Genomic DNA, 61,246 nt, shown 5'->3' on the forward strand with positions numbered 1-61,246 from the left:
TCTTGTTGAGTACCTGTCGTGTACTGCCACGCTAAGCACTTTGTCTCATCTACTCCCAACAAAGAACAGATGAAATGGTTATTATTCCATTATACAAATGAGAAAGCCTTGGCCCTCACGTCATATAACTCTTTAGGTGGCAGAGTTAAGAACTGGATCCAGGTCTGTGTGACTTAAAAATCGAGGCTCTGAACTATCATAGAAAGTTTTATTTTTATCCTTTTGCTACTAAAGGACTCTGTGCATATTCCTATCTCAGTGTTTATTTTTATATTTGCTTGCTTACTGTGTCTCCTTCCTCTACTTTACTCTGAGCTCTTCTGATTCAAAGGATATATATTTCATCCCTTGTTTTCCTAACACCTTGCCTGGTACATGACATAAAGTGGTCAGCAAATGTTTATTCAATGACTAGGCATGTTGTTAAATAAATTAAAACAGTAACGTGGTCTGTTTCAGCTTTCAAAAAGTCACAAACAGGGTTCTCCAATAAATATAATTTAAGACTGAAAGAATGAACTTGGACATAATATATTATAATGAATAGGAAACTAAGATACCAGAAACAAGGAGATGGAATAGATGGGAAACCACATAGAGAGAAGAGTATATGGTACAAGTCTCTAAAGATTGCTTAAGGATCGGTCTTTTTATTTATTTTTTTCATGTTTTTATTGATTTGAGAGAGAGAGAAAGGGAAATGGAGAGAGGGAGAAACATTGATAAGAAACATTGATCACCTGCCTCATGCAGGCCCCCCACTTGGGATCAAACCAAAACTCAGGCATGTGCCCTGACTGGAATCAAACCGGCGCCCTCTTGGTGCATAGGATGATGCTCAGCCAACTGAGCCACACCGGCCAGGGCAAGGATCAATCTTATTAAGATTTTTTTCAAAGACACTCCTTTAGTATAACAATAAAGTGTTAAATATCTAGGAATTACTTTGAAGAAGTAGAAAGGTAAGCTGATAGATGCTCAACTGTAGAAACATTTTGTAAAGCCATGTGACTAGGCAGCAAAGTAGCCAATTACTGTATTTGAATAAAAGCAAAATTATTTATTGAGGAAAAAATTTATACTTAGATTATGAATCAGAACAAACTGTTGGTCTCAGGAGACTCAGAAATTAAGGGAAGCTGGTTTTTTTCTTTGTGTGTGTTTTTTTTAAATATATCTTTATTGATTTCAGAGAGGAAAGGAGAGGGAGGGAGAGAGGTAGAAACATCAATGATGAGAGTCATGATCGGCTGCTTCCTGCATGCCACCGACTGGGGATCGAGCCCGCAACCCAGGCATGTGCCCTGACCGGGAATCAAACCCTGATCGCCTGGATCCTAGGTCGACGCTCAACCGCTGAGCCACGCCCGGCTGGGTGGGAAGCTCTTTTTAAAAATCTTCATTTAGTGTTTATTACATTATGATTAGAAATCATGGATTCTAGAATAAAACATTAAAATGTGATCCTTATTTTTAGGAATATTGCAGTTCAATAGGAGGATAAGGATGGTAGGCATGTGTTAAGTACCTTCAAGAGGTAGAATAATGAAAGAGCTATGGATCTTCATCAGGTATGTTGTGTTCCTTGAAGAGTCAAAGTCAATTAACCATTTCAGGCAAAAGACCCAAGAAAATATTAAATACCTTTAGGAAATATTTTGGAAACAGATAATGTCATTTTCCCCTTGCACAAAACTAAAGTATATTCATGCAATGAATAGACATTGTGCAGTTTACTATATGTTGGGCAAGAAGAGGTAGAGTAAGAGAAAGTTGAAAAGAGGGCAGTGGAGAGGGTACATATTGTACCATGAGGCAAAAATGAAGAGACTGAAACATTTCAAAAGCAAGGGAGCAGAGACATGATGTAGTAGAGGCCAGGCATTTACATTCAGTGCTTGAACAAGGGCTTATTCTGGGATGTGAAAATAAGAATGTCTACTTAGATATTTGAAAGAGAAGTTGAGGAGCAATAAGAAGAGGCCCCGGTGTACATCCTGGCACGTACTGCCTGAAACATCTTTGGTAGGCCATACTTGTTGCCCCCATCAGATGAAGCAGTGGGATGGGCAGGCACTGACTGACCGTGGGCATAATACATTTTTTTTATTGTTGCACCATCTTTTTGTTCCTTTGAGGTGAAAGATTTTCCTCTTGCTGCCTTTATTTGTCAATGCATATTTCTTACTGGCTTTTGGGAGAGGTAACAAAATGACAAGTGACATATTTCATCTTTGGATCAGAGAGTTTCTCCAGGGAATATATAATAGTTTTGGGTCTAAAGATGCCTAGTCATTTAATCTCTGGATTCACTCATTAGAATCACTGAATCATTCTTTCAATCCAGACATATTATTGAGCAACAACTGTAGGGCAAGTTTCTGTGCCAGGCTCTGTGGATACAAAAGAATTGAATTTTAATACAAGTGCAGTGAGCAGCAGAGCATAGTAAATAAAAGCTACAATGTCTGAGTTACTAGCTCTGTGGCATTGGGCAAGTTACCTCACTTCTCTATGCTTTAATTTTTTTAAGCCAAAAAAATGGGAGTATTAATAGAACCTACTCATAGAGTTGAAAAAATTAAATGTTTTTTTGTTTTGTTTTACAAATACTTTTATAGTGTTGACTCTACCAGGCACTTTTCTAAGCATTTTACCAAAAGGTAATCACTTAATTAATTTACAGAGCTTAAATGCCGCCTGTCATTACTGCTGTTGTGTAGAGAATAGATTTTAGTGGGGCAAGAGTTGAGTCATGTAGAAAAGATAGGGTAACCTGTGTCATAGGAATTTTAAGGACATTGGGCTTCCTCTTTTATATTCTCCTGCCCCACCTCCCCTTTTTTAATGTCCTTTTTTTGGATTATGGAAAAGCCTGCTAGCGGCTCACAGAGACATTTTTAACCTTGTTAGATTTGCACAGAAATAGAAATGTCAGGAATTCCTGTTATTTCTTATGGCATTAATAGTCATTTGGCACCAACCAAGGTTTGTTTATGTACTAGGTAGTGTATGGGCACAGGAGTACAATTTTTTTTTAAATTAAGTATATTTTTATTGATTTCAGAGAGAAGAAGGGAGAGGGAGAGAGAGAGATGGACACATCAATGATGAGAGTCATTGATCGGCTTCCTCCTCCACATCCAGCCGGACCAAGATTTTTTTAAATGAACAAACATTTATTTGTACATGGCTGTTTATAGCAGTTTTGTTCATAATTGGAACTGATTCTTTTGTTGAAGTAAAGAGATAATTAAACAAGCAATGTCAGTGAAATATGTGTATTTTAGCCATTCTAGTGAAAATCTATTTTGTATTCCTGATACTGGTAATTTGTAAATTTCATTTTTCTGGATTAGTCTTGCCAGCCATTCATCAACTCTATTAATCTTTTCAAAGAATAGTCTTTTGGCTCTGTTAAATTTTTTTCTATTTATTGATTCTGTACTTATTTTACTATTTCCTAACTTCTACTCCCCTTGGATTGAATTTACTCCTCTTTTTCTAGTTTCTTAAGATAGAAATTTAGATAATTAATATTATGCCTTTTTATTTCCTTTCTTTCATGAGAATTTAGAGTTGTAAATTTTCCTCTAAATGCTGCTTTGGCCGCATCCTACAATTTTTAATATATTATGATTTCATTGTTATTTAGCTAAAATCTTTTCTATCCCATATAATTTTATCTTTAACTAATAGGTTATTTGTTTTCCAAACATTTAGGGACTTTCAAATGGTGTCTTCCCCAAATTAATATGTTGGAGCCCTAACCCCTGATGTGACTGTATTTGGAGATAGGGCCCTTACAAAAGTAGTTAAGGTTCACTGAAGTTATAAGAGTGGGGCCCTAATCTTATGGAATCACTGCCCTTATAGGAAGAGACCCACAGGCACAAAGAAATCATTAACACACAGTGAGATGGTGGCCTCCTACTAGTCAAGAGAAGAAGCCTCAGAATGAAACTTACCTTGCAGATACCTTGATGTTGGGCATTCTAGTCTTCCAGAACAGAATTGCTGTTGTTTAAACCATCCAGTCTGTGGTATTTTGTTATGGCAACCCAAAAAACTAATACAATTATTTTTTGCTGGCTTCTCATTCAGTTCCCTCTTGAAATTCACTGAGACTTACTTTATGGATCAGCCATCGGTCAATCTTTGTGAACATGACCTGTGCACTAGAAAAGAATGCTTATTCTATAGTTGTTGAGTTTGTTCTGTAAAAGGTAAATTAAGTCAAGTTGGTTTTTAGTGTTGTTCAAGTGTTTTATATTTTTACGGATTTTTCTGTACTTTGTCTATCAAGTACTGAGAGAGAAGTGTTGAAATTTGCATCTGTCATTTTTTATATGCCCTTTTCTCATGTTTGTTTGTTCCATTGATATTCAAGTTCTGTTAGTGGATGCACTCATATTTAGCGTTTTAATGTCTTCTTGATAAATTGAATCCTTTTTCATTAGCAAACGTTCCTTTTTATCCCTTGTAATATTCCTTATTCTGAAATCTACTTTTTATTATATTAATCGGGAAAGTCCAACTGCTTAGTATATCTGTGTCTATCCTTTAAATTTTAGCTTGTATTTTACCCATTTATTTATGACTTCTGGTGATATTCATTCCTTCATATAGACCCATATTTTTATTCAATATTATTTTTCTTACGTCTGAAGAATTTTTTTTTCAACATTTTTCATAGTGTAGATCTGTTTGCAACAAATTCTCCCAGCTTTTGTTCTTGTGAAAAAGTATTTATTTTACCTTACTTTTTGAAGGCTATATTCAGTGGATATAGAATTCTAACTTGACTTGTATTTTTCTTTTAGCATTTTAAAGATTATGTTTTATTGACTTTTGGCTTGCCTAGTTTTTGAGAAGTCCGTTGTCATTCTTATCTTTACTCCTTGTATGTAATGTGTCCTTTCTTCCTCTGACTACTTTTAATATTTTTTCTTTATACCTGGTTTTGAGCAGTGCGATTATGATATGATTTGTCATTGGTTCCTTTTGTGTTTATCCTGATTGGAGTTTGTTGAGCTTCTTAGATGTATTTGTTTATATTTTTCATGAGATTTGAGCCAGTTTCTTCAAGTATTTTTACTGTTTTCCTTTTTCTTCTCCTTCTCCTTCTGGAACTCCAGTAACATATATATTAAACCACTTGCTATTATTATTGCATATGTTACTATGTTGTTCTTTTAACTTTTTTTAATTGAATTTACTTCTTTATTACTTTTGAAATTGAATTTATTGAGGTGACATTGGTTAATAAAATTATACAGGTTTCAGGTGTACAGTTCTATAACATATCATCTGTATATTGTATTTTATGTTCATCACCCGAAATCAAGTCTCCTTCCATCACCATTTATCCCCCCTTCACCCTCTTCTACCTCCCCTACCCCCTTTCCCTCTGGTAGTCACCATACTATTGTCTGTGTCTATGTGGATTTTTTTTTTCTTTTTCTCTTTCTTTTTGCTTAATCCCTTCACCCTTTTCACTCAGCCCCACAACTCCCCTTCCTTCTGACAGCTGTCAGTCAGTTCTCTATCTATGAGTCTGTTTCTATTTTGTTTGTTAGCTTATTTTGTTCATTAGATTCCGCATATGAGGGATATCATATGGTGCTTGTCTTTCTCTGCCTGGCTTATTTTACTAATGCTCTCCAGGTCCATCCATGCTGTTGGAAAGGGTAAGATTTCCTTCTTTTTTATGGATGAGTAGTACTCCATTGTGTAATTGTACCACAGCTTTTTTATGTAGTCATCTGCTGATGGACACTTGGGCTGCTTCCAAATCTTGGCTATTGTAAATAACACTGCAGTGAACATAGGGTTGCATTTTTTCTTCTGAATTAGTGTTTTGGGTTTCTTCAGATATATTCCCTGAAGTAGAATCACTGGGTTATAAGGCAGTTTCATTTGTAATTTTCTTTCTTTCTTTTTTTTTTTTTTTTAATATATCTTCACAGATTTCAGGGAAAAGAAGGAAGAAGGGAGATGGAGAGAGAGAGGGAAACATCAATGATGAGAGAGTTGTCATTGTTCGGCTGCCTCTTGCATGCCCCCACTGGGGATCATGCCCACAACCTGGGCATGTGCCCTAACTGTGAATCGAACCACAATCTCCTGCGTCCTGGGTTGATACTCAACCACTGAGCCAAGCCCGGCCAGGCCATTTTCAATTTTTTGAAGTAACTCCATACTGCTTTCCACAGTGGCTGCACCAGTCTGCATTCCCACCAGGAGTGCGTGAGGGTACCCTTTCCTCTACATCCTTGCCAACACTTGTTGTTTGTTGGTTTTTTGATGATAGTTATTCTGACCGGTGTGAGGTGATATCTCATTGTGATTTTAATTTGCATTTCTCTGATGATTTGTGACCTGGAGCATCTTTTCATGTCTATTTGCCATCTCTGTGTCTTCTTTGGAGAAGTGTCTCTTCAGACCCTTTGCCCACTTTTTAATTGGATTGTTTGTTTTTTTGGTGTTGAGTTTTATAAGTTCTTTATAAATTTTGGGTATTAATCCCTTATCAGATGTATCATTGGTGAATATGTTCTCCCATTCAGTGGATGTCTTTTCATGTTGTTGATTGTTTCCTTTGTTGTGCAAAAAACTTTTTAGTTTGACGTAGTCCCATTTGTTTATTTTTTTGTTTCCTTTGCCCAGAAAAAATATTGCCATAGGTTTTACTGCTTGTGTTTTTTTCTAGGATCCTTAAGGTTTCAAATGTAACATTTAAGTCTTTAATCCATTTTTAGTTCATTTTTGTGTATGGTGTAAGAAGGTGGTCTAGTTTCATTTTTTTGCACGTATCTGTCCAATTTTCCCAGCACCATTTATTTGTCTTTACCCCCTTGTATATTTTTACCTCCTTTGTCAAATATTAATTGACCATATAGGTGTGGGTTTATTTCTGGGCTCTCTGTTCTGTTGATCTGTATGCCTGTTTTTATGTCAATACCATGCTGTTTTGATTACTGTGGCCTTGTAGTATAGGTTAATGCCAGGTAGCATGATTCATCCAACTTTTTTCTTCTTTCTCAACATTGCTGTAGCTACTCAGGATATTTTGTGGTTCCATATAAATTTTTGGAATATTTGTTCTAGAACTGTGAAATACACCATTGATATCTTGATAGAAATTGCATTGAACCTATAGATTGCTCTGGGTAGTATGGACACTTTAATGATGCTAATTCTTCCTCTCCATGCTTCCACTTATTTGTATCTTCTTCAATTTCTTTTTTCAGTGTCTTATAATTTTCCTAGTACAGGTCTTTTACATCCTTGGTTAAATTTATTTCTTGGTATTTTTTTCTTTGGATGCAATTGTAAATGGGATTGTTTTCTTAGTTTCCCTTTCTGATAGTTCATTATTAAGGTATAAAAATGCAACTGATTTCTGGATATTTATTTTGTATCCTGATACTTTACCGAATTCATTTTTACTACGGTTTCTTAAAGTTTACTTACCTTTTCTGCTGTGGTGTTAAATCTGATGTTAATCACATTTGGTGTATTTTTCTTTTCAGAATGAGTTTTCAAGTGTATGTTTTATTTACTTTTTAAATCTTTCATTTTCATACATAGATCAGTGCAGCAGAAGACAGAGTCCAGAAATAAACTCATGCATGTATGGTCAGTTTATGAGAAAGGAGCTAAGAATATGCAATGGGGAAAGGATAGTCTCTTCAACAAGTGGTGATGGGAAAACTGGACAGCCACATGCAGAAAAATGAAGCCAAACTACTATCTCACACCATACACAAAATCCACTCAAAATGGATTAAAGATGAAAAACAAATCTTCCATTTTTTCATTACGTTTGACTTATCTTTAATTATTTTCGCCTAGTTGTAATAGTCTTTCAAACATCCTCATCTGCTAATTTCATCCTGTGTTATTTCTGGTTCTGTTTCTATTGAGCAGCTTTTCTGTTGACTATGGGTCATGTTTTCTTGCTTCTCAGCATGTTAATTAAAACAATTTTAAAATCTGTTTACTGATTTTAGAGATAGAGAGGAAAAGAGAGAGGGTGAGAGAGAGAAACATCACTTTGTTGTTCCACTTATTTACGCATTCATTGGTTGATTCTTGTATGTGCCCTGACCTGGGATTGAACCCACAACCTGGCGTATCGGGTCAGCACTCTAACCAACTGAGCTACCCAGCCAGGACAGCATGTTAGTAATTTTTAATTAGATTCTGGAGGCTGTGAATATTATGTCGTTGAATATCTGCATTTTATTTTCATTCATTAACATGGTTAATGTTAAATTGTTGATCTTTGTTTTGGCAGGCAGTTAAGTAACTTGCAGGTGAGTTTGATTTCTTTAAGGCCCCTTTGTAAGCTTTTCTAGGGTGCTTCTGAAGTAGCATTCACTTCAGGGACAGTTCAACCCTATACATGAGGTATGTTCTAAGTGGATGTCAACTGAATTTCCAAGTGAATCATTGAGGATTTCCATTCTGGCTTGTCAGAACTTGAAGGTCTCCCTGCCTTGTGTGAGCTCTGAGAATTATTCAACATACAAATTCCTGCTTGTTTTTTTGTTGTTGACCAGCCTTGTAGAGTTTCACTCAACATATGCATGGCCTAGTACTGGGTAAAGACACATGTAGGTACCTGGAGCCCTTTTTTTCCGTCTAACTCCCTCCTTTCCAGAACTTTACCGTGTAATTTCTAGCAACCCAACCTCCCCAAACTTTGATTCCCATCTCATCAACTCAGTGAAGCTGCTGGGTTCTACTCGGGTCCTTCTTTCTGTGGTCATGATCCAGAAATTGCTTTTATACAGAAAGCTAGGCTGATCCTACAGCTACATGGTTTTAACTCAGCAGCATATTAAGTGGATTGTGTGCCGTGACAAACTGGGGTTTGTTCTAGGAATGCAAAGAAATTTAAGAAAATCAATCGATGTAATAAAACATATTAATAGAATGAAGAAAAAAAGCACATGATTATCTCAGCAGATACAGAGATAGTATTTGAGAAAATGTAACGCCTTTCCATGTTAAAAACAGCAAACTACTAATAGAAGGAAACTTCCTCAACATGATAAAGGCCATATACAAAGAATCTACAGCTAATGTACTCAATGATGTAGGAATGAAAGTTTTTCTTCTAAGATCAGGAACAAACAAGAATGTCTGCTTTCACGACTTTTGTTTAACATGGTATTGGAAGTTCTAGTCAGAATAGTTAGGCAAGAAAAAGAAAATGCATTCGAATTGGAAAGGAAGAAGTGAAATTGTCTCTATTTGCAGAAGGCATGATCTTTATATGTAGAAAGCTAAAGAATCTACACCAAAACAAAAAAGTACCAAAAAACCTGTTAGAATTAATAATAAATTCAGCAAAGTTGCAGGATGCAAAATCAAAACAAAATCAGTTAAGTTTTTATACATTAATAATGAACAATCTGGAAAGGAAATTAAGTAAGAAATTCCATTAACGATAGCATCAAAAAGAATAAAATACTTATACTGTAAGTAAGTTTAACCAAGGAGACAATAACTTATACTTTGAAAAGTACAAAATTTGGCTGAAAGAAATTAAAGACAAAAATAAGTGGAAATACATCTGACATTCATGGATTGGAAAATTAGTAATGTTAAGGAAGCAATAGTATCCAAAGCAACCTGCAGGCTCAATGCAATTTCTGTCAAAATTTCATCAGCCTTTTTGCAGAAATAGAAAACCCCATCCTAAAATTCATGTGAAAACTCAAAGGACCTAATAGCCAGCACAGTCTTGAAAAGAAAGAAAGTTTGAGGGCTCACATCTTCCCGGACTTAAGCACATACTTGTGCACCAGTGTTAAGGCAGCCGCATTATTCACAACAGCCAAAGTGTGAACACAGTCAAATGCACATTGACAGATGACTAGATAAACAAAATGTATATATGTACAATGGATTATTATTCAGTCTTTAAAAGGAATGAAATAATTCAGCTATGTGTTACAATAAGGATGAACCTGGGAGGCATTGTACAAAGGGAAATAAGCAAGACAAAAGAACAAAATAGTATGATTCCTCTTACATGAAGTATGTGGAATAGGCAAGCGTGAAACAGAAAGTACTGTATAATAGAAGTTCTCGGGCTAGAGGAAGGAGGAGTGAGGAGTTATTCTTTAATGGGTACAGAGTTTTTATTTGGTATGATAAAAAAGTTCTGGATATGTATAGTGGTGATGGTGACACAACGTTATGAATGTACTTTATGCCACTGAATTAATGTCACACTTAAAAATGGTTAAAATGTTAAATTTTATGTTACATATATTTTACTACTAAACAAACAGCGAGTTGTGTGTCTAATACAGTTTGACTTAATGTTATGTTTATTTTATCACAAAATAAATAAATAGTGGGTTGCGTGTTCTGTAGAGTTGGATTGATGTCTAGGGGAAATTATAAGATTATCTTGGGATAGAAAAGGCCTACAGTTAAATAGGGGGAAAATAGGGTGTTTGTCAATCTGGTAGTCATAACTCAACAAGTGGCTATTATCATTTGTGTTAGTGGACTGTTTTGTTTCATTTTAATTATGCTCAAAGTTATTATTTGTGGAATAACAGATTATTAAACAATGGTCTACTTTTTAACTTTTAGATTTAATAGACAAGAATCTGAATGAAATGAAGGGTTTTCTTCCCTGGCCTGAAAGTAGGCAGTAGAGACCCCAACTAAGGTGACAGAACTCCAGAATGACCAATTCTTCCTCTGCAATGTACTACCCTTGGGAACTGTCCTACAACAATTGTCCTACCATTTCTTATTCACAGCCAGCCCAAAGACTTTTTTTTGTAAAGCAGTTGTTCATATTTTCTACAAAGATACAGTATAGCAAAATGGTTTAAAACTTACATTTGGAACCAAACATCCTGGCTTAGTGTCTTTTCTTTGAGAAGAGCTAATTGACCTTTTGTAAAGTTATCTAATCTCTTTATGCCTCACCTTTTAAATTCATCTGTAAAATGTAATAATCACTTCATGTGAGAAGATTGAGGTAACGTATGTACAGTACGTAGCAGAATACCTGGTACATATTTAATGCTCAATAAATATTAGGTGTTGCTGCTACTATTGCTGCTGTTATTCATAAACAAGCTCAAGGTCCAGACCTGGAAACAAGTCCACAAGAAGGCATTTCTTGTTTAACTTTCTAAGGCTTTTATTTTATTTATTTATTTTTAAAAAATATCTTTATTGATTTCAGAGAGAGGAAAGGAGAGGGAGAGAGAGAGACAGAAACATCAATGATGAGAGAGTTATTGATCGGCTGCAGCCTGCAACCCGGGCATGTGCCCTGACCGGGAATCGAACCCTGATCGCCTGGATCCTAGGTTGAGGCTTAACCGCTGAGCCACGCCTGACCGGGCTCTAAGGCTTTTATATTAGGCACTCTTTCTCTCCCAGTCCTATGGAAAAGGGGATGTCATTCTCATGCCATATTTAGTTTTTTTGCTTTTGAGACTTCTAAATTTTGAGACTAAGCAACCCATTTTAATCTTGCTACTGTAAACCCAAATTAATTTCAGACTGAGGTAAAGAGTAAAGAGCATTTATATGAGCATAAGAAGCTGCAACCCAGGATACACGATTCAGGTAGCGACCTAGATTGTGCTCTGGGGAGAACAAAGAGAAGGATTCGTAAAGGCAAAAATCACAAAATGTAATTCTTTCATGCAAATGAAGGATTACTGGCTAGGTTTACCAGGCCTGGTTAGTTCTGATATGCAAATAAGGGAGGCAAAAACTACAAGAAAAGAGATAAAGTCCATATGTGTCTACAGAAGGGTTGTTCCAGGATATTGATGACTCAGCCTGGAGCTGAGTTTAGCAACAGATTTAGCAACTTAATAGCAGCTCTGAGAACTGAGGCTCAAAGGTGCATAGGCTGCAAAGGCCCTACTTTCTTAATAGCCTCCTGACTCCATTTTAGTCCCTCGTCCCTCCCCCCTCCCCACACACCATTATTAGTGACTCCAGTTTAGATATGTGTTTCACACCACATTTTAAAATTTATTTTTTTTAAGCCTATTGAGCCTAGGTCTTTTTCTTTGACTTCTCCCCTTAATCCTATTTGGATCGTAGATTCTGAGAACTGAGTTAATTATATCCTTCAGCTCCATAAAGACATTGTCATCATCAGTACAAGCAAGATCCTTTTTTGGTTTCATTTTTACCCTTCATTTCTAACCTCATCCTGTATCCTTCCCTAATAGCTACTGACTCTAATGTGTCTCCACATGCCCTTAAATGTGCATGCCTTTTGGTAAGTAGGTAATACTGTTTTGTGTGCATGAGTTTTTAATTAATGAGAAGATATTGTGCTATTAATATCAACATCAAATTTTAAACCTCCATTATTTTATATATGATTATTCAATGCTTCTAACTTTTAACTATATTTTAGTTACCAATTCCCCAAAGAATGGACACCTAGATTACAATCAGTTTTACACCATCACAAAACATCCTGCGATTAACATATTCTTACATCCCCCTTTATAGATAGGATGATCACATTGATCCAAACTGAGATGCTTGTGAAATTGAAGGGGAATATTTTGATTACAGGTGTGTATATCAGGACTACCAACAAACCAGGATATGTGGTCCACCCTGTTCATTGTTCTAGGACACAGCCAATAAATCAGCAGATATGCAGTGGGATAGTCCTTCCCCTTTTGTTTCCAGCTGATATCTGTTGCAGTTGATTGGTGAATGTGTTGGACTTATTATTGCTTATTTTTAATACCATTCTTTCTAGATAGTAGTTATGAGGGAGAATGTCTGGGTCACAGGTTATAGACATACTTAAAAGTTTGAGTTCCAGTCCAGTCTTATCCTATTAATAGATAGATGGACTTTTTCATCTCTGTCTTCCCGTATTTCAGGTTTATTCACATTCGTACCGTGTAGTTATTCATCCTTTATCAGACTATCTGGTTTTGGGCTGTACCAGGTACTACTAATTTGCTAACAACTACTCTTAGTGCAGTTACTCAATATAGCAGCTCTGTAGTTTATAAGGATTTTTTCAGATTTGTTAAGGTAATTGGACCCTAACAATTACCTTTTGAGATAGAGAGGGCAGCATTTGTAATTGTTATGTTACAGAAAATGAAGCAGAGGATCAGAGGTATAATGACTTTTTTTAGTCCGCATATCTGTTAAGTTACGGAGTTGAATTTGTGAGCAGGTCTTCTGATTTTCATTTGCTTCTGCAAAATCTGAAAGGGACAGGGAAAAGGGTCAATTTCTGTTTGTGGTTAAAGCAAGGGCTGTCCAGTTTAGCTTTATGTCTTTCTCAGAACATAACACAGTGCCTGACATATGGCAAATCATCAGTGCTTTTTTTATTTATTGCTTGATTTTTGAGAGAGAGAGACACACACACACTGATTGGTTGTTCCACTTATTTATGCATTCATTGGTTGATTCTTGTATGTGCCGGCCCTGACTGGAGATCAAATCCATAACCTTGGCTTATCTGAATGCTCTAACCAACTGAGCTACCTGGCCAGGGCCAATCACCAGTAATTTTTAATGAACAAATGAACTGGGGATTATGCAGATATCCATAGGGCCCAGATTTGAATTGGTAATGTTGCTGCTACTCAGTGCTTTGGTGATTTCTGTTTATTGCGGCAATGCAAGTGAGTCCAGTTCTGTAAATGTTCTGGCCGAAGAAAGGGATTTCACATCAATCAGTCTAGGAATTCTCATGGTAAGTGGTGTGGTTCATTTACAACCGAAACAGCAGTAGGTTGTAAACATGCCTGTATAATGTGATTTCTGGAGGGAGTAGACTGTACTTGTTTGTTTATAGAAAATTTCAGTAAGATTTCTTCTGCTCTTCTTGTTTAGACACTGTCCTGTAAGTTTAAATAACCAGAAGCAAAGTCCCTCCTCTTTCTTACTACTGTATTGCATTCATCTGCTTAACACATGCTTCCTACCCAAGATTCCCAGAGGCAGCTGTAGTGCTTACTGAGGATGCTGGATTTCATTGAAAGATTTTTCTCCAAATAGTTTGTTCTAGTATTGAGAATGGCTGGTTGGCCTGAGCCACCTACCTCAAACCTGTCACAGTTTTGAAATCATTTCAAAGCCTTCCATAAGGTAGTCTCCACCTACCTTTCCACCTTATCTCGAATAACCACTCACCATCCCTTTTCCAATCCCGGCCACCCACTATAATACAAATTAAGAGTGTTCTAAGAGAAACCATATAGTAACTTACATTTTTTTATACCCTACCCTTCAAGGAAGTTGAAGTGGTCGTCTTCCAGAAGTAGTTCTATCATGTATCGTAAATCCTTCTTTTCATTCTCTAGCCACAGATATTCTGTGCACAACTTATGCTATTTAAGTGAAATATTTCCTGCGGCTTCTCTCTTCAGCCATGCATTTTCTTAAATAACAGATTAATTTTCTAGTGCTTATATTAATATTATGAGCTTTACATGCAAGTTCTCATCCCACCAATGAGGAGAACTTTTAGAAAGCCCACTTATGTCTCTTTAAGTATCTGCTTTCTATTGAAACCAGTAGTAGGCTAGTGATTATGGCTAGTCCTTCCAATTGTGCTACCAGATTTTTGATTTTTAATTGTTTCCAAACTATCTCCTTTCTCTTTGCACTGTGCTTTGACTTATACAGTACCTGACATAAAGAAAACCCTAGGGAAGTTCTGTTTTTTTCTTTTCTTTTTAATGCATAGGTAAAATCCCTTTATAACAATGGTTTTCATAAACTGAAATCCTTCCCACAACTTAGTGGTTGGTCCATTGAAATAGTACTTTGGTAGTCAGTTTTCTTCTTCTTCTTTTATTTTATTACGTTAAAAACACTTAAATGATACCTACTCTCTGAACAGATTTTTAAGTGTAAAATACACTATTGTTATCTGTAGGCACAATGTTGTACATCATATATCTAGAACTTACTGTTGTGTAACTGAAATTTTATGCCCGTGCCTGTTTAATATAGTCACTCTTAGAAGCGAAGGATAGAATGGTGGTCACCAGAGGCTGGAGCAAAGGGGAAATGGGCGTTGCTAATCATTGAGTAGTCAGGCTTCTTCTGCACATAAAACTTAGCAATCATTGTCCCCAAGTATATGGTTGTTTGCACTTGAGGTAGAAAAGGAAAAAAGAGTGAATTTGGTGATTTAGTTTATCATGAAGCATCACTTACTTTTCTAATTCTAGGTTTCCTGCCAACACTTACACTACTGCTCCCTCAACTTAAAATAGAAAAAATAAATGAGACTACCAAGACCATTTCTTCCAAAACACCACCATACCCAAAGTCTCCCAAAGGTTGGGAGAAGTATGGAAGGGAAAGTTTGGTTAGGAATCTCTCTTCCACTAAATTAGGAATTTTATTTGCTAATTAGTTAAAAGCGTAGCTGCTTCTCATGAACACAGCTAACCCTGTTACATTAAGGAAAGTCAAGAATTGGGTTCACTGAATGCCATCAACAGAATCAGAATCACATCTTAAAATAATCACCATTATTCTGTCACTGAGTTAGCACAGATCTTTATTTATATTCAACAAACCATGTTGGTCACTGTGTTCGTATTTTTAGTTCTACCTGATCTGAGTGGGCAACTCTAGATTCTCCTAGCCTCTGTTGGTGATAACTCTTCGCTGACCTTGCCCATGAGTGTTCACCAGCTACATCAGTCTGCCTCACCAGCCTCCCCTCTCTACTAGGCCTTTCCTCTCTCTTTCTCTTCTTCTCTAATCCCGTTCTTTTTCTTCACCCCTGTCTCCTTCACAACTCCTTCATGATTTTCTCTGGGCTGGGCTTCAACATCGTCGGTGGGACAGATCAGCAGTATGTCTCCAACGACAGTGGCATCTACGTCAGCCGCATCAAAGAGAATGGGGCTGCGGCCCTGGATGGGCGGCTCCAGGAGGGTGATAAGATCCTCTCGGTGAGAACTGGCTTCGGCCTCCTTTAGTGTCCCTTGCTCCCTAGACCCTGCTTCCTACTCCTAGCGCCTTCCTTGGTAAGATTCCTGCCTGCCTTTTTGGATCAGGAAATATCCAATTTGTAGAGTTCAGTGGGAGGGACCTTGATCAGTGATCTTTTCCAGCCCTGCCCTAGAATATGGAGTATATTAACTTGCTTGATAGACAAAGCAAAATTAAGTCCAGAGTGTGAAGTTACTTACCCAAGTTCAAAAACATGAAACAGGGTTGAGGGACTGGCGGGTGGGGGGAGGAACTTAAAATCCACAATTTTTGTTGTTCTTCCGTTATACTTTATCACTTCCTCTTTGTAGAATAAAAGATTAATGTCTCCCTTTACACCAGAAGCAGCAAAAAAAGAATGTAGGAATTGTGTTCTTTTTAGACTCAGAGCCCTTTTTCTACCCATTATTAATATAAAAAATTGGAATGCAGTCTGATTTGGATATCTGTCCACTGTGCTCCCATTTCATTCTGCTAATGCCTCGGGTAAGACCCTTACTACATGGTAACCATTAATTTTATTGTTTTCTGGAAGTTCCTAAGGCAGGGACCACATCTTTTTTTAACCTTTTACATTCTAGCACAGTGTTTAATATGTATTTAACAAATAAAACAAGTTAGTAAATTCAGGCAAGCCCAAGCAAGGTTGGCTGATCAGAATATAAATAAAGCATCATGGATGGTAATATCCCACTGTAGTCCTTCTCACTGATCATTTTCCCTCTTTTTAGTCCATTAAGCTTCTGGACCCCATTTATTAATCTGTTGAGATAGAGACAATGATAGTGTAACCTACCCTTTATCTCAAAGGATATTGAGAAGTTAAGAAGCAGATTTCCTATAGCTCCAAGGAGGCAGACATTCTAAAGACATGAAATCAACTTGAGTGGTACATGAAGGAAAACTTGACAGGGGTTAAAATAAAGGTGTAGCATGTAGTTAGAAACTATACAGTCCCATATTTTGACACAAGAGGGACTTGAAAAGTATAAGGGTTAAGAAAGCCATCTTATTTGGAAAGCTTTGGTTAAAGGTATATTATTGAAAAATGAGAACGGTTGGAAGTTTTTCAGCACCATAGACTAAGCAGTATGCTGAGAACTTTAAACTTATTTAATATTGTAGTAACCTTATGAGTTAGGTACAATTATTATGCCTATTTTGCAGCTAAGAAAGCTGAGGCTTGGTAAGGTCAAGCAGCTTGCCCAGGGTCACACAAGTAGTAAGTGCAGAGAGGCTAAAACTTAGGCCTGTCTGAATTTGGAGCCTATACTCTTTTTTTTCTTCTTTTTTTAAAAATTTTATTGATTTTAGAGAGAGGAAGGGAGAGGGAGAGAGAGGAAGGGAGAGGGAGAGAGAGAGAGAAACATCGATGAGAGAGAGACATTGGTCATCTGCCTCCTGCACACCTCTTACTGGGGATCGAGCCAGCACCGCGAGCGTGGACCCGGACCTGGTATCAAACTGGTGGCCTCCTGGTGTGTGGGACGGTGCTCGACCGCTGAGCCACAGCAGCCAGGAGGAGCCTGTACTCTTAACCAGCTACTATACTGCCTCCTAACAGGTCAATGGGAAGCTAGGATTAGTTATCCTAAACAGAAAGTTGCGTGGTGAGTTAATAGTAGATTTTATGTAAAAACGGTTTTATATAAAAATGGAAATTAGTCTTTCTATAAAGGGTAGAATTGGATAAGGAAGAAAGGACTTAAACTTCAGTGCGAGAGAATTTGTTGGACAGCAGCCGAGATGAAGAGCCATCGCCCCACAGAGAAATTATCACAAAGCCACTCTAGTTGTTAAAAAGGGTAGGACATGAATGTCGAGGAGAGAAGTAGATGTCTAAATAACTTAGTTCGCTTGACTTTAAAATTTATAGCAAAGAGGATTTCACTTTATCAAAATACAAGATATTATGAAGATCTATACAAGGTATTAAGTATTACAAATATATATAAAACACATTACAAAGAATGATTCCAGTTTATGTTCTGTCCAATAAGGAAAAGACATGTGAAAGAAGGGAGAGGAAAGTGCAAGTTAGATATGGAGAGAGATAAAGAAGACAGAGAAAGAGGAAACGGTGGAGCATATATAGATAGAAAACGCCAGCATATCCTCTCCATTCTATCCAGATCTATAGTCGTTGACTCCAGTTTCCCTTCCAAGAGTTTGCTCCAAAATTACTCTTTCTAGATCCCATTCCTTAAGAAAGAGTGACTCTCTTGTCTCACCATCCTGTTTCCTCTTTATCCTTGAGTGAACTAGTTAGCCATTAATTATTAAACAATTAACATCTATGCTTTAGCTCACTTTATCCCTTTGACGTACTTGAGTACTTTTTATTGGCTTTGGAGTCTCTATAAAATGATGCCAAGTTATTTATTAGCCTATATTCCCATTCTTTTTGTTGTTGTTGTTAATCCTCACTCGAGGATATTTTTTCCATTGATTTTTAGGGAGGGAGGGAGGGAGAGAGGGAAACATCAATGTGAAAGAGACACCTTGATTGGCTGCCTCCTGCATACGCCTTGGCCAGGATGGGGGATTGAACCCACAACCCAGATATGTGCCCTTGACTGGGAATCGAGCCACACACCCTTTGGTGCATGGGCCAACACTCTAACTACTGAGCCACACCTGCCAGGGCCCCATTTAGTCTTTATGGACTTTCCTATTCTCCTCACATGGGTCCCTGTTGTAAAATATGCCCTAATTCTTTCTTTTAACTTTTGCTAGATAATCAAACTAAGAGTATGCCCCTTCCTTAGCACACAATCGTTTTGGATAACTAATAGAAGTATCATTACATTATCTAGATTTCTTGTGAGTTGTTATTGACCATTAATTTAATCTTTGCATTTCTCCCCAAATCCCAATGTTTTGTCTTCATTTCAAGTTCTAAAATTAAATAACTGCATATTTTATTATGCAGTTTTCCCTTTCTCATCAAAAGTGAAGTTTAATTTTTTGTGATCACTGTGGATGGTTTAAACTGAAAAGAAAGAAAAAAATTTCTTTAATAAATGTAAATGATATTTAAGATTTAGGCCCTATTACATCTGATAACCATGAAACAAAAAAACAGATATTACCAATAGAAGAACAGACCTGGGTTGAGATGAGGGCAAGAGATTCCTTATCCAAAGTTCGTGTGTGTGTGTGTGTGTGTGTGTGTGTGTGTGTGTGTGTGTGTGATGGCAAGGATGGTTTAATATTTGTATAGGTTACCAGGGAATCTGAGGGAAATTTACTTTTGTGGGGAAAAGAAAAGTCAGCTGTATAGGTTTCTCATTTTTCCCATGTGTCTGCCTAAATGAAGAGAGGTGGGTAGTCAAGAATAGTGAGTCGTCAGTGAACTATACATTTTTATAAAGCTTAGGGTGATATAGCTAGTTATTGTACTGCACAGATGAGTGTATCATTTTGACCACACCCCTTAGATAACAATGGCACAGATCAGGCCGTTAGTCAGCTGCATTTCATATTCTGTTCAAATGCACTTATTAATTTGGTGGATGAAAGAGTTGAGTAGTCATCAACATTTATCAACTATTGTACTTGATGGCCTGCAGAGCACTGTGCCAGGTGCTATGGAAAATCAAAGAAAATAAAAGACTTGTTTCTGCCCTCAGCTTAGAAATCAATAGGAAAGACCCACCAGAAATCCTCATCCAATCAGCTGCAGAGACATTGAAATATACAGAATCCTTTAGACAAAGTACCTCTAAGGAAGAGTCTTTGTCTTGTCATCTCTGTACCTCCAGGATGTAGGCCTGAGGCTGACACAGAGTAAGTATCTAGTAAGTTACTTGCTCTGTGAATATATTACAGCATGATTGACATTTTGGGTTGGGCCTGATTAATTGGAACAGGATAATATTTTTCCTTCAATTTTGATGGAAAAAGAGACATCCCCCCTCCCCAAAGTTGCAGTTCATTTCAGGATCTTGGTAAAAAATTAAAATATCCAGAGTATAATCTGAGGTCAGTGCTTATTAAATTGAGCCCATTTTTTCCTCTACGTCTTACACATCTCCATTTATATTATCCTATAGTTAATAGAGTTCTTGTAACTAACATCCTGAGATAATGCTAGATTATCCTGAGGCAATTCAAAATGATTAATCGTCAAAGAAAACTAATTTTAACTCAGTTTATTCATTTCCTAAGGCAGGAAATAGGAAACTCGTTTTTAAAGACTGCTAACAACCATAGTTAAAGCAAAACATTTGTGTTTTCCCATCAGAGCACCTAGAGTACCACCATCCCAATTCGCCGAACATTTAGTAAAATTTTCTAGCATATTGCAAATCTGCCATATCTCAGGTTCAGTAAAAAACTTACTATGCCATGAGTTACGGAAGCTGAAGTAGTAAGTTTAGGAGTGTTCTAAGATTTCTCAGTTGAGTAGCTCTTGGTACTAGAAGTGAGGTCCAAGACCATCTGGCCGTCACCCAGAAGTCTGTTACCAATGCAGAGTCCCAGGAACCTTCCTAGACCTGCGTTATAACAAGATCCCTGGGTGAGTGTGAATAAAGTGTGAGAAGCACTGCTCTAGGCAAATATCTTTCAAGCCTTTTAAATTATTACCTATAATAGGAAATACACGTGTGCCTATGGGGGCACAAACACACACACAATTGAAGCAAAGTTTAACAAAATAATAATTCTTCTATATGTGATGATTTCTGATATGTTGTGTTCTCTTCTCATTTCACTTTTTAAAAATTAAATACTGGATTGCCTTCACTGTCTTCTGTAATAGGTCAACAGACCATATATTGTTTTAAAAATCACCACTGCAGTGAATGGAAAATCATTGATGAAATCTGTGGATGCGTAGAATATGTATTAAATAGGGTAAATAGAGTGGGTATGGCAACCAGTGAGAAGACTATTTCAGGCATTTTAGGTTAGAGCTAACTCAAACTTCAGGATCACCTGGAGGGCTTTTTTAAAGCACAGAATACTAGGATAGGGCCTAATAATTTTCACGTGAAGCAAGTTCTCCAGTTACTGCTAATGCTGCGGACTCTGGGACCACACTGAGACCCTCTGGTCTGTATTAGTAAAGATGGTGATAAAGAAAGTGGATATCACATATGTTTAGGGGTAAAGCTTACAGAACTTGGTGGTTAATCAGTATGAGCTGGAATCTGTAAAAACACGTAGAGGAGGTAAATATTAGAAAGCAAATTTGTCTTTGGAGTAGAGATGACATTGTCAAGAAAGAAAGAGTCATAATTTGTTTTATGGGGTTGCTTTACCTTGGGCAAAGGATGAGAAATGGTTCTTTAAAAAAAGAATCCCCTTTGCATTTCTAAAAGACCTCTTGTTTGGGGTTTTATTTATTTATTTATTTATTTATTTTTAAGCAATTAGAGTAAAAGTCCTCTTATATTAGAATACCGTTAGGCTTAACTAGGAGGGTCAAAAGACATAATTAGTATAATGTGCCCGTGCCCTGTATAGCACCTTCTTTTGCCTGATGTCTCCAATATCTTTCTTCCTGTTAGCAGAAGGAGGCTCAGCAGAGGACCAAGTTTACATACACACTGAGTCATTGGTGGGTAAAGCTTCTAATAGGGCCCAGGCTTTTCAGCTTTGTGTCATACTGAGAATATGTCAGTCAGGCTTTGTGTAGTTATGGCTTTTTCAGGGTGTACTCTGCAACCAAGCCTCAGGAAATCACGTGACACTTATGCTCAAGTGTTATTCAACACTATTCATGTATTATAGGGATTATAATGATGAGTTGAGATAGGAGCTCTCCAAGTTATTTACAGTAGAATGTAAAGTGATTATGATATAAGGCAGAGTCTGGTTTGAGCTTTAAGATGGTTATATAGTACAGAGAGTCAAGGGAGCATATCAGTCACATCTAGAACAACCTTGTCAGTGAAGTGGCAGTTAACTAAATTGCTTTTCTAATGCTACTTCAATATATTCAAATGAATAAAAATATTAATATACGATCACATATTTTTATACAACTCTAAATTTTTTCAATGTGTTATGTACAGGCGTGTCCCAAAAGAATGTCTACTCACTTTAACAGCTGATAGCTCAGTTTTGAAAATGAAATGTATTTTAATAAACACTGCCTTTATAATTATTCAAAGTGTGTGTATACATTTTTGGGGGAACACCCTATATTAGATACAAATGAAACTGCAGAATCAAGAAAAATTCAATTTACAGCATTAACGTGATGGATGGTTCCATACTACTGAAATAAAATCCCTGCTTACAGTGTAAATTTCTATAGTTGAGCGTTTTAAAGTGAGGGTTTTGAGGCCAGGCAGCTTGAGTTTGAATCCTGATTTTGTTGCTCCCATTGTATATGCCCCTGCACAAGTTGTATAGCCTCTCTAGTTTTATCAATAAAATGGGGCTCCTAGCTTATGGGACTGTTGTGAAGACTGAATAAATTCGTACACGTAAAATGAACGGACAGCTCCAGAGATGATGATAAATATGCAGTGGTTCCTGGCGATTATTACTGACTACTGTGGCAAAGATTATTTTGAACTCAGTATATATTTTTAAATCCTCATCTGAGGATATGTTTTTATTGATTTTTTTTTTTTTTTTTTCAGAGAGAGAGAGAGAGACAGGGAGAAAGAGAGAGAGAAACATCGATGTGGGAGAGAAACTTTGATCAGTTGCCTCCAATATGCACCCTGACTGGGGATCAAACCTGCAACCTAGGTATGTAGGACAACACTCCAGCCAACAGCCACCCAGCCAGGGTTGAACTCAGTATTCTTGCCGTTGAATGTCATATAGTTCTCTCACTTGCATTCATATTACTATGAAACTTGTCTCTGATATTGAGCTATGACATATCTGGCACTTTGTTAACAGAACTGCATCATTAACTTATTTGTCTATCTCTGAGAGAAAGTAAATAAATACCTATTTCTTTAAATGAGAAATACAGTTATCATATGGGCTAAATTAGGTAAGTGAGTATTCTCACTGCAGCAATCTCACACCTATTCTCTCCCCAGGAATTAACTTAAAAATCAAGTCATTGAGAATGACTCAATTCAGAAAACTTGAAGTTCTTTCCCTGTGGCATATCTACAAAAAAAAAACAACAAAAAAATGGGTGTGGCTCAGCGGTTGAGCATCGACCTAGGATCCAGGAGATCTTGGTTTGATTCCTGGTCAGGGCACATGCCCAGGTTTCGGCTCAATCCCCAGTGGGGGACGTGCAGGAGGCAACCAATCAATGACTCTCTCTCATCGTTGATGTTTCTCTCTCTCTCTCCCTCTCTCTTCTTCTCTCTGAAATCAATAAAGATGTATATTTTTTTAAAAGATCCTTTCCCTGCCTATTAATTTTTATTTTTAAAAAAATGATGTGATCAGAACATGGTTTGGTAGCATGAAATCAAAGTCCATCAATTTAGAAAATCTTGTATTCATTTCTATACTATGGGTACCAGGTCTGATTTTATTTAAGATCAATCTTGGAAGATAAATAGAATTGTTTTAAAGGAAAGGGTATTCAGATGGTGGATATAGCTTAAGCACAGGTATGAAAATAAGAATATATGTTTTTTGTCTCGGGGTCAATAAGTTATGTGATTTAGCTAAAGCAAAGGATATGTGAAAGGGAGTAATGAGAGGTTAAATTAGGAAGGTAGATTCCAGCCATTTCCTGGAGGACTTTGCATATCAGAATGAGAAATCAGGCATGTACTCTCCCCTCCCCTGTTCCTACTTCTGTTTTTGTTTTTGAGCCATAAAGTGGTATAAACAGAATTGTGCTTTAGAAAGATTGGTCTGGAGACATAGTGTTTGAATAGGGTGGTATGGGGGAGTACCCAGAGAAAAGTAAATCAGAAAGAAGATTACAATAGTTCAACTAAAAGTATCCACAGCCTAAAGAGAGAGGTAATAGAAAGAAAATAATAGCATATGAGGAATGTCATTATGTTAGACTATAGGATTTTGCAATATATTATATGTGAATATTGACAGAATGGGGAGAGTTTAAAACTATTATCAAAATTTTAGCCTGAAGGGATGGTAGTGGCAATAAGAAGGAAGTTGGGATAGTCTGGTTTTGTGGAAAGTAATAAAGAGGCCTTGGAAGTGTTGAATTGGGGCCTAGCAGAATATCGAAGTACAGGTACCCAACAGGAAATTAGGTAAATCTGGAAGTAGAAGTAGGGATACAAATTTGGGGGTTGTCTTGAAGATTACAGCTGACCTTGTGAAAGATCACATGGGAGAAAAAGTAAGATGACAAGAGACAGCTGGCACAGGAATATTAAGAGGGAAGGAAGAGGAAAGGAATTAGGAAGGGAATAGTAAAGAACCAAGAGAGCCAAGTATTCATAACCGACAGGGGAGAGCTGCAGAATGGGGAGGTGGTCTGGAGCCTGCAGAGGGGGCTGTAGGATTTGATTATTGGATTTCACTGCATAACGTTGAAGCCCAAGGCTTATGCCAAGTGGTGACTAATGTGGAGTAGAAGTAATTAGTAGTAGTAGGAACTATTAATTTGGGAAGGCCAAACTGTTGGTAGATGAATTCACCAAGGATATTGGCAGGAGATAGAGTGGAAGGACTACGACAAACCCCTAGGAGAAGGAACACTGTCAAGGAAGACAGAGGGTTCAAAAAGTCAATGACTTGGGCTTCCACTGAGCAGAGAAGAGTCGGTGAGTCAAAGTGGAGGAGTAGTGTAGTGCAGAAAGAATGATAAAATGCAGGGCACTTTCAGCTTCCTTCCGGTGTTTAAAAACCCTAATCCTAGCTTCTACACTTACTATGTCTTTGGGTAAATTACCTAACCTTGCTAAGCTTCAGTTTCTTCATCTGTGAAAACAAGATAAAAATAGTGTCTGCCTGATAGGATTATTGTGAGAATTAAATTAGATAATTCATAATGTAAAGCATGTAGCACAGAGCCTGCCGAGTAAACATGTTAGATAGATGTTTTTGCTGCTGCTGCTGTTGGTGACATTGACATGTGTAACGGATAGGTAGTTCTTGCATAAAGTGGGCTGTGCTGTGTCACTGAGTGCAGCATAGGATAGATAGCACTGTAGCCAGTGTCACTCCTGACACTAAAAAGTATTAATACCAGTGGTTCTTCACATCTCTCACCTCTAAGTGGTAAGACTGACCTACCCAGAAGCATGCTTGTATTATCACAGAAACATGTTTTTTGGTAAACTTGAGGAGGATAGGAGTGTTAATGGGAGCAAGGGAAATTGTTCACAATAGAACAAGACCAACAGAATGGGCCAGTAGATCTGTACCACACCAAAATAAATTGTGGGAGAGTTTCATATAATTATATTTCTGGAGTTGAAGGTGGCAATACCAGGGATTAGAAATAAACCTGGAAGACCATGCTAGCTGTAGAAAGCTAGGCCGATGCTTATGGAAAACATACAAATACAGCAAAAAGAATTCCAGGTGTCCAAATGAGACAGGCCATAAGAGCTAAGATGAAAGGGAGACTACTTTTTTTTTTTTTAAGTTAAGTGATCTTCACATGGCCCATGGAACTTCAATTTTAGGAATACATAGCTTTGAAAAAAGTCATGCTGAGTTCTAAGGGACTTTACCCATTCTCCTAACCCTTGGAATTTGCTCTTGTAGGAGTTTGTTTTTTAAATGTTTGGTCACACGAAAGTAAATCTTTGACTTCAGAGAGTTTACATTCTACCACTTACTACTTTTTCTTGCTGTTTTCCACAGGTAAATGGCCAAGACCTAAAGAACCTGCTGCACCAGGATGCTGTAAACCTCTTTCGTAACGCAGGCTATGCCGTGTCCCTGAGAGTGCAGCACAGGGTAGGTGTCGTGTAGGTGTCGTGTTATTTGCTGCTAGGAACCTGGCACCAGGCTTTTGTACCTTTCTTGTGAATAAACCCTGTGATGTAATCTTCAGTGGTGTGTTTGGCTTTTTTTCCTTTCGCTCCCATTCTTTTTTTTCTTGTTAATCCTTACCCGAGGATATTTTTTCCAATGCTTTTCAGAGAGAGAGTGGGAAGGAGGGAGGGAAGGAGGGAGGGAGGGAGGGAGGGGGGAGAGAGGGACATCGATTGGTTGTCTCCCACACGCACTCCGACTGGGGGCAGGGAGCGAACCCACAACCCAGGTATGTGCCCTTGACCGGGAATTGAACCCTCTACCCTTCGGTGTGCAGGCCGACACTAACCACTGGGCCACACAGGCCAGGGCCACTCCCGCTCTTTTGAACAGCTTGTGTGGCAAGGGTCTTCTGGAACTCTGCTTATCATCAAAGGAAATTCATCACAGTATCTTTTGCAACCCAGGTCCTAGCTTCAAGGTAATGTACCTTAAAGATAAAACTTGACAACCAAATTGAAATAAATGGGGGAGAAATACCACCACAATCAATTTTTCAGTAGAGAAGGAAAACATATGTCTGCCATTGAACATTCTTGTTTATAAAACTCTAAGTACAAAGATGGTGGGCTTTCTCATGCCTACTCACTGTGTGCTTTTCCCTTTCACCTCCACGAACCATTTACTTATCAGTTTGGTGACGCTCCTGACCAAAGCCCTGATGCTCAAAGGTGAGCTCCAGGAGAACGGAAAATGGAATTCAGGATTCAGTCAAGGCAGCACCTATCCCTGTATCCACTTCTTAGGTCAGGTGTCTTATAATTTGAATGATGGAAAGAGAAGCCTATAGACATAATTCCTCCCATAGCAAGGATTTTGGGGGCATTTGCAACACAGGTTCAAGGTGTCTTTAAAGTTATTTCCTCTTAACTTGATGCCTGGATGTGATTTCTTTTTACTGACTTACCTCTGAATCTGTTTACCTCCATTCCATACAGATTTCACCTTTGTCCATGTCCAGTGTTACACAATAGGGGATGAAGGACACAACCGCATCTTAGAAGGGAGTGGGTGCCTTTTGAGAATTGTAAAGCATTTCCAAATAATGGCATTACACCGATGTGCAACTTACGGTTAGATAACAGATCATTTAAATAACATCGCTCAGATCTGCTCTTATTGTACTCTAATGACTGATAATCTTTCTAAGTAAACGTTCTAGGAAGATGGACGTCCCCCCTCATCCCGCCCAATAATTTTCAGGTTTCTTATAGGATCGATGGACTTCATTTCATATCTTCATTTCCCGATATGATACACGTAGAACTTGGTGGAAGCAGTACAAAAGCAGAAAGGTGTTATCTCATTTACCTTCAGGGTTCCGTTAGGTCAGTAGCACAGCAAAGTCAGATGCCTCCCCATAAGACTTATTTTGTTTCCAAAAAATTGGTGACATTGATGTATCAAGTAAGAACAAACGGAGAGGACACCCTCTGCTAGGTAGTGCCTGGATTTGCAGCTTTGGGTAGTCTAGAGACTGTAGACCCAAGTAATGTGTCAACCCAGATATTTCAGTTGTTGTAAACACACATTGGTCACTAGAGTTAACATTTCTCTTTCCCTTCCAGTTACAGGTGCAAAATGGGCCTATAGGACATCGAGGTGAAGGGGAGCCGAGTGGTATTCCCATACCTATGGTGCTGGTGCCATTGTTTGCCCTCGCCATGGTAGCAGCCTGGGCCTTCATGAGATACCGGCAACAGCTTTGAAAAGCTTGCTTTCTCCCAGTGCTCCTGATGAGGAGAACATTTCTTCCTTTCTCTCATCCTCCCTGCCATTCTCCCATATCTTTCCCTCACTTTGCATAGCTCACACATGATTTAAAGAGACTGCTTCCCAGCCTAGAACCTTGCTGTTCAAAATCTCCAAGTCCTTGTTTTCTAATGGGAGAGGAAAGGCATTGTTTGAAGGAAAGCTGAAGAAAAGACTTGCTTAGAACAAATGAGGAGTTGGACATTTTACTAGGACCGCCAGTAGAAGTTCAGCTACAGCCAAAGAGGGAAAAGTCCAGTCTTCCCGTCACCATGGTGATACCTATTTTCTTAGCTGGCATGCTGCAAAGGCCAGCGGTGTGATATAAGAGGAAGAGAGGATTTTTCTTTTTAATGATCTTCCTTGGGAAGTTTTTGTGGTCTTTATTTACTTTCTGACAACATACTTGGGTGCCTGTATCAAACAAAACATAATGAGGAGACCATTTTTACTTTTTAAAAAACAAATATATATCTACACATGTATACACATACATGCATAAATGATAGTATAACAGTGATGCCTTATGGAGAGGTAAAGAGGTAGAAAGCTGCCCTGTTTTCTAGGTTCCTGATGTAAGGGATGATCTTAATTGAGGGAGTGAGAGAGAGCCTGACAGGATGCCCAATCTGAGTCATTAAAAAAAAAAAACAAAACAAAAAACTAAAGCAACTAATTTAAAATCTTAGAATTCTTATTTTTCTCATAATAATTAAGGTGAAATTGAGGCAAAATTCCATAATACAGCTTTGCGCATGTCAATCTGTTCGAAAACCTTTGAGATTTAAAGATAAATCTTGCCAATCTGTGGTCTGCCCTAGTGACTTTTTTGATACCTTACAGTCCTGTGAAAGTATCAGCTGGAATGATTGTGGTCAGAGCACTAGTGATGGGGCCAAACCAACCGAAAGAAAAAACTCTAAAAAGAAAGAAGATAGTGCCTCCAAGGTGGTGCCCGAGCGCTCAGGCTATCAACCAGTCTTTCCGGTTTCTAGTAACAGGCAAATCTTAGCGAAGGAACTGCTCCTGGGCAGCAAGGGCATGAAACCAGCCGTGCTTCTGATTCAGTTCAGTTTAGAGGGTTTGGATTGCTAGTTGTTGTTTTTTTAAAAAAAGTTCTTAACACTGGGCTTTTAATGAATGAACAATTTTGTGGGGAAGGGAAGAAAAGGTTTGTTTGTTTAGGAGGGAGGGAAGCTCCGTAGGGAAACCTTGAGGGAAGGATGCGGAGGAATGGATGCTGGGGAATACTAAGGCTAATAATAAGGTAGGGACATCCTGGTTATGTGCTGCTGAAGGGTGGTTTTAAAGCACTCAGGAGAGCTGGCCCAAGGCTAATTTCCTGGCTTCAAGAAAATCATTTCCATAGTCCAAATATACCGGCTAGACCATCGGCCTTATGCATACAATCTTGACAACAAGAGTATGAGGACTTTCCCTCGGATGATCAGTTGTGTCTGTTTTTTAGCTCAGATGATCTAGCAGGTATTTTACAAATGTTGATTGTACATCAGCTTTGTTAATACACTTTTACAGAGTAGTAAAATACATGTAGCCTCCATCCTAAAGGGTTTTTTGGTTCCAGTTTGGAAGAGAACACCTATACACATAAAACGTAATTGGCCTCATAGTCAGGGCAATGTTAAGTTGGTGTCAGATTTATATTGCAGACAACAAAAGGGAAGAGTTACTGAGAATTGAGACACTTGAGAGAGTTCCATGGAGGAAGGGGACAACTTAAGGACCCTTTAGGAGCTCACAGTCTAGTTAGGAGAATTTGTAAGTAGATGAGAAATTAAAAGGATATATATCATCAGGTTAAATAACAGTTGAAAACACTAATAAAAGAAATAGTACTGTTCACAACACGTAGCAAAAAAAGATATGCAGACAGCCATCACTTTTTTTTTTTTTTTAAAGGTATTCAGAAAAAGAAAGCTGGCACATAATGACATGAGGCCAGAGTGGAAAGGGAAGGCTTTTAAAAATAAAAATCCCAGTAAGACCTCGCCTCTGGGTCAGCTATTCCTATAGGGAGAAAATGGCTTTAAACAATGCTGGTGTGACTCGTGCCTTTAAACCTGAACTGTTCACTTAGACAACTGCATTTGTACGTTCCACAGAGAAACACAGTATTTTAGTTCTCGCCTCAACTGCCCCACTGTGGAGGCAGCCTCTTGGGCTCTCCTTGTATCTGGAGGTATGTGCAGCCACTTCTGCAGTGGGCCTACTTGCCTCCCAGGATGCACCTCAGGGTTTGGACATTAACTCTTGAGAAGACCTGGGACATACATACCAAAGGAAGCAAAATGGCAAGCAAGAAGAAAAGCTATTTTTAGTTTTTTATTGGTTTGTGTAAATAAAGAGAACACCTATCCCATCACTGTTAGAAGTTTTGCTTCGGTTGATAATAGGGATTCTGATGCACTTTAATAATTTTGGTTTTCTCTGGATTTAAATAGCATCTAAGGGTCACTAACATTTTAGGCAGGTGTGCTATATTTTTATTTCTGATTCTCTAGAAGACTACTACATTATCATAGATAAGATGTCAGAGTCTATTGTAAGTCATTTAAAAAAGTCTATGCTCTTTATAAATTGAATCTAATATTCCTGTCACTTTATAGAGTGTATCTAATTATTCCCACCACCTAAATTACTGTGTTCAAAGTTTAAAAAAAAAGAAGTATTTTTAAGACCATGTACTTAGAACACTTTTCTATAGTTACCCAATATTATACATATAACCCTAATAAGACATTGTTTGCGTCAGTCGTCTGTTTCCTTTTCCTGCCAAGTTTTATCTGTGCTAATTGATTTAATTAATCATACCATCTAGCCATGTATAATGGAACAGGGAAATTAATATTTGTTACTGCATCCTGTGCCAGTTATTGTACTATAAACCCTGGTTGGTAGCACTATTTGTTCATGCCTCACAACTCTGAGATCTAAGTATTGTTATAAAGACACCGTAGAAAAGAGGACAAGATTACTCCTTCGGATTACATACATGGAAATAACAGAATCAGGATTTAAACTCAGGGCCACAGGTGCGCCAGCAATGACATTTCCTCACTGGCAGTGCTTCTCAAAGTGAGGTCTCTGGTCAAAAGCATCAGCATCACCTGGAAACTTGCTTTTAGAAAAGCAAATTCTTGGGCTTTATCCCAGACCTACTGACTCAGAAACTGAGTAGGGCACCCAGCAATCTGTGTCTTAATAATCCCTTCAGGTGACTGATTCAGCTGAAGTTTAAGAATCACTTCTCAGTGCCAAAAATTGTCCTCATGTTCTCAGTTCAGAATTACCCAGAGAGCTTGTAAGAATTCTGATGCCGGCTGCACCTCGGCCAATTCAATAGGCGCTCTGGGTGTGGGAGTCAGGCACCATGGAATACAGTTTACCAGGTGATTCTGGTGTGCAGTGTCAGTAAAAAATGCGCAGTGGCATTTAAACCTAGACACCGGTTAAGTTACACACAGGCATTGCTCCAGCCAATAATGACGATTTCACTTGGGCCTTTTTAGAGCCCAGCTCTCCATGAGCTTCTGCCCCAAATATAGATGTGAAATAAGTGGAACATTGTTTGGCTTCTGATTTGCTAAGGACTGTCCAACCTGCAGCAAAATGTATTAGTGTTTTAGGTTGTGCATCTGTTACATCAAAATCAAACTGGAACACTGGAGCAAAAGGAACCAGAATGACTGTTGGATGAATCTGTCTCAGAGGTGAGCAAATTGAGGCTCAGGGAGGTGAGCTAATTTAACCCATGTCACAGACTTAGCTTGTTGCAGAGGTGCTCTTTCTGTCTCATCTTTATATCTTGAATGTATCCACTACATGAACATACACAAAACTCCTTTTTATCTCAGTCTGCTTCCATCTTCTCTCTTTGGGTCTTAAATAAAGACCAGAGGAACTGATTGACTACTTAAGGGTATTGCAAGCACCATGCATAATTGGGAGGTGCCACAGAATAACCTGAGAAAGATCTAATATCAAATTCAATTAAATGAGCTCTTCTGAGACTAATTCCAATAGTTCTAAACTAGAGAAGTATGTTTTTTTACATTAGACATCATTTTTCTTGTGTAAATAAGCAGGTTAAGATACAATCTCATGTGGAGCCAGTAAAGATTTTATTCTAGTCAACTTCAGTTGAAATTTATCTTTGTACAGATGAGGTTTTTCCCTTCGTTCAGCAAATGAGTGCATGCCGGGTGCTGAAGATACAAAGATAAGATGGTCACTCTAAGCTAAAATTTCATTATCGGAAAGTGGTGGAGTATTTGTTGGTGACGTTGATGTTAAAGTATTTCTCTAACACCACCTAGAAGCAGAAAATTGAATTATGAAGCTCTCTACCTCCCAGCTATAATAGGTTTAAAGGTGGTTATGATCTTGTGTAAGCCCCTTTGGCTGTTTCTCTTTTATCTGCAAATCTTTGAGACCAGCACTTATATTCAAAAGGGCAGTTGTGGTAAAAAGGAAGACAGTATTTTAAGGAATTCTGTTCTGATCAGAACCAGGTTCTTAAGTGCCATAGACTCTTGCCTGATGTTGATATTTATATATGGGCTACAAAGCACTTAATCTGCTTACCTGATGCACTTGATGATGATAATATAATAACATATAAGAAAGCATTGCTGTGTCTAAGAAACCAAGTTACAGCAAACACTAGGTCTTGTTTCTAAACGTTATCCTTACTGTTCATGTTCTTCTTGCAGAGTGAAAAGGGAAAGGGAGAAGGCTGGGTAATGTTTTCAAATGCAAATCGATCATTAACAGAGTTACTTACAAAAGAACTTTGTAGTTACTGTCATCATTAAATTTATTGACCAATCACAGGAAAATGGGATAATCGCTCATAGTTTGCAGATTGGCAAATGGAATCCCAAAGTTGAATTTGATTTTAATTCTGTATCTGCAGTGCTGATTTGATATAAATTTCTTATTACTGGATATATGTGCATTTTACCCCCAGGCCATATTAGTTCTTACAAGATTATTTACCTTATGAACTTTATTTTATTTTGCTTCCTTTTTACTTTGATCCTAATGCCACATTGCATGCCTGGATCTAAGTAGCAAATAGATACCCGATAGCAACTTGGAAGACACATGGGCATAAAGCTGTATCTTCTAGGAAATGTCACTACAGATTAAATATGTTAGTGAGGCCATGAAAATAGATAACTTCCTAAGCTTTGCTATTTGATACCAGATAGAGCAAATGAGATGATAATGTATCTGTACCCAGCTCAATGTTGGCATCCAATAAAAACTTGTTGCATTTGTCAGTGATCTTTGCAATTTTTTTCCCACCTGATTTTGAAGTTTGTTGAATTTTGTTTTATTTTTTTTTTTGCCGACTTCTTAGAGTAGCACCTTTGACAACAATAGAAAAAGGAAAGAAAAGTCTAAATGATCAATTTGAGGCTTAGCTTTGACTAAGGAGGTAAAGATAATGGCATTACCATGTACTACTATTAATTGGCTAACAACTGTTGGGCTCTTTTCAATATGTCAACTACTGTTCTAAGCATGTGTTCATTAGGCCTCACAACAACTGCTGTCATTACCCCCATTTTACAGATGAGGTGAGCAAGGCATGGAGAGATTAAGTACTTCACCCAAGTTATACACCTAGAACCTGCATACATAACCATGGCACTATACTGTCCCTATTATCCATGGTGCCAGGCACTACACTGGGGTGCTCTTTTGCATAACCCTAGTGTCAACAAATTCTCAGGACTATGCAATGCAGTACTGATAATTCCATTTTTATAGATGAGATAACTCAGGTTTAACGAGGTTAATTTGGTCATGATACATAGCTAGTTAGTTCCAGATCTGGGAATTTACTTAAAACCAATGAGGAGTTCATTTCTCACCATTCCAGAAAATTAAAGTTCAGTATACTGAATTACAGTTTAGTATACAGGCTAGCCCAGCTTTCCATTGTGGAATTGGCTGCACTAGGTACAATATAGCAGTCGTCGTACCATTCTGCATGTATACACAAAGTTTGAAGGCAGTTGCCAACCTTTAGTGTCTCACTTGTAACCCCTTCATCCCCCAAAGCCTTAAAAGATACACAGAATGCAGAAATGGGTTTGTGCCACAGGATGAAAAAGGACTTGTCAGAACTGATTATTGACCTCCTGTTGAAGTTACTCTGCATACAGCCTACTTTGATGTCATCATTGCTCCATCACACAGCTTAAGAGAAGTGCAAACATGGAGTCAAACCACTAGTTTATATCTGCAGTGTGTATAGAATGGTCATCTCCCTTGATGGGCAAAGAAAGTACACCACTTACCAATTATATAACAAGCCACTACAAAACTTAGTGACTTAAAACAACATTTTAATACATTTTTAAAAGAGTCTGTGGCCTGGCTGGGGTGGCTCAGTGGTTGAGCATCAACCTATGAACCAGGAGGTCATGGTTCGATTATTAGTCAGGGCACATGTCTGGGTTTCAGCCTCCATCCTTGGTAGGGGGCATGCAGGAGGCAGCTGATCAATGACTTGTTCTTGTCACTGATGTTTGTCTCTCCCTCCCTCTCTCTAAAGTCAATAAAAACATTTTTTTAAAAAGATCCTATGGGTTGCCTGAGTGTTTCTCCTTCTGACACCACTTGGTGCCACATGCAGCTGCGTTTATCTGATGGCAGAACAGGGGCAGGTAGTCCTGGATGGCCTGTCTTCCCCATCTGGAAGTTAGCGCTGGCTATTGGCTATGGTGCCTTGGTTCTTCTCCACATTGCCTCTCGCCTTCCAATAGACTGGACTGGGCTCTTCACAGAATGGGTGGGGGTGGGGTGGTCTTAGGAACGTGTTTCAAGAAGGCAAGCCCCCATGTGGAAAGCGCCAATCAAGCCTTTGCATTCTTCACAGACCAAGCCATGGCCAAGCCCAGAGTCACTGTGAAAGGGGACCTAAACTCCACCCCTTGACGGGAGGTAGTGCAAAGAATTTGTGACCCTTTTTTAATCCACCACAGAAAGGAACTAGGATTTGAACAGCAAAGACCAGGAGTCAGCAAACTTTTTGGTAAAGGACCAGATAATAAATATTTTAGGCTTATAGGCCTTGGTTCTTTGCAGTTTTAAGGTGATAGAAACCATAGACTGTATATAAGCAAAAGTGTGGCTGTGTTCCAGTAGAACTGTATTTATGAAAACAACAGGCCCTGCCAGACTAGTTTGAGGACCGCTGACAAAGACTTGCAGGTTGATATGGACTTGTAGGAGTAAAATGGAGAGGAGAAAGCTCCCAAATGTTGGTTCCTTTTGAGTTCCTGATTGAAGAATATTGACACATTTCCTAGGACAGAGAGAGAGAGAGAGAGAGAGAAAATCTCTTACTCTCCAAGAAAGAGAAGCCAGAGACAGTCCAGAGATTTCCCCCGGTGTAATTGTGGAAATGAATTGAAGAATGACCATTGTCAGACTTGACTGAGCCCCCATCATGGCCAGGACACCACCCAAAATTCAAGGACTCATAAAAATACTAGTGATATTTTGTACTTACCAGGCACTTTGTAGTGGAAGTAACTTAATGCTTAAATAAACTTATTAGATTAAAATTATTCCCCCTTTCATTTTTAATATGTTTTTTATTGATTTTAGAGAGAAAGATAGGGAGAGGGAGAAAGAGAGAGAAACATCAGTGATGAGAGAGTCATTGATCAACAGCCTCCTGCACGCCCCTTGCTGGGGATCAAGCCAAAACCTGGGCGTGTGCCCTGACCGGGAATCAAACCATGACCTCCTGGTTCATAGGCCTACGCTCAACCACTGAGCCATGCTTGCCCTATTTCCCTATTTTAAAGATGGAAAAATAGAACTTTAGAGATGAGAAGTTACCATTCCTTGTTAGTATCATTGGGTTTTAACACTCAAGGTTTGAAGCCAGAACCAAAACTTTTTCTATGCTCCTTGCCTTTTGAGTTTAAGAAGAAAGTAATGTTTGTAGGAAAAAACTTACTCATGGAACAATTATTTGCTAGTAGTTACAAAAAATAGTGTCTCTTTGGGTGCAGATAGAAGATAGGGAATAAGAAGGGATTGGTAGTTTTCTCCCACCTGTTTTAAATAGTGTGTATTAACAGAATACGTGAGGTACATAAGGCCAAAAGATCAGGAGACAACTGACATTGAAAGGATTGTCTGTTACTCACAGTTCCCAAGATAAGGGGACACACCCTGCTGTGGGGCCACAGGGGAGCAATGGCATTGGTCACCTGGCAGAGGGAGAGGGAAGACCTGTGGGCAAGAACCTTTATCGTGGTTTCTGTGGGAAGGAACAGGCAAGGCCAGGCAAGCAGACTGTGGATTGTCTAGTGTGAGTAATGTCCGAGGTCTCTGTGGCATAGGGGCTGTCCCTAGTTGTCTGGTACCTGGCCTTGGGTTGATTAGGCACGTAGATAATGACCCTGTGTGTGAGAGCTCAATAAAGAAGGTGGTTGGAGTGTGGGCTCTGGATTGGTTGGTTTATATTTGAAAAGTGTGTCCATGTTTGATTCCCAGTCAGGGCACACACCTAGCTGTGGGTTCAATTCCCAGTCAGGGCACGTGCGGGAGGCAACTGATTGATGTTTCTCTCTCCCTCTCTCTCTAAAATCAATTTTAAAAATATCCTCAGGTGAGGAGAAAAGAAAAGAGGGCAGAGGAGGGGAGGGGAGGGGAGAAAAAAAAAGAAGAGTGAGTTCATGATAGAGTTGTTTACGATCTCTAAAATTTGGCTGACCCTGGGAGGGTCAGATGTTAAAGATTCAAAATAGAGAAAATAAAAGACATAGTGAATGCACAACTAACATAGGAGATTCTCTGTCCTTCTAATTTCTACCTTTACTCCCAAACCTACAGAAATGGCTGAACTATCCAAAGGTAATCTAAACTATCTAGAAAACAGCCAAGAACAAGGAAGGAAGGAAAACAACAATAAATTTTATTTTTAAAAAAAGCCCAAGCAACCAAAACAGATACCACCAAATCCATGCACAAAAAGTCTTTCATTTTATCTTATATACCTTTCTAACAAGTTTGGCTGGCTGTTTTTCTTACATCATTAATGACTAGTTAAGGCAATGGCTAGCCCTACTGCATTGCTAGGGTGTGGCAATGTGTACCCGCCAGGGCCCCAGGCAGTTAACAGAGTGATTCTTCCATGTGGCAGTTTTCATCCATCCTCAACCACAGTGGAATTGCACTTCAAACTTTATACATGACCTTAATGGTCAATAAGGAACCACTCTTTAGAAAGAAAGTTTTAAGCCAGCTTTTCTGGGCAGCAACTATTATCTAAAGCAAAGTCTATTGGTCTGTCTCCAGCCATGTCACATGACCCTGGGCACTGAGTGGTCCTTAGGCCTATTAAATTCAATGACACGTTGCTTTAAGCATTTTATGGTTTCCCAATGACTGCTCCTGACCTCTCACATCGTTCCTTGAATCTTAGTCCAAACTACCATTCAATTTCACTTGGGCCGCTGCACCGGCTCCCTAACTGCCCTCTTCCCCACCCACCGGGGCCCCCTCCAATTTGTCCTTCTTAGGCTAGAGATCTTGGCAAAACATAGATTCAATCATGTCTCTCCTCTGTTTTAAAATCCCCTCGAAGTTTCCCATTGCCCTCAGGCTTCAGTCCTATAAGGCACCATGCCATCTATTCCTGCCTATTTCTCCAAACCCATCTCACTCCACATCCCACCCTTTCTCTCTGACCCCTCTTTTCCCTGGCCTTTCAGTGACTCAGAAAGGCCAGACTCTTGACATCAGGGTCTTTCCACAAACTCAAAAGTTTGTCTGTTGCCCCATTGATTTTTCTGGCTAAATTCTCAATTTAGCGTCATTTCCTCAGAAGCCTTCCTTATTTTCAAGCTTATCTGGTCCCAAAGGCCCCTTAGACTTTGGTTCCTTACATGCAGTCTCTACACCCCTTCCTGGTCACTGTGTATTTCAGGTACCTTCTCCCCACAGCCCAACATGCCTCTCACAGAAACATGCACAAACTAACCAGTTAACATCTAGCTTTTCCATCCATCAGTCTGTCCTAATACCAACTACTTGTTCATTCACAGTTGTTTCCAAATTTGCTTTTTAAAAACACACACAAAAACCTATACATACATTACATTTACTGAGTGATTGTATACACTATTCTCAGTATTAAAGAATTTTTTAAAGATTATAAATAACATTTTATTTATTTTAATTTTTTCCATCGCCATTTATGCCCTCTTCCATCCCTATGCCCCCACCCACCCAAATCGCCACACTGTTGTCCATGTCCATGTCTCATTATTGCTCAGGTCTCCAAGCCTTTCCCTTGGGTTTCTACATTTTCCCCAGGCATCAACTCTGGGGCTACACAGAAAGTGATATAATTTTTTGTTTGAGAGACACCCAACATATATAGACAGTGAAGAGCTTTGTACCCAGAGAGGACATAAAGGACAGGCCATAAGAACTCAAATTCTTCTGAAAACCTTCAAACATTTGGCAAAAGAGGTAGCTAACTGCTCAGGGATGGTACAGAAAATAAGAGGGAAAGGCTTAGGTCCATGAAATGATAAATTCCTTTAAGGCACCAGGAAAAGCATCAATAGAATAATCTCCAGTAAGATCTTAACAGAGGAATAAAATTTTGCACAGGGTTTGGGGTACAGGAAACAAGCATATTTTAATCTGGCTGTTTTGGGAGGGCTGCTGGTGTGCAAGTTTAGGGAAATTCAGCAGCAGCACTCAGGGGCCTTTTGGTGCTTGTCTTGGCAGAACAAAGTGAATGACAGATTGCTGAGATAAGGAAAGTACAAAGAGCTTTTCTTTATCTCAGCATTATCTTAGGGGGTTGGGAAGTTTATTTTAGACTTTTAATACAGTTGTCATTTTCTGCGATGCGCTAAGGAAAATAAAGGTGAATTCTTTTAGATAATAAGATCATAAAGTATCTGTCCAAGGGAACACGTGCTGTGATGGATGTTGAGAAATAAGTAAAATATATTTTACTCCCGCTGTTGATAAACCTTGTCCAACTTATTCACCCTGCTGTTTGTTAAAAAGACCAGTTTTTCCTTGACTTTTGAAAGATAGTTATGATTTGGCTCAATTAAGATGAATGTTTCCTTCTATGCCACAGCCAAGGGCCTAGCCCTTCTTAATGGTAAATTTCCAATTTCCTTATTAACTGTTGTTTGACTTTTAAATGATCATTTATGTTTTATCACAAAACTATTAAAGTATCTAGCTGTTCATAGACTAGAACTTCAAATTTTCATATGATCCTTTTTACTTTCTTATGTTTTTTTATTTTCTGTATCATCCCTAACAGATTTAATTTTTCTTCTTAATATACTGATTTTTTCTAATACTAGTTTTTGGTTTTACATTAATCAATTATTCTGGTTTTGTTTGTCTTCCATTTATTTTATTTTAGCTTTCATTTTGACTAATTCTCTTTTTATACTTTCTTTGGGTTCTTTTGGGGGCCGTTGTTTTCTTTTTTATAAGTTGGATGCTTATTTTCTGTCATCATAGGATTTCACAGAAAGTTTTTTCTTTTTTATTAATTGCCAAATAACTTCTAATTTCTATTTTTTAATATGTTTTTATTGATTTTTACAGAGAGAGGAAGGGAGAGGGATAGAGAGATGGAAACATCGATGAGAGAGAACCATCACTAGTCAGCTATCTCCTCCAAGCCCCCTACTAGGGATTGAGCCCGCAACCTGGGCGTGTTCCCTGACCGGGAATCGAACCAGTGGCCTCTTGTCTCACGGGTCAACACTCAACCACTGGGCCACACCGGCTGGGCTATAATTTTTATTTTTATATCCTTCTTGATTTGGGGGTTATTCAAAATAGTGCTACTAATACCATTATAGTAGGCCTTAAAAGTTCTCATTACAAAGAAAAAATATTTATAACTATGTGAGGTGATGGATATTAGCTAAATTAATTGTGATAATCATTTTGCAATATATACATATATCAAAACATTATGTTGTACACATTAATCTTACATAAAGTTTTATGTCAGTCATATCTCAATAAAATGGGAAAATATTTTTAATTTTTAATTTATTAAATTAAATTATAAATTTATAAATTTTTAATTAAAAATGATTTTGAAGGGCTTACTTTTGGAAGTAGATTGACTTTTGAGGTGTCAAGTTCTAGTTTTACTGGATGTGCAGTGTGGATTTTTAAAAAATTAAATTTATTGGGATAACACTGGTTAATACCACTATGTAAATTTCAAGTGTACAACTTTATGATACAACATCCATGTGCTCTATTGTGTGCTCACCACCTGAAGTCTAGTCTCCTTCCATCACCATATATTTGATCCCCTTTACCTTCTTCACCCTCCCCGCACCCTCCTCCCCTCTGTTAACCACCATTCCATTGCCTGTATCTGTGAGTCTGCTTTTTTGTTTGTTTGTTCACTTGATGCTTTTTGTTTTATATCCCTCATATGATTGAAATCATATGGTTCCTGTCCTTTTCCATGTATTTCACTTAGCACAATACCCTCATGATTTATCCATGTAGTTGCAAATGGCAATATTTCATTGTTTTTATGGCTGAGTAGTATTCCAATGTGTGTGTGTGCATGTATATATGTATATATATGTGTGTGTGCGCATATATATATTTATATCACCTCTTTATCCAATCATCTATTGAAGGATGAACTGTGTTTTGACTTATACAAAACTTTATATGTACAATGATATTTGACATTTTTTTAACCAGTGGTGGACAACAGTGTTACTCAAGCCCTTAAAACAAAACAAAACAAAACAAAACAAAACAAAACAAAACAAAACAAAACAAAACAAAACACACGTGCAGACAGGCCATTTGTTAACGGTCTCCTTTTCAGAGTTTATCTTGAGATAAAAACACATGTTACTTGCTCAAGAGTCAAACATTTGCCTTTACATTTCTAAATATGTTTTTCTGCAAAGTTTTTTTCATACATAAATCTCAATAGATAAAATCTCTTGTCACCATTGACGTACATCACAAAAACACACACCCACCTACCCCAAAAGGGAACCCTAGTTACCTTGACAATATTTAGAATGCTTTCAGATGGGCTTTAGTCCCCAGGCAATTGGAAGGTTAGAGTTTTCCTGATTTGCTCTACCTGATGAAATTCATTGCAATCTAGGTAACAGTGCACTTCAAAACAATACAATTAACTGTGAATGTTTTTGGCTTCATTAATCTGTACGGAAGAGTTAGCTTTGATTTTCTCCAAAGTGTAAAACAGATTCTTCTTTGGTAAGGCATGATATGGGATGCTCTTGCTACCTTCCCTGTTGCCACTTTCTTTGTTTTTCCAAAAACCGTGGATTGTGGTTTAGAACTACAAAGGAAGTCATGAAGGACGGAAACGTATTAGACGTGGCCCCATTCATCCCATAGCTTATATTCCATAAAAAGTAATACGACAATACACAAATAATTCTAAAACTAGAATGTTAATTAACGATCGCTATCTTAAGAGAAATGTGTGTTAAAGGAGAAACACTTGATTCCGTAGCTGAATAACGTCAAGGACTTAATTTTAACTGGTTTAATCTTGGACTGAACTGGAAACCGAGTAGCCAACTCTTAACCCCTCTAGTTCCAGCCATAGAAATTAGAACAGAGAGAAGGAAGGGAGGAAGGCAGAGAGGGAGGGAGGAAGGGAAGAAGGAATAAATCTTCATGGCAGGTTGACTGTGAGGTGTACAAGAACCATGGAGGCTACTGGAAATGTACCAGAAGTCATCCACACTGTGATACCTTTGAAGCCAAGGTGAAAGTTAAGTTTACCTAGGGAAAGAGAATAGAGCAGTGGTTCTCACAGTGTAGTCCTCAGACTACCAGCAGCAGCAGTGCCTGGAAACCCGTTAGAAAAACCGATATTCAGGTCCCATTCCAGACGTACTGAATTAGAAACCAGGGATGAGGCCCAGCAATCTGTGTTTTAACAAGCTCTCCAGGGGATTCTGTGCACACTATAGTTTGAGAGTCCCTGGGGCAGAACAAAGGTGGAAAAGGGCCGAAGACTCCAGTTTGCAGTCTACAAAGCTGAAGGAGATAAAAAGAAGTCCTGAAGCTGGAGAGGAGCCATGAGAGCCAAGCATCCTTGGAAGTCACAGGAGGAGGGCATTTAAGAAGGAGATACTGTTGTCAAATGCTATAGGAAGTTTAGTACCAGTTGGGGCATTTGTACTACTTTACAAAGTGGGACCTTGTGCAAGCCTCTTAATCTTTCTGAGCCTCAATGTGCTCACCTGCAAAATGAATATGCACTCATGCTCTTTCAAACTTTATAAAGTTTTTGAGTGAATCAAATTAGATATTAGATGTCAATTATGGAATCATACAAAGATTCATGAAGTAACTAATCTTTTCATACCATAAGCCATTAGATCTGGCCATAGTTCTAAAGCCTGACCTCAGTGCTAAAGTCCTCAAGAGTGGTGATTTTGATAACTCTCATGTATCTGCATGAGTTAAGTGATGGTAGAGCAGATACTGGAGGATAATGTACCTAGAGATCAAGAACATAACCAGTCCTGAGGGACTGGATTGGGTGGTGGAGATGCCTTGTTTCCTGCATGTAAATTTTCATATCTTCCCACTTGGAAGTGTGACAGTTATAATGGCTGAGTAAACATTTTGATTGTTTATTACATTGGAAATGCACAGATGGGATTTGAGTCATATTTCAGAGAAGATAGTAGAGGCCATACTGATGAGCTATTTTGTGTGTGGATTTTTTGTTGTTTTTTGAGAACTGTAAAAAAACGATGATAAAGAAACTGAGGTAGCCTGGCAGGTGTGGCTCAGGAGTTGAGCATCGACCTAGGATCCAGGAGATCGAGGTTTGATTCCCGGTCAGGGCACATGCCCAGGTTTCAGGCTCGATCTTCAGTGGGCGGTGTGCAGGAGGCAACTGATCAATGACTCTCAACATTGATGTTTCTACCTCTCTGTTCCTCTCTCTGAAATCAATAAAAATATATTTAAAAAAAGAAACTGATGTATACAAGTAGTGATACTTCAGGTGGGCACTAAACATAGACAATAGAGTTTCCCACCTATATAATAATATTCAATTGGTGCTTAAATTCCTCATTGACCCCAAATTTGTCTCCTGACAATTTTCCAGCATACTTGTAGTTCTTACAATTAAGTTGCATTTTCAGGGTCATCTCAAGGTTCTCAATAAATGCTTATTAGAACGATTGAACAAATGAGAGGCTGAAGACATGTATTCACTTAAATTGAATACATGCTTCATCTGGAAGGAGTGACAGATGATTCGCTATAGTATTACCTAGAGTATATGTGTATTATTTAATCCATTGTTAATCTCTAGCTGAGTACAAAAGCTTTATTGAAGTTGGATCCAGTATGGTGATGTTTTTGTAGTTAAAAGATAGAAAAGGGTCTAGACTTTTAGAATAGTGCCCTTGGAATCTATGATCTGAGGGAAAGGGGAAAAATAATACACTTAACTAACCTGGATGCTGTCGGAGTTCTGAAATATCAAAGGAGATGAATGAGGAGAGAAACAATCCCAAACACAAATCTAGCATATGTCACAATACATTCTCTAATAAACCCTACGGCCCTGTATGGTTCCTTCTCTGCACACAGATTAAACAAAGACACAACAAAAAGCGTAAGTCAAACAATCCAAAATAAAGTACAAAAGAATCACAACATTAAAGGAGACCTTATTTATAAACCATAACGACCCTGTTTATAAGCCCATCGTTTCAATCCTAAACTCTCCTGCATTCTACAAATGCTCCAGACTCCCCCATAAATATACAGAATTTTCTCCCAGCACTCCCAAACTTCTCAGGTTACGTCCTCCCACCTTTCTTACTGTTTCAGATTTGCAAGGTGTTTCTTCCTTGGAGAGACTGGAGGAAAGGTTGGAGAAATAGGAGTGAGGAAAGGAATTAGCAGTCTTCCTTTTATACTCCAAAATCTCTCTTGATTCAGTTTAGGTGATGCTTTTGGGGATGGTGATGGTGGTTGGCAGGTTTGACTCATTTCCTCAGTCCAGAAGCAAAAGGAAAACCCCAAGTTTCAAATTCAAACTGAAGTATCCTTCCCACTGTGCTGTTTTCATTTTGCTTACATGTTATGCAGCGCGACAATGACTTTATATACTAAAACTACAGTGATGATGCTCGGTGATGTATATTAGTCAAAGGCTACTGGACCGCCCAAGCAGGGAGTAATTGACATTGCCTGTGGAGTAGGGAGGATTCAAGAACCTGGTGTTCCTGAAGCTGCACTGTGTGGGAATGGAAGTTCTTGAAATACACAGGGAAGGCTATCTCCTCCAGAATGGAGTATGGAGCGGATGAGGAAAAGTGGCAGAAAAGGCAGGCCAAAGTCATATCACAAAGGGCCTCAAATTCCTTGCTGAGAAAGTTGGAGTGACTATGTAGTTCTTGGTAGGTGAGGCTTTCTCTGACTCGCCCTGGTAAATGGCACATGGGGGCTGTTTCCTGAGCTCTCACAGCAGTTAGACCCATGTTCACTTGTGTGCCCATTAGACTGCCAGCATCTTTAAGGCAGGGATCACCTCTTTTCATCTTTGTGTTCCTGGAGCCTTCTAATGATCCACATAAAGATGTGCTACATAGTTTGAATGAGTGAGGAACTGACATTCATAAATGAAGAGTATAGGCTATTTCATAGTAAAAGCATTAGCATTAAAGGTTCAGTGATTAGCAAGATACTATACTGATTACCATTCAGCCTAATCTTTTGTGGCGATTTATTTCTCAAAATCTCTATTAAGCTGGTCAACTTCCCATCCCACATTTATTTATTTACTTATTTATTTAAATACATCTTTATTGCTTTCAGAGAGAGGAAGGGAGGGGGAGAGAGAGAGAGAGAGAAACATCAATGATTAGAGTGTCACTGATCGGCTGCAGCCCACAACCCGAGCATGTGCTCTGACCGGGAATCGAACCCTCATCGCCTGGATCCCAGGTCGACGCTTAACCACTGAGCCACGCCCGGCCGGGCCCCATCCGCCATTTAAATAGCTATAGAAACTATCTCCAACTTTATTTTTTCTTTAGCTGACTTTATCGAGCGGCTACGTCCTAGGCACTGTCTTAAGAAGACGCCGGTCAAGACCCCAGAGCGTGGGCGGTACCGGTCACCAGACGGCTGGAGGACGAGCACCAAGGCGACTGAAACCCCTAAGTCCCTGTAGCAAGCCGGCCTGCGGAACCAAACTTCTGACGCTCGGTTTCCGGGCGGCCGCGCGAGTGTGTTACGATGACTCGATTGCTTTTGCCTGGCGGAGGCCTGGCCGGAGCGGACGAGCGGCCGGAGGCTGAGGGAAGGGGACGCGCCTAGGACGTCCTGGTCTGGGAGGGGGCCTGGGCCGCTGAGACTTGGGGGGCCGCGCGGGGCCTGCTTGGCCGGGTGCGCGGGCGGGTCGGAGAGTTCTGTCATGTTTACACGCGCGACGACGCGCGCCTTGCGCAAGAGCAAGACCCTTCGCTACGGGGTCCCCATGCTGGTGAGTGCTGGAGAAAAAGTGTGGGGGCGGGATTGCGGAAGGGGTGGGACCTCAAGTTTGGCCGGATGGAGACCGCGGGGTACCTGTAGCTCGAGAGGCGGGGAACTGATGCCCGGGCTAGGAAGGGGCTGGGGTAGGTTGGGAGCTTTCAGGCAGCCCTATTTCTAGTCTTCTCCGGGTAGTGGGATCTCGAGGCCCCTCCTCCTACCTTCCGTGGTGCTTCCGAGAGCGACGCAGGAACCAGATTTTACTCCAAACCTGAATGATCACTAAACACCCCGCCCCGCGCCTCTACAGCTTGGCGGTGGCCCGGGTCTCTGGAACTAGACGGATTTGCTTAATGTAACTGTACGGTTGCGGGCATCTCCATGTTTCAGCTTCCTAGTTTGTGAACTGGCTTAATTCTTCCAGGGTTGTTGTTAAGTAAAACCTTGTGAATTGAGTGTTTAGCGCGGCGCCTGCCACATCGTAGCGGCCCTCGAAAGGTCGATGTTTATATTTTTAAAGCACTCAGGAAATTCCGAGTTAGCAGCTCCCTCCCAGGAACCCAGGACAAAGACCAGACCCCCCCCCCCCCCAAGTAACATGTGGGTACCGTGATGACAGTGCTCCAGGAAAGAGATGATAGTGGCCTGGACTACAGTATTAGGAAACGATATGGTCAGAAATTGTCAGATTCAAGAAATATTTTGAAAAGTAGAGGTGACAACTCCGGAATGGGTTAGATGTGAGATAGGAATGAGAGGAGCTAAAGATGACTAAAGAAGTTGGCTTGAGCAATTGGATGAAAGTAATCGACATTTTCCGGGATGTGAACTAGTTAGTGATTAGGGGCAGGTTGGGGTAGAAAGAGTGTTGGGGTAAAAATCAGAAGGCTTTTTAAAAAAATGTTAATTTGTATATTCTTGCTAGACTTTTAAGTGGAGATGCCCAGTAGGAAGGCAGATCTTTAGTTCAGGGGGCTATTTCCTGTTGAAAATGTACACTTGGAGGCTGTTAGGTTATAGAGGCTACATTTAAATCCATGGAACTGGAAGACTTCACCTAGGGACTCAGTGTTGGTTGTGAATAGGTAGAAGAGGTATGAAACTTGGAAAGGTGAGGAATAAATAGAGGGAAACTGAGAAGGAGTTAGGAAAACCAGGGGTGTGTCTTTGCATTGAAACTAAGGGACAAAAATTATTTCATTTTACAAGGAATTCTTACATATTAACATTGCAAATATTAGCTGCTTATAAATCACAGATATGTACCTGATTTGTTGTATTTTGATTTATGTTGTTTTAATTTCATGTATTTGTTGGGATAGATGTTTTACATTTTTATGTGGTCAGGTTTATTGGGTTTTGAAATTTGTAGTCTCAAGGTTTTTTTGATATTCCAACTTCAAAATGATAAATTTTTATATTTCATGATGTTTTATGTCTTTTTGTATTTTTTTTTTTTATCCTCACCTGAGGATATTTGTTCCATTGCTTTTCAGAGAGAGTGGAAAGGAGACAGAAATAGAGAAAGAAACATTCATGTGAGAGAGACACATCAATTGGTTGCCTCCTGCACCTGCCCTGACCAGGGCAGGGATAGAGCCCAGGACCCTTCAGTCCTAGGGCTGACACTCTAACCACTGAGCCAAACCGGCTAGGGCATTGTATTTCTTTAATTGGTAATATTAATATATTGATATAGAAAGGAAGATAGGGATTAAACTTAATGTTTTTCCAAGTGTTAGACTTTTGCAGCTTTAGGATTAAGAATTAAAGCCCATTAGATTATTGATGGGATGATAAAGCAACAATGACAATTCGAGGGCTCTTTTAAGATTGACCATATACTGAGGGATATGGCATATTCCATGAGATTCTTTTATCACTTGCTAAGGAAGTGGAGAAAAATGCTCTTCCATTGGCTTATTTTGTAAAATATAAAATTGAAAGAATTCTGGTCTTGAAGAAACAAGGCCAGAATTTTATTCCTGGCGTTATCCATTGTGATCATGGACAAGTCATCTATTAAATGGATTTTTTCTTTAGCTCACATGTCTTTTGTAAGGATGAACTAATAAAATGCTTGTGATGATACTTAAACCATAAGGTCAGGTACAAGTGTGGAGTACTGATTTTGGTATTTGGTAATGTGCTAAAATGTTTCCCAGTGACAGTATATAAAGCACCTGTTCTGAAAGGTGAATGGTAATTAACCAGGAAAAATAATCTATAAGATTTTGTATAATCTATCGCTGTTGGGGCATTTAGATTAGTAATCTATCAGTAGACTGAATTCTGCCCTTCTGTTTTGTTTAATTGTTTCCTTTCTTTGTTTCAGCTGTTGATTGTTGGAGGTTCTTTTGGTCTTCGTGAGTTTTCACAAATCCGTTATGATGCTGTGAAGATTAAAGTAAGAACTGTAATTGGAGTTTGACATGTGTCTGTGTATATGTATGTTCCGGTTTAGGAGATGTGTATACTCAGCATACTAAGCAGTCTGAGTCTTGTCTAGCCTTTCAGGACTGATATATGATGATTGGGCTCTTTCTTACTCTTTATAACAACACTAATGATCACATGGAAATGAATCAGGAAATGTGAAGAGTTTAGTAATTTTTCTCCTATTCACTAGAAAATTTGCAATATTGTTAGCTTTTTTGCCACAACATGTGCTCTGATGTAGTTGCTTTTAGGATTTAGAAGGGACTAAAGAACATGGGACAACAATTTCACTCCGTTTTATTACTTCAGTTTTAAATTAGCTATTTCACATGAATACCAGTAATTTTATGAATTATATTGTAGTGCATCTTTAGTAACTTATAGTAAAAGAAAGAAAAATTATTTTTCATTATAAATAGTTATACTTATCTTTTTATAAGTATCCCTTTGTGGAAGACTGTACTGGTTCATATCTATATGGTTGTCTTTATTTTATAGGTGAGGACACTGAAGCCCAGAGAGCTTAAGTAACTTGCCTAAGGTCATATGACTACTGAGGGTAGAGCTAGTATTCCCACCCTCAGTGATTACCCAATTACTGTCAAATTCAAGTCAAGTGTTACACAAGAATTCTGGTTGATTGAGAAGTAGGTAGTTTTTGTGTGTGGCACACATCTGATATTTGTTTTTCTCCGAGTAATAGATAAATTTCGTTAGCAGACCTCAGTAACATGGGTGCTAAAGTAAAGAGTATCAAAGGCCTATTCAAGTTGCTCAGTTAATTTTATGGTTTAAGAGAAACACCAACTCCAGCTAGTCTCAAAGACAATAGGTATTAGAATGAATATTACATTTTAAAAGAATATGGTACAATGGTTTCTATAAGGGAATAGGGCAATTATCAATTGAGTTAAAAGATCTGTTAGCATCCCAATTTTTGTTGTTGTTAATCCTCACCTGAGGATATTTTTTCCATTGCTTTTCAGAGAGACTGGAAGGGAGGGAGGGATGAAGGGAGAGAGAGAGAAGCATCGATATGAGAGAGACACGTGGATTGGTTACCTCCCACACCTGCCTCAACCAGGGCCAGGGAGTGAACCCGCAACGCAGGTACATGCCCTTGACTGGGAGTTGAACCCGAGACCCTTTGGTGTGTGGGCCAGTGCTCTAACCACTTGGGAACTCGGGCCAGGGCACATCCCAATTATTTTATTGAGGAATTCTTTTCCGTTTTGCTTTAAGATGAAAGTTGTCATATGTTTATCATGTATTAGATCCTACAGATAAATATTTAAGAAACTGATTCTTACAAAGCTTATGGCATAATTGCAGCTGGAAGACATCTAAATGTGAACATGTACCCAAACATATAACAGTGCCCAGGAAAATGCTATATTAGAATTTTGCATAAAACATTACTAGAACTTCAAATAGAGGCATACAGATTAGACTTGGGAATGGGGTATTTGGAAGGTTTGCTAGAGGTGTCAACCTTTGAATTCAGGTTTTAAGAACGAGTAAGAGCTAAATGGGGGAAATGATTAATATTCTATAACAGAGGGAGTATTAAGTATATGGTCAGATTTTCATTTTAGAAATATCTCTTTGGCAGCATAGTACAGGGTGGATGGTGTTTGGGGGAGCAAGATAGTAAGGAAGAGATTGTTTTAACTGGAGGCAAAGAGACCTATTCAGATGCTTTGACAGTAGTATAGATGAACAATAATGGAATCTGAAATAAAATGTGCAATGAAGATAGTGAGAAATAAATGGGTTCCAGAAAAAAGTTTAGCAGCAAACATAGTATTTGATGATTAATGTGATATACATAATATAAAAATATGAATAAATCTCCGATGACTTGATGTTTGGTTTTGAGGATTGGATAAATGGTGGTGGTAAGTTAAGGAGAGAGAATGAAGGAGATTGGGATAACGGGGGATCTAGAAGATGGGGTTAAAGTAAAGAGAACAAAATTAGGTAAAGTTGAGAGAAAGAGGTTGATTGAAGTCAAGAGAGTAAGGTTGAGAGGTATGGTTGGTCAAGGTCTGTGGAAGGAGGCTGAGAGGACAGTTCAGGTGAGAAGGATCAGAGAGCAGGACCTGAGATTTAGAAGACTAGGTTGTTTGAAGTTGAGAAGTTAAACTGAGATAAAGTCGAGTCATTGAGTGAGGTTGTGCTCAAACAGGGTAGAGAGGATGAGGTGAACTAAATTTGAGAGGGACTAAGGATAAGATTGGTTGAGGTTGACAGGTGTTACAAGGTTTGAGAAGTTGAGATCAAGGGGGAGTCAAGAGAGCGAGATTGCTGAGGTTGAATTCAAGAGGGGGTCAAAAGTGGGGTTAAGAGGACAAATTTGATTGAGAAGAAGCAAGAGAGGATAAGTTGAGTTGAGAAGTTTTGACATGGGTAGAGAAAGGTGGCATTGATTCAGGGTAACCAACCATCTTAGTTTGCCTGGAACTATTCTGATTTTAGGACTGAAAGTCCAGCTTCCCAGGACACAAAATTTCCTGCTTTTCAGTCATGTGTGTAGAAGGTTGAAAAGGAAGTATAGAAACCATGAGACGACACAGGGATGTGATGCAAAGTATAAGGAACAGAGTTTTCTAGAATTTTAGAATACCCTGGCCCACCCAGCCATGAGATCCTAATAATATTGTAATAACTATATATGGTGACAGATGGTTACTGGACTTATTGTGGTGATCGATTTGTAAGGTATGTAAATGTTGAATCGCTATGTTGTAGAGCAGAAACTAATATACTGTGTGTGTGAACTATAATTAAGAATACGTTTTTTTAATTGGAAAAGAAAAAATAGAAACCATGAAATGGGCTAAGAAAATAAACTGAAAGCAGTAGCTTTCAATTTCAGTATGAAATAGATATGACATAGTTTCTCTTCCTGCCTTAGTGGCCATTGCTCTTTTATCTCCTGATTCTTAATGCTGACAGCCATGGATTCACAATAATATATCATCCATTGTTGCTTCATGCCAAGTAATACGATATAAGTGTGCAGTTAAGTGTGTTGTAATCCTGAGCATTACCAGTTTTTTTTTTTTGGTGTGTGTGTGTGTTTTTTTGGCTTTGTCTGTTGTACTTTGCAAGGAATTAGTGCTGGTTTAATTTTTAACATTACAAGTATAGTGACCAGGTTTCCTAAGATTCAGATAATAGAAATGAGAAAAATTACAGTACCAATGCCAGTATGATCCAGACATCACCAAAAAAGAAAGCTAAATGATTGTTATTTTAATGACAGATGGAAGGACACGTACAGCTGGATTAGGGAGTTAAATAACCAAAACAGAGCATACTACAAAATATGCAAAAAAGAACTTGAGATTGGGAAAAGAGGAAGCTGGGAGAGCTATTATAAACAAAGAGTTGTTCCTGTTGGGCTTCATGATCAACGTAGATCATGAGAGTTCCTCCCAACTTGATTTGAAATCAGGTTTCTTTTCATGAATTTTTACACTAGATTTGGGCCATACTTGCTGACCCCGTGATTCTTTCATTGCTATATGGTATTCCACTAAGTGTTACCATTTTTTATTTATCCATTTTACCATTGACAGACATTTGGGTTGATTCGCAGTTTGCCTACTGAAAGTAATGCTGTTCTGAACATTCTTGTCTATTTCTTTTGTTGCACAAGTACAACTAAAGGTTGTAGGGTATGTATGTAATTTCCAAAGTATTTTTCAGAGTGATTCAATCAACTGTAGGGGAGGAGATATAATTTTCCCTTTACCCTGCTAGGTTCTTGGCTGAGATTCTGCCTGTAATAAAAGACAGGTTAACAAGAGAAAAACAAACAGAAGTTTAATAATATGTATACCTCCTATATACATGGGAGATACCCAGAAAAACTTAGTAAAACGCTCCCCCAAAATGTTCCAAGCCATCTCCTTAAATACCATCTTCAGGTAAAGAAGGATGTTTGGGGAGTCGGGGCAATTATTCCAGGTTAATGTGTACATTTGAGGGGATGATGGCAATCTAAATTTGCTGGGCTCAAAATTCTGTATAGACCTATTAGAAAGAACGTAATTATTTTACTCATATCTTCAAAAGTCATACGTGTTTATAATTTACTTGATCTGTTACTTTCTCGGAAAGATATATTAAGCTCCTCTAATATGTTTTGTGTATTACTTATATTTTTATATATTTTGCTGTGTAAATTTCAAAGCGATGTAGTCATGTAATATTTTATAATTCTAACATCATCTTGAAAATTTGTTCCATTTATGAATATAAAATGTTCCTTTTTGATGCTGTTTTCCTTGAAACTTTTGTCCATTAAAAATATTGCTATGGAGAGATCCAAGATGGCAGCAGATTGAGTGGAAGCTACACTGAAGCTCTCCCAGGACCAAACTGGAATTTCAACTAAAATCCAGAAAAACCGCCCTGAATAACCAACTGCAACTGAAGACTAGCTGGGGAGCATCGTCATAATCAAGGATGAAAAGTGGAGACCACATAGAGACTGGTAGGAAGTGTGGAGGTGCGAGAGGGCTGGCCGGGCTCCCACAGGCAGCAGCTGAAGGTTCAGAGGGATATCTCAGCTGTGGGGGGTTCCCACTGAGAACTCTGGGGCCTAACCCCAAACTGGGTTCCCAGCCCAGAGCACCAGGACTGAGAAAGGTACCCACATAACATCTGGCTATGAAAAGCAGCAGGGTTTCTGTGTGCCAGGGAGAGGTGGCTGGAAATGCAGGCATCCTCTTAAAGGGCCAACACACAAACTTTTGTGTGCAGCCACTCACCTTGGGCTCTGGCAGAGGCAGAGTGGACTAGAGCAGTGGGAGGAGAATCCAGGGGGGCTGGTTGGGGGAGTAGAGCTCAGAGGGCAGCCATCTGGATTCCGGTGCTGAGTCATTCCCCCATAAGGCAGAGGACTTCTTTCTCAGGCAGAAATTTACCTTCCAAGCAGCTTCTGCCTGGGGGGGAAGCAGTTACCCCACCCTGCTGGAAAACCTCTGGCCCCACCCTATGTAGTTTCTACAGCCTGAGGCTCATTAAGAAACTGAATAACAGCCTCTGGGTACTTTGGGTGTCTCCCTGATTTCCTTCTGGACCCAGGGCTTGGAAAAGCAGACCTTGGTACCCATCTTGGTCCTGTCCAAACACACTCATCCCCAGCAGAAGGAACAAGAAGCTGTGAAGTGTGGGAAACTTCAAGCAGGGTACTCAAGGCCAGTCACAAAGAGCATCTGACATTGGCCTACACCAGAGACCATCCCAAAGCCTGGGAGTCCTAGCAGATCTACCTAATCCATAGAAACAAATCCAAACAGGCAGCCAAAATGGGGAGACAAAATACAAGCCCCAAATGAAAGAATAAGTCTCCAGAAAAAGAGCCAAATGAAATGGAGATAAGCAATCTATCAGATACAGAGTTCAGAATACTGATCATAAAGATACTCAATTACATGAAAAAAGATATAGAAACTATGAAGGAAATTAAGAATGACATAGAAATAAAGAAAACATTGGAAGGAATGAACAGCAGATTAGGGGAAGCTGAGGATTGAATCAGCAAATTAGAAGACAGTAGAAAGAATCACTCAATTAGAGAACCCAAAAGAAAAAACAATTAAAAAACAGGACTACAGTTTAAGGGAGCTGTGGGACAGCATTAAACGCAACAATATCTGCATCGTAGAAGTGCCAGAAGAGGTCAAAAGTAAGTAAGCAAGGGTTAGAGAACCTGTTTGAAGAACTAGTGGCAGAAAACTTCCCTAACCTGGTCAAGGAAAAAGTCACACAAGTTCAGCAGGCACAGAGAGTCCCAAGCAAGAAGAACCCAAAGAGGCCCAAGCCAACACACATCATAATTAAAATGCCAAAAATTCAGGACAAAGAGAGAATATTAAAGGGAGCAAGAGAAAAGCAATCTGTTACATACAAAGGAGCTCCCCTAAGGCTGTCAGATGATTTCTCATCAGAAAGCCTACAGGCCAGAAGGGAATGGCATGAAGTATTGAAGGTAATGCAAAACAATGATCTGAATCCAAGACTATTCTATCCAGCAAGGCTATCATTCAAAATAGATGGTGAAATAAAGAGCTTTCCAGACAAAGAAAGGCTAAAGGAGTAGATCACCAGCAAACCAGCACTGCAGGAAATGTTAAAGGGACTGCTGTAATAAGAAGTTGGAATAGAGAGAATGAGAAACATAGGCCTAAAGAAATAAAATGGCAACAGATAAGTACCTATCAATAATAATCTTAAATATAAATGGGTTAAATGTCCTAATCAAAAGACATAGGATAGCTGAATGGATAAGAAAACAAGACCTAAATATGTGCTGTCTACAAGAGACCCACCTTGGAACAAAAGGCTCACAACAGGCTGGAAGAAAACCCAAAAAACCTTCTGGAGGACTTTAAAGGAGAGGTTGACAGCAGTACAGTCATAGTAGGGGACTTTAACACCCCACTGACTTCACTGGATAGATCTTCCAGGCAAAAAAATCAACAAGGAAACAGTGACTCTAAATGACACAGTAGATTAGATGGATTTAATTGACATTTACAGAACATTCCACTTCAGAGCTGCAGAATAGGCATTCTCCTCAGTGCACACGGGACATCTCAAAGATAGACTACATGTTAGGACACGAAACAAGTCTCTACAAGTTCAAGAAGATTGAAATTATATCAAGCATCTTCTCGGACATTTACATAATGAAATACTATGCAGCCGTAAAAAAGAAGGATCCCTTACCCTTAGAGACAGCATGGTGAGACTTGGAGAATATCATGCTAAAGGAAATAAGCCAGTCAGAGAAGGACAAGTGTCACATGATCTTACTCATGTGAAATCTAATGAACAAAATAAACTGATGAATAAAGTAGATCCAGAGACATAGAAGCATGGAAGACTGAAGAATCTCAGAGGGAAGGCAGGGGTGGGTGGTGAGAGATTAACATTAGACTTTATGTGTATAACCCATGGACACAGACAGTAGTGGGGTTGAAGGCCTGGAGGGAGGGGTACAGGGTGGAAGGGGTCAATGGGGGAAAAAGGGGACATTTGTAATACAACAATAAAGGTAAGTTAAAAAAAATATTGGTATGTCCCTGGCTGGCGTTGCTCAGTGCTTAGAGCATCAGCCTGTCCTTCAGAGGATCAAGGGTTTGATTCTTGTCAAGGGCAGGTACCTGAGTTGCAGTCCCCGCCACTGGTTGGGGTGCGTGTGGGAAGCATCCAGTCCGTGTGTCTGTGTCACATCGTCATTTCTCGCTCTGTCCCCCTCCCACCTTCCCTTCCACTCTCTCTAAAATCAATGGAAAAAAATATCCTCACTCCTCAGGTGAGGATTAAAATATATATAAGTGTATGTGTATATATAATTTATGTACAAAAGTATAAAAATATTTTATATATTTTATGTATATATAAACTATATATATAGCTATGTATTGAATATCCACCCCCACTAGTATTTTTTGTGTTGTATCATTTTTGTAACCTTCTGTCTTCAACCTTGTGCTTTTATTTTTTAAGTACATTTCTCATAAATAGTATAGTATATAGCTGGATTTCTAAAAATTTCAGTCAGAAAAATATTTAATAGATGAAATTCAATATTTACTGGAATTATTGATATGTTTATATGTATTTCTACCACTCAAAACAGCGATAGAGAAAACCTCAATCAAGTAGAAGCCAAGGAGGAAGAAATAAGAATATAGTAAAAGTAAAACTGAGGTTCAGAATAATCTCTCCATAATCAACATTGAAGAATAGTTTCATTTTATTTTAGCATTTAAAATTGAGGTTTTTTTTCTAATTCTCATCCCTTTGGTAAGTAATCTGTCTTTTCATCTTATTTTTCTTTTGAGATTTTCTTTTTATCCTTAATATTCTAAAGTTTTGCTATTACTTAAGATGGGCTTTTTTTGTTTTGTTGTGGGTATTTTTTATTGTGTTCTTTCAGTCTAAGGATTCATTTCTTTTTAATTACTGATTAATTATTTATTGCCCTTATTCCATTCTTTTCACTGTCTGTTTCTGAAACCCCTAATAGACATGTTGGAACTTTTGGATCTAGCTTTCATAATACACCTTTCATTCATCCCATCTCTTTGTGCATCATTCTAGTGAAATCCTCAGGTTGTATTTCTAGTGCACTAATTTGGTTGCTGTGTTCAGTCACTATTCAGCTATCCCATTTAATTTAATTTGGATTTTGTTGTTGTTGGTTTATTAATTTCAGCAATCACATTCTTCTTTCCTAAAGACTTTGCCATGCACAGGTAATACGGCACCACCGTGGAATCCTGTCTAATTTTTTCGTAGATACTTCTTTGTTTTCGGTACATGGAAGGTGCTCTTTTTTGTTTTCAAGAGCAGCATTCTATTTATTAGCATAACATTTTTGTGTAATAACATAATTTAGGGTGGCGGTGAATAGCATGCAGGCAGAGGGCCAAGGTTCAGAGCAAAGTTCTGCCTCTTTGACAAATTATTCAAACTCCCTGTGTCCTACTTTCCTTAGTTGTGATCATACTACTAATACTTACCTTAGGTTTTTATGAGGATAAAAGAGGTATTTATATGTCAAAATGCCTGGTACATAACAAGTCCTCAGTAAACATTAGCTGCTGTTAGTAGTAGTGGTGGTGGTAGTACTACATCAGTTATCATTATGCGATTCGATGGATGGATGGGTGATGGATGATGGAGATTTTGCCATGTGTTTGTCATCTACCATACCAACCTAGCCATCCCTTATATAACTTTAAATTGAAAATTAAATCCTACAGACTTAAATAATGTATAGGTCCTCTTTCTGTTTTACAGATTGATCCTGAGTTAGAAAAAAGACTGAAAATGAATAAAATGTCACTGGAATCAGAGTATGAGGTACAGTATGTTAATATAGTCTTTCTTTTGTAACAATCCTCCCTGTCAGTGACTGGTTCTGTCTGCCTTAAGGTAAACTTCAATGATTAACAGTGCAGAAAAAACATTTACCTTAACTATATGGTATTGGGACAACTATGTAGTCATTTGAAAAGAAAACAAAGATGGATGTATATTTCATATACTATAAATGAATAAGTTTTAGATGGATCAAGAATTTACAAATAAAAACCCAAAATGCTAAAAGTCCGAGGAGGAAAAAAATGAACATTCTTCTTTGTGGTCTCGTGTCAAAAAAGCCTATTTAAAATAATGTGATACCGCCCGACCAGGCGTGGCCCAGCGGTTGAGCGTCGACCTGGGATCCAGGTGATCGGGGTTTGATTCCCGGTCAGGGCACATGCCTGATGTGTGGGCTCGATCAATGACTCTCTAATCATTGATGTTTCTGTCTCTCTCTCTCCCTCTCCTTTCCTCTCTCTGAAATCAATAAAGATATATTTTTAAAAAATAAATAAAATAAAATAAAATATAAAATAAAAAATAAAATAAAATAATAATAAAATAAAATAATAAAATAAAATAAAATAATGTGATACCAAACCCAGAAGCTTTAAAAGTAAAGATTGGTGAGTTCATAATTAAAAATTCAGAAGTTCAGCCTAAAAATAAAAAAAAAAAAGCATATAAAGTCAGTAGTTAAGTGAGGAATCCTAAAAATATTTATCTTTATTATGATGAATTCATTGAAATATGAAGAACATCTACAAATCAAAATGGAAAAGTTCAGCCATTCAGTTGGTCAGTAGGAACATGGGCGAAGCATTGTAAAGAGTTCAGAGGAAGGGAAATAAATATCTTTCTTAAACTTGAAGAGATGCTCAACTTATAATGGGAATGTTAGTTAAAATTATAATGAGGTGTCATTTCCTACCCATTTGATTAGCATAAATCAGAGAGTTTAATAAATTACACATTGTATCATAGAATGTGATGAGGGAGGACGATGTCTCTCTCTATTTTTTACCTATGAATTATACAGGGGTGGGCAAAAGTCGGTTGACAGCTGCAAGTACAGTGTACATGAAACAGTTTCTTCTATTATTATTTATTTATTATTGTATTTATTTGTATTATGTAAACCTACCCCTGTATTTTTCTGTTTCTTTGTGTGTTTGGTCATTTTTTATTGAAAGGTGGACATTGTGAATAATACATTGAAGAGATTTGAACTTTTAGCAGGCAGTTCAATTATTGGCTGATTATTTTGAACTTGGTTTTGTGCTTTATAAGGGAGGAACTGTGGAAAGGCTTTGGTGCTTCCTAAACCCCGTTTTGTAGGTCTCATTGTTCAAATTGTCTCCCCAAAGGATCTTGTCAGAGCTTACTTAGTTTTAAGCTTTGTTGGATGAGTCTTAAGTAGGTCTTTCTCTTGACATCATTCTTATTCCTAAAGAGCAGCTTTTTGGTGTCTCAGCTGGCTGTGAAGGAAGCAACTAGGTATTAAGTCCACTGTGACAACTGCTGAAAATCCAGTACTGACACTGCTTTTCCTCAGCACTTCTTGACTCTGTTCCACAATCAGTTCTATAGCAGTTGGCTGTTAACTAGTGAGCCTTAGGTGGTCTCGCCCACCTAGGGCTCATACAGCCTAGTCTTCAACGACTGCATGTTTTGCAGAATTCTACAGAGAATCTTTTATTCACCAAAGATCTCTGAAGACTGGAGCACTTTTACATGAAGTTGTTCTGCCAACTTTGTATCCCATCCAATAATTATTCTTAAATTCTCTTGAGCATGTGTGTCTTATGTTATCTGGGTGAAGGCTATTATTCTTTTTTTAAAACCTTTTTATAATTTTGGATGATTTCATAACTATACTTGAAAATAATTTACTTTTTTCTTGCACATTAAATTAATAAAATTTTGTTCATCCATATATATTCAATATAAACTCCTGGTAAAACTATAAGTGAATTTAGAGAATGATTTCATTCACTACTTCCCCATTATTTTGTTCAAACCTATAACTTGCTACTTCTCAATATATGAGTACTGTGTCAGTAGTGATGCTGTGGAGGGTTTGTCTCAGAGTGGATTTTAGTTCTTTTAGAAACCGTAGAGTTTGGTACCTGAAGAAACCACGTAGACCATTTGTTCCAGCCTTTTTATTATTACTTATGAGGGAATTAGTGCCCAGATGGCTTCAGTTACTCGCCCAAGGTTATACAGCTCATTAGTAAAAGAGTAAAGCTCAGTATCCAAGTGTCAAGGTAAACTTCTTTTATTCCCTGTCTTTGGATATAAGCTATCCTGTGTTCTCTGAGCCTCTTTTTCTATTTAATTCACTCAGTTAGTCTAGAACAGTGAAAGCAGATGAATGGAAGTTACTGTTGGAAGGGTGAAGAAACACTCATGTTTTTCCCTTTTATCCTACCTTTATTCTTATGCCTGGGAGACATTTCACACTGACGGAAGGTACAGTGATCCAACTGTAGCTAAGTAGTTTTTATTACCCGAATGGGCTTTGCTCATGGCAGCTCTGGGGAATGTCTTTTCATTCTTGAGCCCATGCTCACTTCTCAGGTGCAGGACAAATCATCTTAGTCTGTTTTTGTCCTTCTAGCAGCCTTCGGGGTCTCCACCTTTGTTCTTTTCCTCTCACTTACTACTGTCACTCCTGCTAATGCATGCTGGTCATTATTCTGCTGGGTCAGCCTTTGGAGTTGGACTTCTGTTTTCCTAGCTTCTTCCCTTTCTCTGTGCTCTCAAAAACAATGCATGTACATTTTAAAAATTTTATTTTAATCGTTTTATTGTGATAGGGAAAAAGATGGGCATTTACATTGATAGCAAGCAAGAAAAATTCCTAATCCTAAGAAATATGTCACTTCAGTTGTTATGCTTGATATGCAGTGATTTATTTACTAAAATTATAAGTGAGGGCCGTTTGGATTCTTTTCACTTGCTCATTGATGTCCTAATGAAAGCCACAGGACCCCTACACTAATATATATACTTTAATTTTTGTGGCTCTATAGAAAATAAAGGATTCTGCTTTTGATGACTGGAAGAATATTCGAGGACCCAGGCCTTGGGAAGATCCTGATCTCCTCCAAGGACGAAGTCCAGAAATCTTAAAGACTAAGACAGCTTGACTATGCTGATTTTTTTTTTAATGTTACCAGCTGAATTTGCACTACGTACTCCTATCTGGTGGAAAGAAAATTCCAGATCTGCAGAAGCCTGGATGTGAGTAATTTGGTGACAGATAGTCATGATTAAAAGATCAGGTACAGGTTTTTTGCTTCCCAACTCTGCCATTTGCAAATGAAAGTAACAGATGTTGACCACATATGTTTTATAACACGCAATACAAATGTGAACACTGCTGCTTAACAATTGTCTTTTTTCCCGCTCTCAAATACACAGCCATGCTCCTTTTCCCCCAGCCACCAGGGCAGCATTTTGACACTTCAGCCTGATTCCTAATGAGAATAGTGTCTGGATCCAAATTCTCATAGGAACACCAAGCAGAGATGTTGTATCAACCTACATAGATAATACTGAGCACAGTCTGATAAGAATCTTGTCTTTACTTATAGTACCTCACATGGTATGCTAATCAGTTTCCAAAGCATCACTTAATGATTGTATTGATACCATTAATATGGTTAAGACAATGATACTTTCCTGGTTAAAACAAAAGTCGTGGAATATTACATATTATGTGCAGAAATGGCAAATTTATTCAGGTAATCCACAGATGACTATAGTTTGGGAAACACTGATTGAAGGTATGCTTTATGCCTTGACATGCAAATTAACTAGTTTATTTTTTAGCTTGGCATGTGCTGTGATTTATTTTATTTATTTTATTTTTTATTGATTTAAGAGAGAAAGAGGAAGGGGAGGAGAGAGAAAGAGAGAGAAACATTAATTTGTTGTTCCACTTACCCAATGGTTGCTTCTGGTATGTGTCCTGAACGGGGATTGAACCCGCAACCTTGGTGTATTGGGACAACGCTCTAACCAACTGAGCTACCCGGCCAGGGCCAGCATTTGCTGTGATCTAAACGGTAGGCAAAAGGGTAGAATTGAGGAAAGTTAGTTTTTTTTACTCAGTTTCTTCTTTTCAGCCTTGTTTCCCTACGTTAATTGCCAAAACAATTTATAAATCCACCCACCTCTTCCGCAATCAAAATCCCTATTTTTGCCCTGGCTAGCGTTGCTCAGTGGTTCGAGTGTCAGCCCGTGTGTCAAAGGGTCTTGGGTTCGATTACTGGTCAAGTGCAGGTATCTGGGTTGCAGGTTGATCCCCAGCCCTGATCGGGGCACATGCAGGAGGCAACCAGTCAATGTGTTTCTCTCACATCAGTGTTTTTCTTTCTCTCTGTCTTTCGCTCACTCCCTCCCTTTCACTCTCTTTAAAAAGCAATGGAAAAAATATCCTCGGGTGAGGATTAGCAACAACAAAATAATAAATAATACCTATTTTCAGTGGGTCAGTGTTAGCAAAAAGCAAAGCAAGCTGATTATCTAGTGGTGATAATTTGTGATAGAGCTGACTCATAAGACTTAGTTATCTGAGGGGGCAATTGGTTTTCATAGGCAAAAACAAAACAAAATAAAACCTCTACTTAAGCTTCACTCCTTATATAGGATCTAACTCCAAATGGATCAGATT

At 38.5% G+C, this 61,246-nt stretch overlaps 2 protein-coding genes across 2 annotated transcripts; both read left to right on the top strand.

The window, feature by feature from the left end:
* Positions 1–15,271: 15,271 nt before the first annotated feature.
* On the top strand, positions 15,272–28,394 carry LOC148094050 (synaptojanin-2-binding protein-like). Its single transcript, XM_087819493.1, has 3 exons — positions 15,272–15,965; positions 25,732–25,827; positions 27,474–28,394. The coding sequence occupies exons 1-3, from the start codon at positions 15,816–15,818 to the stop codon at positions 27,612–27,614; spliced, it is 387 nt and encodes a 128-aa protein (XP_087675619.1). The 5' UTR covers positions 15,272–15,815; the 3' UTR covers positions 27,615–28,394.
* A 16,726-nt stretch (positions 28,395–45,120) lies between these two features.
* Positions 45,121–59,922, top strand: LOC148094051 (cytochrome c oxidase assembly protein COX16 homolog, mitochondrial). Its single transcript, XM_087819504.1, has 4 exons — positions 45,121–45,244; positions 47,567–47,638; positions 56,497–56,559; positions 59,601–59,922. Exons 1-4 carry the CDS (start codon positions 45,176–45,178, stop codon positions 59,715–59,717), a joined length of 321 nt encoding a protein of 106 aa, XP_087675630.1. The 5' UTR covers positions 45,121–45,175; the 3' UTR covers positions 59,718–59,922.
* Positions 59,923–61,246: the final 1,324 nt, after the last annotated feature.

Source organism: Miniopterus natalensis, chromosome 1 (genome assembly GCF_054644295.1).
Source record: "Miniopterus natalensis isolate mMinNat1 chromosome 1, mMinNat1.hap1, whole genome shotgun sequence".
Lineage (NCBI taxonomy): Eukaryota > Metazoa > Chordata > Mammalia > Chiroptera > Miniopteridae > Miniopterus > Miniopterus natalensis.

Bases quoted from the DNA above. Each gene is read 5' to 3' on its own strand.
- LOC148094050 (XM_087819493.1), top strand. From the start codon at position 15,816: ATGATTTTCTCTGGGCTGGGCTTCAACATCGTCGGTGGGACAGATCAG. The intron at 15,966-25,731 runs GTGAGAACTGGC...TGTTTTCCACAG, and splicing joins AGGGTGATAAGATCCTCTCG to GTAAATGGCCAAGACCTAAA. The intron at 25,828-27,473 runs GTAGGTGTCGTG...TTTCCCTTCCAG, and splicing joins CCCTGAGAGTGCAGCACAGG to TTACAGGTGCAAAATGGGCC.
- LOC148094051 (XM_087819504.1), top strand. From the start codon at position 45,176: ATGTTTACACGCGCGACGACGCGCGCCTTGCGCAAGAGCAAGACCCTT. The intron at 45,245-47,566 runs GTGAGTGCTGGA...TCTTTGTTTCAG, and splicing joins GCTACGGGGTCCCCATGCTG to CTGTTGATTGTTGGAGGTTC. The intron at 47,639-56,496 runs GTAAGAACTGTA...TCTGTTTTACAG, and splicing joins ATGATGCTGTGAAGATTAAA to ATTGATCCTGAGTTAGAAAA.